A 70,424-nucleotide genomic window follows, 5' to 3' on the forward strand; every position below is an offset into this window, starting at 1 on the left:
CCGAAAGCACGGCGCACTTGGCGAAGCGTAGTCTTCCCGCTGAGCTTTCAGTATTCCACGGCTAGAACTAAGTGCAGGTCTACAGTGGAGCCAGAAGCTGGGGTGAAGGCGGGCAACTGGGTTTGTCTTTATTTCTTGAGATGGAACTACGAAGAAGGATGGCGAGTCACCTTGTTCTGTATTCCGTAGACTGGGGTATTGACCAGCTCTCCGGTTCAGGCTTGAAATAGGGTCTCAGCGCCCCCCACCTTTTTTTTTTTTTTTTTTTTTTGCAAATTCGCCTAGCGAGTCTGGGATCCAGGTATCCACCAATGAATCCTTAAAAGCTGCTCCTGAGTTTGAGGTCCTATGGGGATGGGTCTCCTGCTCCTTGAGGGGTCTCCCTAAACTCCTCCTGCTCCCTTACCCAGTTGAGAAGCAGGATAATGAGGAAAGGTGAGGCAAGTCTTGAACTGGAACGCGGGTCTAAAGCTGAGAGAAGGGGGCGGGTCTCTTACCATCGCCCTTTTAAGGGAATCGCTGGGCGCCGAGGGACTAGTGGGTACAGGTCCCAGTCCTTTCTTCCCTGGGTAGGAAGCCAGCTGCGGGTCGGGGAATCGTGGGCTGTGTAGTGTCTCCTAAGTCACCACCTCCCCGCCTACCCACTAGCTGCTCGTAAAGGGTGCTTTCCTGCGGGTGGTCCCGCGGCGTCCGTATCCCTCTCCCTCTCCCCTCCGCTCTCGGTCTCCGCCCCTTCGCGCGGAGGAGGCCTCGCCGCTTTAAGAGCCGGAGTAGCGATTGACAAGCAATAAACGCGGAGCGCCCGGCTGCGCGGGAGCCACCCGGAGCTAGGGGCCTCTCCGGGGGCAGGTAGGCGCCCCCCGGCCCCCGGGCCAGCACCCACCCGAGGGCCCTCTTGGTCCTGGCACGGCACTTGGGGCCCTTTCTCTGCGTTACACCTCCCCTGGCCTTTTCTCTGGCCCCTCCCCTCACTCTCACCCTCCCGCCCCTTCTCTCCCTCTCACCCTCCCGCCCCCACTCCCCTTTTCTCGGGGCTCCTAGGGAGAGATCAGACCTCGCGGCCCGTGGACACTGGTCCCCCGCCCCTGCGGTGAGGGCTCCTAAGTGACGTCAGGCACAGAGCCTGGTGAGCTGTGCGGGGGCCCGAGTGTCCGTGCGGCTTCTCCGGGGACTGTGCGGATTCTGGGGACTTCGGAGCCGGGCATTACGTAAGAACCGCGTTATTAGCTCTTCCGGGGGTGGGGGCGCAAGACGGAGGTTGTGTGGGTCCCCTTGGCTCCCCTGCCACCTTGGGAGGCCAACACCTCAATCTCTCCTGGGAGGGGGTCATGCAAAGGGGGTGTGCTGCTTCTTCGCCTCCCAGGTTGTAGAGGGGGCGGGTCTGGGTCGGAGGCCAGGACTAGGATCTGGAGACCTGGGAAGGGGTCGGTGACAGGAGCGAGGAGTCAGGGCCAGAAAGTTAGGTCAACTCAGAGCGGGGAGCGTGAGGACGCGGGCGGGGGTTGGGGGGGTGTGCAGCCATTCAGTGACCTCATCCCCTAGTCTCCGCCGGGCGCGCACGCAGAGAGTCTTCTTTGATGGCTCGCAACACACCCCCCTCCTCCCAGGTCCTAGCGCCCAGCGGTTTAGGGCTGGGCTCTTGGGGCGGGGGCGCTTTGATCATCGGTGCGTGCAGGCCCGCCTGGCCACTAGACCCTATCCTGCAGTCTGTCTACCCCTCTCCACGACCTGTAGATCTTCAAAGCTCCTTTGTCAGACCTTTCTCCTCTATATCTCTTTGTACGTGTATTAACAGAGCTTGGAGGAAACCTCCCCCTTTCTCGGTGGGCCCACATCGGCTACCGACCCTGGGTGGTGTGGATAGCCTGGAGATAGGGGTGAGAGGGCACGTGGGCCCAGGGTTTTGGAAGCTGAGGTGCGAGTTCTCAGATGCCTGGGCTCCGGACCTTGACTCGGAGCCAGGCTGGCTTGCCTGGCACTGCTGTTCTCCTGTGGGCACAGCCGGCCCCGCCCTCCCAGAGTCTTGGGTGGGGGTAGGGCAGAGCTAGCCGATGCCCGTGGGAACCGACTCCTCAGGGAGAAAACCCAGGCAGGCTGGGCAAGACTTCTGGGGACCGGATCCTCCCTGCCTCTTCCCACCCTCCACCCTCTGGGGAAGGAGGACTTGGGAGAGTAGTGCCAGCTGGAGAGAGCTGCAGGTTCCTGGTCCTCAGGACCCGGGACGGGCCAGGGGTGGGGTTGGGGGGTGGGGAGAAAGGGATCCCTCTCTAATGCTCTCTAGGAATAGGGGTGGCAGGAGTTGTGCCCAGGGCACTAGCTGGCACAGTGGATCCTGGGCATTGCTCCTAGTCTGGGTGCTAGCCTGATAGGAGATGTCCTTCCTTTCCCCGAAAGCTCCTTTCTTCCTTGTCCTCTGGGCAGATCCAGGAGGAAGGGGAGTCATCCTTCCACTTTTGTAATTTCTGCTACTTGAAATTACAAGTAGCAGGGAGCACAGATGACCTGCTCAGGCCGGGGAAGGTGATAGGAAGAGAGAGGATTTCATTAAAATCAGGTAGTGGTCCCTCTAGGGACCTTTTTAGGGGGAGGAGGTGAAATCGTGGCTCCCCCACCCCCAGGGCCCAGTAGCATTCAGACCTAAAGTGGGCACTGCCAGATGCTTCCTTCCACTCCCCCACCCCTGCTGGGAGCCACCGCGCCTCCTGTTGTCATGGCAACTGGGAATTAGGGTTTTCTCCACCGGCACAAGCCCAGAAAGGCAAAGGGATGAAGGATGGTGGGTTACCCACCTGCACCCTTCTTGGAGAATAAAGGATCCAACGCCATTCCAGGAGGACCTGGGATGGAAACTGGGTCTGTAAATTCTGTGATGGGTTTTGCCCAGAGCCCCCTGCTCTCCTTGTCCCAGCACTGGGCTAAGAAGGGGTAGAGGGAGAAAGAGGAAGCAAGAGAGGCCCTAGTGAGGTATGACATCATTTCTTCCAGACAGATGAACAGATGTTTGTAGAGCATCTTCACTGTGCTGGGTCTAGGATCCAGAGGCAAAATAAAACAGATGTGATTCTTGACCCATGGAGCTTAAAGTCAGGGAACACCCATTTTCTTACTTTTTACCTTTTTACTCACATTGGACTTTCCCCCATCCTCTCTCTCTCTCAAAATAAATAAATAAAATAAAAAAGACAGATGGTAGGCAGAAATATTTTTTTTTTTTTGGACTCACAAAACCTGGAGTTTCATTGTAGCTCTCCTTTTCTTTAAAAAAATATTTTTATTCATTTATTTGGCTGCACCGAATCTTAGTTGTGCATGTGGGATTTTTAGTTTTGGCATGTGGGTTTTAGTTCCCTGGCCAGGGATCGAACCCAGGCCCCTAGCATTGGGAACCCAAAATCTTAGCCATTGGACCACCAGGGAAGTCCCCATAGCTCTCTTTATTAGCTTTGTGACCTTGGACAAATCAACTAACCTCTCTGATCCTCTGTCTCCTCCTCCTTGGAGAGATGGGTGTATCATGTCTGCCCTTCTTGCCTCCCAGAACTATGGGATAGTTTGGAGTCAGGGCAGTGCCCTCTTCCCTACCCCACTGGCTCCTGAGGGGGAGGTCCTTCCTAATTCCTTCCCCATTATTTTGCCCTTCTGCCTTCTCAACCTCCTCTCTCCCTTCCTCCAGGAGCCCTTGCTGATTTCACCATGCCGGTTGCAGCCACCAACTCCGAGACTGGTAAGAAGTGGGGGTAGGGATGTCAGTTATATCAGTGGTTCAGGGGATTCCAGGCAGGTTGGGGAGCACAGTCAGGCACTGCCACAGCTCCCTGTAAGAACAAACTGACCCCTGCTGCAGCTGCTCCATCCAGCTGCTCAGCCATTCCGCCGGGCAACTTCTATCACCCTGCTGCACCAGCCCCAGGGTGGGGCTGGAGACAGAGCACAACTCACCTCCATGGAGGGGGATGCATGCTCTGGAGACATCCACAGTGCAGTGCCCCCCAGATAGGTAAAGTGGACCAACACATGGGAGTGTGTGTGTGCTGGGCTGTGGAGAATGCCAGGTCAGGAAGCCTTGGCTTAGTTCTGTAGGAAGTTTTAGGGCAAGGTTGTGGGCCACCCAGACAAGCTAGGAAGCCTCAGGAACAATCTGCTTAGATTCTTGGAGGCTGTGTCTCTTCTTCTGTCAAGAGGTGATGTGAAACTCAAAGGCTATAATAGGGAAAGCATGTCACCATTAGGGGTATTCACAGTTATTATGCTGTGCTGCTGAGTTGTTACCTCTTTAACCTGTGACCCTGAGTCAGTCACCTCGCTTTGAGGACCTAGGTTTCCCCCTCTGTAGAATGAGGTGATAGGACAAGATCAGTGTTTTTAACTTATATTGGTCCTGGATCCTATTGAGAATCTGATGCAAACCGAGGGCCTTCATCATAGACAAAGGCCTCTATGCATGAAGTCTGCATTCCACTCCAGGGGTTCAGGGATCGCACCCTGAGTGTATGCAGAGACCCACCAGGTGAAGTGCCCTGTACTCAGGCTCTCAGAGGGCCCTGACAGTTATGAACCGTTCTTGTTTTTCTCTGACTGATCCCCGCTTGGGTGCCTCCTGACCTTGTAGCCCCTTCCTTTTCTCTAGGCGCTGCTATTGCTTCTGCAAGATGTTCCAGGCCTCCCAGTTCAGTTAGATTGACTTCTCTGTGCCCTCCCCTCTGAAAAACTGAAGCAGGAAAGTGAAGGCTGCTGTGAGGGGCCAGAACTGAACTGTGACACCCTTGTCCCCCAGGAAAGGCCTCTTCTCCATGCAGTGGCCAGACTGTCCCAATGTCCCCTAGCTGCTGCAGCCTTGGAGGGTTCAGTGCATTCTCCACTGCTCCAGCCTGCCTGGGCCCCTCTGTAAGCTGCTTAGGGGTTAATTAAGCCCATCCCTGAGCCTGTGATTAAAGGCCTGTCAATCTGGGGCTGTCCAGTAAACCCATTAATGGTGCCTGCCAGGGGTGTAGAGGGAGGGGAAGGCCCAGCGCTTTGGTTCCCTGCTACAGGCCACTTGATGGGCCCTGGTGGGGTGGGGGACAGGGTAGGGAGTGGAGTTCAGGAGATAGGTGCGAGGGTCTGCTTCCTCTGAGGACTCCTGGGGCACCTGCTCCCCTGGGTATTGTGTCACGGGCTTTCTGTATCCAAAGGAAGAAAGTTGCTTAAAGCAACTTAAGCAAAGCAAATTGCTTAACCACTTGGAGGCTGCGTTTCTTCCTCTGAAAAGAGGCGATGGGCGACTCAAAAGCCAGAAGCTTTGTCTTTCCCTCAGGTGGCCCTCTGTGCCTGCCCCAGGGTTGGACAGGCTCCTGGCCTCAAAACTCTAATGGTGGCTTCTGCCCCTTCTCACTTGGTGGTCATTACACTTCCCACGGGTCTGATAGACAGCTGTACCCTTGCCTCTAAGGTCAAGTTCACCGCCCCCCACCCCCTTCTCCTTTACCTTGCCCCAGAGATCCTTGCCTTGGCTTCTGCAGAGATTGAAGCTAGCAGGGTCCTTCTACCCTGATCCACATATCAATATGGCCACTATCATCATGAAGGGAGCGAGATGGTGCGGGTGTTTTCCTCTTGCAGAGAGACCCTAACTCCATTTCTAGTAAGGTGGAGGAGCTCTTTCCCTGAGGGTTGGAGATGCATGGGTGTTGGCATGGGTGAGAGTCCTTGCTCCTGGACTCCAGACCTGAAGCTCTGCCTCTGTACCGGGTTCCCTCCTTTCTTTGAATTAAGGCTGGGATGTGGGGCTTTCAGGTGGAGCTGTCCCTTTAAATCTCTGGGTTAATGTTCTAGTGTGTAATCCTGCTTGCTGCCATGGCAACCAGGGTGTGCTGTGACCCTGTGCCACTCCTCAGGGAATGGCAGTCTGGTGGCAGGAGCAGTGCCTAGTGGTGGCCTCAAGGGTGCAGGGTCTCAGAGGAAGGAATGGTGGCTCTGGGCTGGGGTAACTTTCAAAACCCCTCCCTTCCTGCCCACGCTAGTCTCTTCTGAATGAATACTCCCTCACCTTTTCCCAAGTCCCCAGTACCCCAGTCCCAAGATGCCTGACTTGTCCACAGCCATCGCCCCCTGAAGCAAGTGGGGGGGGGCACACTTGGAGATGGGGATGGAGAAGCTACTCCTGAGATATGGGGTCTGAGGGCCGTGCCACTGCCTCATTAGAGTTGTTCTTGGGGGCTTCCTTTGACCCTGAGGGGGTCACTGTAAAGAAAACTGGGCTTGGTGAGGGGACCGAGAGGAGCGGTCAGAAGTCTCGAGGAGGAGGTGGCAGGCGGTGTAATTGAGGAGGGACTTCTAGAAGAGAGGGACTGGAATAAGATGGGGCCAAGTCCCCATCCACCTTGGGTTTCTGGGAGGGGAGGATCTCTGAGCACCGCTCCAGTCTTGATGGGGGGCAAACTTAAAAACACCCCCACCCCCCACGCCCCGGCCGGAAACCTTTCCTCAGCTGCCTCCTCACCTTTTAGTGATAGGTATTCAAACAGGGGAATCTGGCCACCGTGGGACGAGGACCCTTCCATGGCCCCCTCCCAGCTCTTTCACAGCCCCCTCCCGCCTGTCTGCTCCCAGTCTGGGCTTTGGCCAATCAACAAGGCGGTCAGGCGGCTGAGCCTTACAATTGGCTGATCCTGCAGAGGGCGCTCCCTGAGTCCCACCTCCTCCAGCGCTGCCCACTTCTGGCTGGGAAGGCTGCGGCGGCGTGGAGGCTATTCCACAGCCCAGGTCCCGGAGGGAGTCAGCCATGGCCGGCAGCCCAGGGAGCGGGGCCTCTTTGGAGGGTATATCCCTGGGCTCCTCTGAGGAAGCTGAGCTCCGGAGGGAAGGTAGGGAAAGGTGGAGTGGCGAGGCTGGGGTCTGGTCTTCAGGGGTTTAGGGCATCTGGAGAGGGTACCCTAGGAGCGGGCTCTCCGAAGCCTAAGGGTCTCCGGGCGCGGTCCCCCAGGAGAGCTGACCTGTACTGAGGGCACCAACTCCCTTGGCTCAATCCCCTCCCATAGCTGGCAGGCTGGGGAATCTGTGTGTGAAGATGACGGGAGAGGAAGGGTCCCAGGATATCCTGGCAGAGTGGGAAGGGTTCCTGTCCTGGCCTCTTTCTGAGTCCACTAAGGACCTGGCAGGTTCTGACCGATGCCAAGCCCAGACATGAGCAGGAGGGGTCTGGAGGGCAGGTATGAATGTCATTTGTGGAAAAGGTGGGGAGAATGAGAGGGAAGAGTGTGGAAGGCCAAGGGTCCCTGACCAGTGGCTGCCAGCTTCCAATCTCAGAGCCTCCTGCAGCCCACCCCCATCCCTTCCTGGAGGAGGGGGCATGGCTGAGAACAGTGAGAGGTGCCAGGGACTGTACCCACCCTCCTCCTTCCCAGCTTGGGTGCTGTTATGCAGATGTAGGCGTGGGTGGCAGGGTGGCAGAGTAATGATACCCCCTGCCCATCTCTGCCCCCAGCTGGGCACACTCTGCTTCTGCCTCCCTTCCCCCAGAGCCTGCCACAGCCAGTAGCTTCCGCCTCTGCTGGTGGGGGAAGACAGCCCCTACCTGAGGCTGAGCCCCTCAGCAGTGGCCCAGCTTCAGGTGTTCTCCCCTTGCTGATGTCCCATCCCCAGCTGAGGGTTTGCTGATCCCTAGGATGACTTGGTCTGACCTTTGCCCCTGGGTGTCCACAGTCATCCCAAGCCCCAGAGTGCCTATTTCCCCCAGCTTCTACCAGTGTCCTGGGCCTCAGCCTTGGCTTCCTATGATCTATATTAATTTCCAGGTCATTGTCTTTCAGAGCTGAAGGGCCTGTAGATACCATCCAGTTTAATCCACCCATTTTACAGGAAGGAAAGACTGAGGCCTGTGACGGACAGTGACTTGTGCAAATCACCCTGAATTAGTGGCACAGTTGGTAGTGGATGGCGGGTAGGCCCTGACCTCCTGCATGGCTGTCTGCTGACTCCAGGCTCACACTCCAGGGACGTGTTCCAAGCGCCGTCTCTCTCACCCCTGAGCCTGCCACATGCAGGTGGCTGAGTCCTGTGGCTTCAGCCCATCCAGAGATTGAATGATGTGGTTCTCTGGTTTAGGGCAGAAACTGGAACCTGACATCTGCTTCCATTTCTCCCCTGCCCCCACCTCAAAGTCCACTTCCTGGTGCTGGGAGCCTTCTACCTGCCCAGGCTAGTATTACCTAGGGCCTAGAGAACAGGCCAAGGAAATTGCCCTTCCCCTCTTAGGGCCTCTGCCGCAGGCATTCTAGGGCTTGGAGTGCCAGGCGGGGAAGGATGTGCTGCGGGGAGGGGCTGTCTTCTGTGGGATGGAGGGTAAGAGGGATGGGGTTTCTATGGTGTGTTTGGGTCCCCTGTGCTCAGCTGGCGCCTGTGTTTCTCACTGTCTGCTCCTTCCCTCCAGCCATGCAGCAAGTCCTGGACAACCTGGGATCTCTCCCCAATGCCACGGGAGCAGCTGAACTGGACCTGATCTTCCTTCGAGGCATTATGGAAAGTCCTATAGTGAGATCCCTGGCCAAGGTAGTGTGCTCCAGGGAGGTGGACACAAGGGTGCTATGCCTGGGAAGGCATAGCAGGGGGTGGGATGTTAGCCACAGGGAGCCCTGGGAATGGGACAGGTGGCACCCGAGACCCTGGGAGGAGGGTATGCATGGACATCCATGCCCGGGTGATCAATCTGAACCACTGCAGGTGGTGGGGGCCCACCTCCATTCCTGACTGTTGAGTCCGGAGACGTGCCCATGTGGATAGATGTTTGGTGACTGCCAGCTTATGGAGGGTATGCTTGGTTGGGAATGAGCATGCCTGTGCTGTAGAATCTCTGAGGTTCAGCCTGCTTATCTTTCTGCCTCTGGACATTTTGTGCAGACATCTTTCTAAGGTCACCTGCTACATACCAGGCAGGGGAGAGACTCACTGAAAGAGAAAGTTATAAACCACTTTGGTAATGACTTTGATAGAGGCATATGCACTAGGTGTTTGGGGAGGGTAAAGGACGCCTGACCCAACCCAGGGTGGGCAGGGAAGCTACCCTGGAGGAAGGGTCACTTGTGTTGAGTCTTGAAGATTGAGGAGGAGGGGCAGTGCATTCCAGGCCACAAGAAGAACTTCAACAGGAACAGAGGTGAGAGAGCTAGAAACATACAGGGGCTGTAAGTGTTGAGAGCTAGAGATGTACAGGGGCTGTAAGTGTTGAGGCTGGAGCTTTAGGTGTGAGACAGGGAGTGTGAGCTGTGGAGATGTTGGCAGCTGTTGGCAGCTGATGAAGGGCCCTAGGAGCTGTGCCTGGGGCTTAGGCATTGTCCTGTGATGCCCTGTGAGCAACTTGGAGCCTTTTGTGGATTTTAAGCAGGCATGCGATGATAGCACATGGATGTTTGGGAGCATCCCTCTGGTGGCCATAGGGAGGACGGCTGGAGGGTCATGACTGGAGTTGAGAGACCGGAGTCGGTGATCATCCTGAATTAGACCTGTGGTAACAGTCTTGAGAGAGTTCTTGATTTATTTCTTGATAAAAGAAATATTTAGGAAATAAATCGGCAGTACTTGATGCTTGGGTGTGGACGGTCAGGCGTGGGGGTAGCCAGGCACCTGAGATTCTGTACTGGGGAAGGGCTGGTGCCACCTTCAACTGTGACAACAAGCAAGGATGGAACAGGGGAGGGGGCGACCCCTTTGCTGGGGAGGAGGAGAGGAGGTGAGAATGATGCCAATAGCTGTGTTGGAGGCAAGGCTGGGAGTTGCAGGGAATCGTGTTAATTGCTCAGATTTCTCAGTGGGGTGGGCGGTCTTCAGCTGAGAATTAAGGATCAGGGATTGAGTGGAGTGGGGGTGGAGGGTGGGATTTGGAAGTGAAGGTTCAACTAATAATTAATTACTAAAGGGGAGAGAGGGACCCCACCAAAAGTCAGGGAGCAGGATCAACAGGGCCCCAGATCATCAATCCAGGGTGGGGGTGATTCAGTCCAGAGACACTGAGGGTGGCTTTGGTCCAGGGCTTGTGCCCGATGGGGGCTGTAGGAGGCTGAGGTGCAGGGAGAGGTGAGAGTGGCTCAGAGCATCACCTCTGGGGCTGAGGCTGGGAGGGGAGGGGAGAGTGGCCAGGAAGAAACAGAAGGGCAGGGAGAACGTGGAGGCAAAGGCCTGGGGGCTCTCTGGGGTAAGTGTCTGGGGAGAGAGTGTACAGCTGCAGGAGGAAAAGGCCAAGGTCAGAGAGGGAGGTGGGAAGTGAAAGGTTTCCAAGGAGGACAGTTCTAGGGATAACATTTTGAATGTGGCTATGGGGGGCAAAGAGGCCATCAGTGTTAAAGAATTCTAGGAATGGATGGGTTGGGTGTGGGATGGGGTGTCAACACAGGCATGAGGGTGGGGAGACACTGGAGGCAGCCCCAGGGTCTCCGGTAAATGGTGGTGGGTGTGACGAGGAAGTTGGATGATAGTGGGGGGTGGGGCAGTACAGCTAGGTGGTGGGTCTTCCACAGGGTGAGGTGGGGACTCTGTCACAGGACATCTGTGGCCTTTCCTGACATGGGGCTTGGAAGGGGACCAGATGCTAGTGGGAGGTTCTGGGGAAGAGAAAACCGAGCAGATTGGAGGAGATTGGAAAAAGGTAGGTTGCCTCTCAGTCAGTGGTTAAGGACTGGACTTATGTATTAAAAATCAAAATGAGGAGTTATGCATGTTTCAAACAGAGAGAATATGAGCTCCTTGAGGACAGCGATGTCGGCTTTGTTTACTACTGTGTCCCCAGAGCCTAGAACGGTGCCTGGCACATAACAGGTCCTCACTGAATGTTTGTTGAATGAATGAATACAAGAAAGTGTGCAGAAAAAGCACGTAGTACCCACCTCCAGGATGTGAATGCTGATCACATTTGCTTTAGTTCTGGCTCTTTCTTTTTAAGAAATAAAAAGTGTGTCCAGTAAATGCCTCTCCCCTTTTCCTCATTTCCACTGCTGTCCTGCCCACGGCTGACCCGTGGCTGGAGTTGATGATACCATGCCCCTGAATATTTGCCCATCTTGACTACATATGTATTTAAATGTAAACTACATGCCCCTGTTATATGTGTTTTTAAACTTTACATAATGGAATGATAGTGGAAGCAGCTATGGTTTTTGAGATTTCTAGTTCATATAAGTAATATAGTTACTGACATGCATAGAGATATAGATTCATTTGGACTGTTGTGTAGTGCTCCAATATGTGAACAGAGCCCAGTGTATTCGTTTTCTGGTTCCCCTACTGAGAGACAGGTACACTGTTGCTGACTTGTTGCTGTTAAGCACAGTGTGGCAGTGAACATCCTTACATCCCTCTGCTTCTACACGTGAGTTACAGTTTCTCTAGGGTGGACACTTGGCAGTGGAATTGCTGAGGACCTGCATTTGAACCTCAACATCTATAACCTTCCAAAGCTGACTTCACAGTTGGATTTATTAAATCACACCATCTCTGAGTCACGCTAGCTATTGCTTCTACAGCGTGACAGCCAGTGAAATAAGGAGGCTCTCTCGGGATGCAGAACCTCAGAGTTAGAAGGTTCTTTAGCCAGAACCCTTTAGCCAGAGTGGGACGCGCCCCCACCCCATCCCCACCTCCATAGCGTTCCTCTCTAGTGGCCTCTTAGAACCCATCTGACAGCTCTCCAAAGGTGAGATTGGTGGCTGGATGGCTCTGTCATTCACTTGGTCATTCCGTCATCCGTCCTCTATTCAACAGATATCTCTTGCACGCTCACCAAGGCCAGGCGCAGTGCTAGGGCGGTGGCAATGAAACGTCAGATAGTTTATTCTTCTCCTGAGGGAGCCCGGAGTCTGTCAGTTTCTCACTGAGCTCAGCAATGTCCTAGTCCTGGGACCACAGCCTGATGGAAAAGTTACCAATGTACTGTCAGTTTACATAAGTAAACTTCCTTCTCCAGGAATGTTCTCTCCATCTAGCTGTGAAACAAACAGGAAATGAATCTCCATAAGGGAGCATCTGAGCTCAGTAAGGACTTCCTTGGTGGCTCAGACAGTAAAGAATCTGCCTGTAATGTGGCAGACTTGGTTTTGATCTCTGGTTTGGGAAGATCCCCTGGAGGAAGGCATGGCAGCCCACTCCAGTATTCTTGCCTGGAGAGTCCCAATGGATAGAGGAGCCTGGTGGACTATGGTCCATGGGGTTGCAAAGAGTCAGCTCAGGAAAAATCCCTCTGACCCCTATATATGTGACCCTTTGCAATACAACTTTGCCAGTCCTCTCATCAAAAGGTAAACTTTCTCCACTCTTCAATCTGGGCTTGACCACATGACTTGCTTTGATCTACCAGACCTACATCTTACTCCTTCTCATACATATAATGATTACATATACACAGATCAATTTCTAACCTATTAGACAAAGTACTTTATCAAAGATATAGCAGCAAAATCTTAGAAGCCCATAAACCCACAGGAGTAGAGCCCAAGTAGAAACCGACGTGGTAGTTATTCACCTCCTTCCCTTTTCCTGATGACACGGACTTGACTGTCCTCTCTGGGGAGGTGCCAGACAATGCGGGAGGGGCTGCCTTAGGTAGATCTGGAACCAGGGAGGAGCAGGCCCTGAGGGGACGAGCCCAGAGAGTTAACAGGCGCTGAAGGAAGTCAAATCTGGCAGGCAGATCGGAAATCCAGAGGGTTGGCTATGGAGAGCAGGTGGCGGTCCTGGCAGGTGGGTGATGTCTGGGAGCTGACGTGGACCCAGTAGCAGGTGTTCCAATAACAGGCAGGGCCATGGTGAGGAATCAAAGGCAGATGACATTCAGAAATTTAGGCAAACTGTTATCAGTGGGGACAGCTGCCAGTTGGGAGGCCTGTGAACTAATCCACATGAGATGAAGAAGAAAATAAACAGCATTTGAAGTCCGATTCATTGACCGGCTGTGTGACCTTAGTAGGGCTGACAACCTCTCCGAGCTTCAGCCATTACTTCTGAGAAATGGGGATAACAATACTTACCTCTCAGAGTTGTGATCAGGAGAGGGGGAGGTCATGGATGTGGAAGTGTTTGGCCATTGGACTGGAATTCAGAGGGAAGTCCCAGTCCTGTGGTGGTGGTGGGAAGGTGAGACAGCTGGCAAAGAAAGGCAGGGTCTTAAAAGAATGAGGGGCCAGGAGGGTCACCAAGATGGAAACTCTGACCAGGGGACATGGTGGGGAGCCCAGTGCCTCAGTTAGCTTTTGCTGTGTAACAAACTACCCCACAGCATAGTGGCGTGACTTGTGTCTCATGATTTTGTGGATTGACTGGGTGGTTTTCTGGTCTGGGCTTGCTCAGTTGGGATGGGGTAGGACAGCCTCAGTCATGTGACTGGTGACGCACCCGGGAAGGCTGCACTGTCTGGGACAGTGTGGTATCTCATCCTCTAGGAGGGTGGCCCAGATTGCTTCACATGGTGGTCTCAGCTGTAATGAAAGACCAGCCTCCAGTCCTAGACCCTTTTCAAGCCTCTGCTTGAATTGGGTCATTGGCCAAAGCAAGTCACGTGGCCAAATTCAGGTGGAAGAGTCCCTTTACCTTCTGGCTCACCATGCTTTCAGATTTTGAATTACTTTCAGATTTTGAATTACTTAATTATGAGCCTGGGCTTCAAGTGGGAATTCCGTCTCCTAATCAGAGAAGTTGGAATGGAAAGGTGGAGGGAAAAGTTTTCCAAAGAAAGGCTGTGGCGTGTTTCTGCATTTGCAGTTTACATCTGGCTCTGCATGGGGAGCTGGCAGATTTGGGATTAAGAACCAGCTCTTCCGGGTGTGAACCTGGCCCACCTTTCTGGTCTGTAAGGAGCTTGAGGGTGTGCTGTGCTGAGGGTGATTTTTCAGAGCAGAATTAAGCAAATGGTTACCACAGAAATTAAAAACTGCTTTCCTGGTTGTGGGCCCTCGTGCTCCTAATATTATAGTGCTGTGCAAGAGAACACTTTCTAAAAACCGGCGCCCAGATAGTGACACCACAGCTATGGGGGTGCTCAGGAAACTTTGACTTGCATCTCTGCTGTATACCCAGGAGTTGTGAAAAGAAATTCATTTTACCTGCTAGAGCCTCAGATTCTTTATTGGGAAAATGGCCTTTATACTGTTAATCTTACCATCATTTTGACATTTAAATGAGATGTCTATTGAAGTATAATTGATTTACAATATTGTCTTAGTTCTAGGTGTATAGCAAAGTGATTCAGTTTTATCTATCTCACTTGATATGTCTCTAATTCTTTTTTATTATTTTTCATTATAGTTATTCATTACAAGATATTGAACATAGTTCCCTTTGCTGTGCAGTAAATCCTTGTTCTTTATTTTTTGCATGGTAGTGTGTGTCTGTTAATCCCATAATTCCCAATTTCTCTCTGCTCCCCTTCCCCTCCAGCAACCATAAGGTTGTTTTCTGTGTCTGTGAGTCTGTTTCTGTTTTGTAAATCAGTTCATTTATAGAATTTTTTAAGATTCCACATATAAGTGACATCATCTAATATTTGTCTTTGTCTAACTTCACTTAGTGTGATAATCTCTAGATTCATCCATGTTGCTGCAAATGGCATTGTTTTGTTTTTTTATGGCTGAGTAATATTCTGTTGTTTATATGTATCACATGTTTATCCATTCATCTGTTGATGGACCCTTACGTTGCTTCTATGTCTTGGCTATTGTAAACACTGGTTACTAATTTAACTCCATATGTCAGAGAACATATTAGATATGACTAAATATTTAAGAAATGGAGTCATTTGAGATTTGTTTTATGATCCCAAACATTGTCTGTTTTGGGGACTATTCCATGTGTGGAGAAGGCAATGGCAATCCACTCCAGTACTCTTGCCTGGAAACTCCCATAGATGGAGGAGCCTGGTAAGCTGCAGTCCATGGGGTTGCGAAGAGTCAGACATGACTGAGTAACTTCATTTTCACTTTTCACTTTCATACATTGGAGAAGGAAATGGCTACCCACTCCAGTATTCTTGCCTGGAGAATTCCATGGACAGAGGAGCTGGGTGGGCTACAGTCCATGGGGTTGCAAAGAGTCGGACATGACTGAGCCCTCAGTACTTCCTATGGCTCAGCAATTCTGGTTCTGGGAAAAACTCTCACATGTGCAATAGGAGACAGAGACCAGAGTGTTCATAGTAGTTTTGTTCATTGCCATTTGGAATGGTAAAAACCTGAAATGACCCAGAGAGAGAGGAGATGAATCAAATATGGCATAGTCACATGGTGGAATATAATATAGCCGTTAAAATGAACAAACTATTGGGATATGGGAAAAAAGAATGGATCATAGCAAAATAACATTAAATGAAAAATAATATGCTGGTAAGTCACTTCAGTCGTGTCCGACTCTGTGCGACCCCACAGACAGCAGCCCACCAGGCTCCGCTGTCCCTGGGATTCTCCAGGCAAGAACACTGGAGTGGGCTGCCATTTCCTTCTCCAGTGCATGAAAGTGAAAAGTGAAAGTGAAGTCGCTCAGTCGTGTCTGACTCTTCGAGACCCCATGGACTGCAGCTTACCAGGCTCCTCCATCTATGGGAGTTTCCAGGCAAGAGTACTGGAGTGGATTGCCATTGCCTTCTCCAGGAATATAATATTAAGTGAATATGTTTTCACTTAATATGAAAAATAAGAACAAATCTTTGCAAAAAATAGTAAGTGAAATAATTTTTTACTTAATAAGTTAAAAAAATCAGGCATTTGGGAATTATATATAGCACAATTCCCTTTTTTTAAAGGTAAAAATAACTAAAAACAGTACTTATTTTAGGAATATATTGAATATGTATAGATACAATAAAACTATATAAAATGAGAAGCCAGGGCATGATGAACACAGGGAATCAAGATGTGGTTTCTGAGTGGGGGAAGTGGGTGGATGGGTGTGGGGGGCATGTGCTTAGACGTAGGATAGTGTCAAGATCCTTATTTATGGTTTAAGTGCTGGGTTCTTGCATCCTTGTTATGTTAGTACAAAAGTACCCAGTTTCAGTTCAGTTCAGTCGCTCAGTCGTGTCCGACTCTTTGAGACCCCATGAATCGCAGCACGCCAGGCCTCCCTGTCCATCACCAACTCCCCAAGTTCACTCAAACTCACGACCATCGAGTCAGTGATGCCATCCGGCCATCTCATCCTCTGTCGTCCCCTTCTCCTCCTGCCCCCAATCCCTCCCAGCATCAGAGTCTTTTCCAATGAGTCAACTCTTCGCATGAGGTGGCCAAAGTACTGGAGTTTCAGCTTTAGCATCAGTCCTTCCAAAGAAATCCCAGGGCTGATCTCCTTCAGAATAGACTGGTTGGATCTCCTTGCAGTCCAAGGGACTCTCAAGAGTCTTCTCCAACACCACAGTTCAAAAGCATCAATTCTTTGGCACTCAGCCTTTCTCACAGTCCAACTCTCACATCCATATGTGACTACTGGAAAAACCATAGCCTCGACTAGATGGACTTTTGTTGGCAAAGTAATGTCTCTGCTTTTTAATATGCTATCTAGGTTGGTCATAACTTTCCTTCCAAGGAGTAAGCATCTTTTAATTTCATGGCTGCAATCACCATCTGTAGTGATTTTGGAGCCACCAAAAATAAAGTCTGATACTGTTTCCACTATTTCCCCATCCATTTCCCATGAAGTGATGGGACCAGTCGGAGATCCAACCAGTCCATTCTGAAGGAGATCAGCCCTGGGATTTCTTTGGAAGGAATGATGCTAAAGCTGAAACTCCAGTACTTTGGCCACCTCATTCGAAGAGTTGACTCATTGGAAAAGACTCTGATGCTGGGAGGGATTGGGGGCAAGAGGAGAAGGGGACGACAGAGGATGAGATGGCTGGATGGCATCACTGACTCGATGGATGTGAGTCTCAGTGAACTCCAGGAGTTGGTGATGGACAGGGAGGCCTGGCGTGCTGTGATTCATGGGGTCGCAAAGAGTCGGACATGACTGAGCGACTGATCTGATCTGATCTGATGGGACCAGATGCCATGATCTTCGTTTTCTGAATGTTGAGCTTTAAGCCAACTTTTTCACTCTCCTCTTTACTTTCATCAAAAGGCTTTTTAGTTCCTCTTCACTTTCTGCCATAAGGGTGGTGTCATCTGCATATCTGAGGTTATTGATATTTCTCCCAGCAATCTTGATTCCAGCTTGTGCTTCTTCCAGCTCAGAGTTTCTCATGATGTACTCTGCATATAACTTGAATAAGCAGCGTGACAATATACAGCCTTTACGTACTCCTTTTCCTATTTGGAACCAGTCTGTTGTTCCATGTCCAGTTCTAACTGTTGCTTCCTGACCTGCACACAGGTTTCTCAAGAGGCAGGTCAGGTGCTCTGGTATTCCCATCTCTTTCAGAATTTTCCACAGTTTATTGTGATCCACACAGTCAAAGGCTTTGGCATAGTCAATAAAGCAGAAATAGATGTTTTTCTGGAACCCAGTTTAATAGCAGCTAACTAAAAAGAAGTCATGGAGGAACCAAGAATGAGAACATATGAGCAAAGGATATGATTAATCCAATTCTGAGTTCTGAAAGTCCCAGAAAAGAGTGTTGCAAATTGTGATATATGTTAGGTGTTCTCAGTATTGGCCAATCAGCCTGCTGGTAGTATTTCTTTTGTATAGGAATGATTAAATGTTTCAAGTTTCCTCTGGCCCATGAAGGTTGAGCTTGGAGAGTTGTGTTCTGTCTGTGGGGAAGATCTCCAGGGCCAGCCACAGGGGTGGGAGTGGATCAGCCTGGGGTGGGGTGGGGGGCGGTCATTAAGTAAAAGATGGGAGGTAATGACTTGGAAGACACACTGTCTTCCTGCTTGGTTAGGTGAGGGCTCCTCGGGAAACTTGATGCCTGCATCCATAGAGCAGAAGATGCTAAAGCTAAAATGGACAATCTCTAGGCTGCTCATGTCACCTGGGCCAGAGCTAGCCCCCATTAACTGGAAGGAGCCTGGCTGGAGTTGCCATGGTGAAGGGGCTGCAGGTCTGAGTGCCTTCGTTTATTCCTGAAACACGGTTCCTGGGGCCCTGGGCTCTTAGCATTGTCTAGACACTGGTAACAGAGCCAGGGCCTCCGTGGGTTGTGCTGAGTTAATGACTGAAGATCACACAGCGTTTGGTAGGAACTTCTGGGGCATTTCTCTGCCCTCTGGCTTCTGAGGATCATCAAGGCATAACGGTCTCCGAGTACTTCTTTGCCTCTTCAGTTGTCTGTTTCCCCAGCAGGAACGCTCTGTCCAGCCGGGCTGTGGGAGTCAGTCTGAAAGGCTGCCCTCCCAGGGGAGGATGATTTAGGGGGCCCCCCTAAATGGGAAGCTGTTTCCCTGGCCTGTTTCGGGTAGAGAAGACAGAAAAGGAGCTAGCCTTTATTGAGCAACTGCTGTGTGCCAGGCACTGTGTCCATCTCATCAAATCCTCAGAGTATCCTTATGAGATGTTGTTAAAATTTCCTCATCTCATGGGCTTGAAAAACTTTCTGTTATGGAAATTTTCAAAACTGTTTCCAGAACCCCCATTATCCATTGCCCTACTTCAACATTGAACAACTCAAAAATAATCTTGTTTCATCCATACCTCCACCTCCTTCTCTCTCTCCTGAATTATTTTGAAGCAAGTTTCAGACATAATTTTATCTGTAAGTATTTCAATATTTGTAGTTAAAAGTTCTTAAAAAATATTTGCACTACCATTATTACATGTAGAAAATTAAGCAATAATTTTCTTACAGATTTTTATTAAATGGTGTTGTAATACCTGGACAGTCATTTGGAAAGATATCAAAGCAGATCCATACTTCACACCATTCATCAGAATAAACTTCCAAGCAGTCAGAGATCGAAAAAACAAACTATATACATCCTAGAAGAAAACATGGATCTGTGTGTAAAGGAAAGCCTTTTTTTAAAACTATGCCTTGAAATTTGGATGCATAAAATATTAATAAATTTAACTAAATTAAATACATAGTTTTTGCAGTGACAAAAAAACATAAGCTGAGTCAAAAGATAAATGACAAACTGGGGGAAAATATTTGCAAGAGGTATTACAGATAAAGGGCATATCTTCCTAATATAGAGAATGTTTTAAGAAGTGAGAAAAAGAAAAAACAAGATCTGATGGAAAAATTGGCAGGAGACGTGAACAGACAGATCACAGAAAAAGATATACAGATGGCCTTTAAACATATGAAGAGATGCTCAGCTTCACTCATAATAAGCAAAATGCAAATTAAGCCCCACTGAGAGATGGCTTCTCATCTATGTGGTTGGCAGACATTCAAGGGTTTGATCACACGCTCTGGTGGCAAGGCTTCAGGAAAGTTTCTCTTCTAATGCTGGTGGGAAGACAAAGTGGCACAAGCCCCATGGAGGGGAGTTTGTCAATATCTAACAAAACCGCATATTTATTTACTGCTTGACCCAGCAAGACTTCTAGGAATTTACATGAACGATCTACTCCACGAATATAGAACGGCTATGCCAAGGCTATTCACTGCAGTTTTATTTGCAATAGTAAGATATTAGAAACAACCTCCATACCTATGGAGAGTAGTTGAATAAATTATGGTACTCCAGTCATGAAATCACACAAATGCAGTGATTAAAAGATAACAATAATAAAGGAAGATCTCCATGGAGCAGCACAGAGTGATTCCAGAGCATATTGTTAAATAAAAAAACAGGGACTTCCCTGGTGGTCTAGTGGTTAAGAAACCTTGTTTCCATTGCATGGGTTTGATCCCTGGTTGAGGAGCTAAGATCCTGCATGCTTGTGGTACAGCCAAAAAACAAGAACAAAAAACAAAAAGAATCCCAAACAGCAAACCAAACCACTTAAACAGACAAAAACCCCCAAAGTATCAAAGAATACACATACCTTTTATATAAGAGACAAAGGGAAATATTTATTTATTTTTGTAGAAAAAATGCAGACTGAATAAACTAGAAACTAATGAAAATGATGCCTTTTAGAGTGTTGGTATGAATGGGGTAGAAGGGATGAAGATGGAAATAAGACTTTTCGAGTTTACTTTTTATATAGATTTAAGATAGCAGCCATGTGAATGTTGTACATATTAAAAATAAGATTAGATTTCAAAAGAATGAAAAAAATCTAACCCTGAAATTAAGTGCAGATAAGTGAATCTATTCATATATCAAATTGTTAGCAGAACAGAAAAAGGAATTAAGTAACTTCACAAAATTCTGACTATATGCCTTAAGTGGGATATTTACTAAGCCTGTACTATTTAATATTAGTAGCCACTAGCCAGCCCCATGTGGGTACTTATTTAAATACTTTACTTAAATTAAAATACTTAAGCTAAAATGCTGATATAAAATTAAAAATTCAGTTTCTTAGTTGTACTAGTCATATTTCTCAACAGCCACGTGTGGCTAGTTGCTACCACAATAGACAGCCCAGATATAGAATATTTACATTAACATTGTAAGTTTTTTAAAACTATTCTGGGGACAAAAAGAGTGCAGATAAATCTTGATTTTTACTTGGATAAAATATACAGAAGGTGATAACTAAGGTGATAGGTAGTAGTAATAGTTTAGCAATTCTGAAACTTTCTGAACATTGAAGGACAGAATAAATAAGTAAATATATTAAAGTTCTTTGGAGAAAATTCTCACCAAAGGAGAAAGGAGATACAAATATGGAATGGGAGAAGGCAAGGAAAATCATGTAGAGTTTGATTTTAATTAGAACAGTCAGTATTAGCTAATGTCTACTGAAGTAATGATACCCAGAATCAGTGAGCATTGAGTGCCCAGATCTTGGTTTCTGAATACCATTCCCCAGCAAAAGGAATCAGGTTTCCTTGGGGAAATCGCTGATTCCACATCTGGAGTAGGGAAAGTACAAGGTGAGCTGGTGATGGAAGGAAGAAGGCGCTCATAATGGGAACAAGTCAAAAGGCACGCTGCAGGCTCCCCTGGACAAATTTGGGGTAAACTGAGACCATGGAGATACCAATGATGATGGATTAGAACACACTGAATAAAAAAGTTCATAGTGATGCAGAACGAGAGAGAAGGAGGAGGAGTGGGAGGGGAAAGGAAAAGCTCTTTCTTATAATAGAGTGCCAGCTAATGCATGTGGAAGGAATAATGGGGTTAGATAATGACTATTTTGCAACCCCAACATAATAACAGTTGATTCAGGCAAAAACCATAAATGGAGACTAAATCCATTAGTGAATGATTAATGGGGAACCGAATAGTCACATGGTCTCAAAGTGTGGGGAAACCTTAAGATCACTTATATAGAACTCTTGCCACAAAGATTAACTTGAGTCTAAACATGTAGAAACAACAGATAAATCCAGCTGTGGGGCACTCCACAAACTACTGACCTGGACTCTTTAAAAATGTTCTAAAGGGTCTGTTCTAGGTTAAAGGAAATTAAGAGGATGTGACAACCAAAGTTAACATCTGATCTTGATTAGACTGTGGATCAGAAAAATAAAGCCCTATAGAATATTTTTAAGGCAATAGTGACATGAACATGGACTATCTATTAGATAATATTATCTTGGTGTGCAAATGTTGAGTTTCTCACCTGTGATAATGGTATTGTAGTTTATGTACCAGATCTCCTGTTTGTCCTTAGGAGATGCGTGCTGAAGTACTTTGGGGTGAAGTACTTTGTCTCTGCAACTATCTTCCAAATGACTGAGAGGGCAAAGAAAGTCTCCATATATATCCTTGAAAGGGACTCTCTTCTTCATACTTGACATAACTCTCCCTGCTGGGCTGGTCACTGGCAGAGACTTCCTTTTCCCTTTTCTCATGGAGCCCAGACTCAGTAGAGCAACAAGTAGGTTCAGAGCCCTCTCCTGGTGCCATGTCCTGACATCTTGTCCCCTTCCTCACTGGGAACACTGAGCTTAAGGCTTGGAGACCCAAGTGTGAGTCCCTGTGACCTTGGACAAGCTACTTCACTTCCCTGGCTTCCTTATCCTAGACCATAGGGTGTCCAAGACTCCACCCTACCATGATGTTGGGTGGGAGAAGCTGTCCTTGAACTCAGATACTTATGGGGTTCTGGCGGCTGGGGACAGTTTGATGACTTTAATGGCTCTCTGTGGCAAGAGATGGAAATGAGGTGTTATCTTTTGGATTCTCTTTTCCCTAAACTGGGTCCCAATCGCTCTTGGGGGAGAAAGGAGATAGCAGGGCACATGTGCATATTTGTGAGTGTGCTTATATCTCAGTGAGTGAGGCTCTGAGGCTAATACCACGAGCAGCGCTCTGGGTAGGGTCTAAAGTCCGGATCTAGGGGTGGGAAGATGCCTGAGAATGGAGGATGGGGCACGGTTTGGTACCCTTGGGCCCTTGGGGAGGCATCAGACCTCACCTGTTCCGCCCCTACCCTCAGGCCCATGAGCGGCTGGAGGAGACGAAGCTGGAGGCAGTGCGGGACAACAACCTGGAGCTGGTGCAGGAAATCCTGCGGGACCTGGCGCAGCTGGCGGAGCAGAGCAGCACCGCGGCCGAGCTGGCCCGCATCCTCCAGGAGCCCCATTTCCAGGTTTGGTCCTCCCCCAGGTTCCTGGGGTGGGGCTGGCAGGAAGTTAGGACTGGGATGGGTAGGGACCTCAGGGCACTTCCCCATGGTTCCTCTCCTTCCTCCCACCTCTCCAGTCCCTCCTGGAGACTCACGACTCTGTGGCCTCAAAGACCTATGAGACACCACCCCCTAGCCCTGGCCTGGACCCCACATTCAGCAACCAGCCTGTGCCTCCTGACGCCGTACGCATGGTGGGCATCCGCAAGACAGCTGGAGAGCATCTGGTGAGGATGCCCCACCGCGCCAGAGGGGGAATCTTGGGTGGGGGGGGGGGAGGGTGTTGAGAGTAAGCAGCGGGATCAAGTCGGGTCAGGGGAGGCCTGAAGACAAGGTCAGCTTTGTCCAGAATCGGGCGCACACATCTCTGTTCTGCCCAGTTTTGGTTCTTTAGTGCTCCTGGAGGTGAAGAGTTGGGGAGAGTATGGCAGAGAAAGTGGCCGTAAGGGTGGGGGTGGAAGGAAGGGTAGAATGGAGGGGCTCTTAGGACACGCATTTGAAGATTCTGACCTGGAGCAGTTGGGGCTTCACATACCTACCTGCCCTCCGTCTCCCAGGGCGTGACATTCCGCGTGGAGGGTGGCGAGTTGGTGATCGCGCGCATTCTGCATGGGGGCATGGTGGCCCAACAAGGACTCCTACACGTGGGCGACATCATCAAGGAGGTGAACGGGCAGCCGGTAGGCAGCGACCCTCGTGCGCTGCAGGAGCTCCTGCGCAGCGCCAGCGGCAGCGTCATCCTCAAGATCTTGCCCAGCTACCAGGAACCCCATCTGCCCCGCCAGGTGGGCCCCTGCACCAAGCTCTACCCCCAGCACTAGGCCCAGGGGGTGGCTGAGCCTCCCAGCTGCCAGGGTCACCGGCCTCAGGGTGGGAGCGGCTCCTCTCCAATCAGTGTGCTCAGAGCAAGAGTGGGGCGGGACCTGGCAGATCCAGCCACCTGCAGGCCTGGGCACCTTGTGAACACGCTTGCATACTTACCCTAGTCTTGAGCACTCATGCGCATGTGCAAGGGACATGCGCACATCTAAAGCCTGGGGTACCCAAGTGTACAAGTGAATTCCTGCATCGCCTGCAGCCCACTATGTGCCTATGTGTATGCGAGGGTGCTCAGCGTCGGGTGGTCCCGTGTCCCATACAGCTACCTCCTGGCTGGTGGATTGTGGAGGTCTCGCTGCTCTGCCCATCTCTTCTACTGCTTGTCTGGCTTTTTGTCAAAGCCCTCTCCTCTGGGGAAGGGGAAGGTGTAGTTGTAGGGGGGACAGAAGGATCCTGCATTAGGGTCACGCATACCCCAGGCCTGAGCAGATCCCCTGTGCTTCTGAGTCCTTTTGTTCTGGATGCAAAGGGAGGTACTAGGGAGGTGGGCTGTGCAGGCCTTCAGGCATCATGCCTTTAGATGGGCAGTGCCAGGCTCTCATCTTTGTGAAAAGAGGGGGACTGTGTGATACTCCCAGCTCCCACTCTGGGCATAGGGGATGGCAATGTGACAGGGCTCCGACCCCTCTAGCTTTCCCCTGCTTCTGCCCTTAACTCTTCTCGGCAAATCCCTGGCCAGGTATTTGTGAAATGCCATTTTGACTATGACCCAACCCGAGACAGCCTGATCCCCTGCAAGGAGGCAGGCCTGCGCTTCAGTGCTGGGGACCTGCTTCAGATTGTAAACCAGGACGATGCCAACTGGTGGCAGGTGAGTACTGGTCGCCCATGTAGTCTCCCCAGGCATAGCGTGTCAGGGAGGTGAGGGCTCACTTAGGCAGATCTCTGTCCATGGTCATTTTAGGCATGCCATGTGGAAGGGGGCAGTGCAGGGCTCATCCCCAGCCAGCTGCTGGAGGAGAAGCGGAAAGCCTTTGTCAAGCGGGACCTGGAACTGACACCCACCTCAGGTACAGTCTTTCCCCAAGACCCCAAATCTGAGACCTGACGTGGCCCTGCCTGGCCTCACTGGTCCATCTCCTTATGGCCAGGGACCCTGTGTGGCAGCCTTTCAGGAAAGAAAAAGAAGCGAATGATGTATTTGACCACCAAGAATGCAGGTGGGTGTTGGGTGCCCCTTTCCCCCTGTCCTCCTCTAATGCCCCCTTTTCCCCACTAATAACTGGTGCATCTCTTGGTTCTGAGGCTGCCAGTCCTGTCTCTAAACCCTGCTTGGTTTCTCCCTGCTGCCCTTGGCCCCAGCCCTCTTACCCTCGGCCTCCCTGAGAGCCCAGCCGCACCCCCTCCACCTGATGAGCAGTGCCATCTCCCTGTGTCCAGAGTTTGACCGCCATGAGCTGCTCATTTATGAGGAGGTGGCCCGCATGCCCCCCTTCCGCCGGAAAACCCTGGTGCTGATTGGGGCTCAGGGCGTGGGCCGCCGCAGCCTGAAGAACAAACTCATCATGTGGGATCCAGATCGCTACGGCACCACAGTGCCCTGTGAGTGGGAACCGGGTCCTGCTGTGTGGGGGGTTTGGGGCGAGGGAGCAGGGGCAGCCCTGGGGGCCAGGGCTGGTCCTCTGAACGGGCATCTGCCCCAGGTGAAATGATACCTTAGGGCGAGAGGTGTAGGGTGTGCGCCCTCTATGGGTGAGCTTGGGAACTGCAGGCTGGGAGGGCGCAGAGAGCTGTCTCAGGACCCATTGGCCAGGTGGGCGATGCTAGCCTTGCCTCTTCCCTCACGTTTCACTTGCTGAAAGCCCATAGTGAAACAGAGCTATGAGCTGCGCGTGGGCTTGTATAAGACAGGGCTTCTTGGTGACAGAGGCAGCTGGGGTATGAAAGCTTCTGGTTCCTAGAGGCAGGAACCTGAGTGCTGACCCCAGGTGTGCTTGGCCTTGCTGTGTGGCTTTGGGTTGCATATTGCCCTCTCTGGGCTTCACCCCTGCCTCTATGAACACTGGGTTAGAGCAGTGATCTCTGCAGGTCCTCTCAATATGGACATCTTGAGTCTGTGGGTGCCAGTGCTGAGGGCGAGGGGCAGGTGTGCAGGAGGGCACAGGGCTTCTTGGCTCTCAGAGAACACGAGCCCTTATGTCTGAGGTGATGCATCCTGCCTGTGCCCATCGGCCCCTCCTTCCCCCTAGACACGTCCCGGAGGCCCAAGGACTCAGAACGGGAAGGCCAGGGTTACAGCTTTGTGTCCCGTGCGGAAATGGAGGCCGACATCCGTGCTGGGCGATACCTGGAACATGGTGAATACGAGGGCAACCTGTACGGCACACGTATCGACTCCATCCGGGGCGTGGTGGCTGCTGGCCGGGTGTGTGTGCTGGATGTCAACCCCCAGGTACTGCTGGCCCTCTCCTTCCCAGCCTGCTCAGTACCTCTCTGGGTACTCTGCTTGCCCCCAGTATTTCCCCATATATTTCCACACATCCCAGTATAACCCCTCAATTACTGCTACGGCCATAGCCCACCCAGAACCCCTTTCACAGCCTCCTGCACCCCCACTCTTCTAGCTTCCTCCAGTTCACCCCATCCCAGCCACCAGCCAGCTGTTCCGCCATTCACTCCCAGGTTTCATGTTCTAGAAGCCCAGGTACCTCATTCTCCTCTGTTCCTAGGTACCTGTCCTCACCCCATCACCCCAGATGTACATGGGGATATACCCCCGGTCCTCCTCTTCTGCAGGCAGTGAAGGTGCTGAGAACAGCTGAGTTTGTCCCTTATGTGGTGTTCATCGAGGCCCCTGACTTTGAGACCCTGCGGGCCATGAACCGGGCGGCGCTGGAGAGCGGGGTGTCCACCAAGCAGCTCACGGTGAGGGCCTCTGAGGTATGGTGGGAGGGGCCTAGCAGCTGCCTGGGGGTAGGGGCCAGCCAGAGCTGAGAAAGAGAAGGAGATGGTGTCCGCAAGGGGAGAGGCGCCCACCCAAGGCACCCACCCAGTGAGGCAGGACTAACAATTCTCACTTTATAGGTGTGGACATGGAGGTCTGAGCAAGGAAATGAAGGGACCCAGCTAGTCCGGGGCACGGGAGCTTCTGCCAGGCCCTGCCCAGTCCACCCTGTGGGAACAGAGGGCTGACTCTAGGGAGCCCAGAGGGCTGGAGGGCAGAGGTGGGCTGTTGACAGCTGGGGAAAAGGCTGAAGGGAGGGAGGAAGCTAGACTGGAAGGCTGGCTGGAGGGACCAGGTAGCATCAGGGAGGAGGCAGTGCGTGGAGGAGAGGCTTCAAGTCAGGTGTTGCACGACTCCAGGGCACCCCTTAGCTCCCAGGGACCCCTGGGAACAATCTTCCTCTGCAGGTGCAGGGTTTGCAGAGAGTTGAACCCAGGGGTCCCTCTGCTGGCCACATCTGGTACTGGAGCTCCCAGGCTCAGTTTGGAGCCCTGTGCAGGCCCAGGAACAAGGTCTGGGCTGGGCTCCCCAGGGCTGTAGCACCAAGACCCTGCCCGGTTACAGCCCCTCCCCGCCCCAACCCCGGCTACAGCCCCTCCCACCCCCCACCCCCCGCCGACTACAGCCCCTCCCACCCAGTCCCCTGCCCCCGGACACAAGCAGGGCCTACTGGAGCCCCTCAGACAAAGCTGGGCCAGTCCTTGAGCTCCTGCCTGGGGTTATTTAAGTCAGTATTCAAGTTCTCCTCCCACCTCTGCCCCGCCAACTTGGATTGGGTCTGGGACCAGGTTTGTCCTGGGCCACACAAGGGATGTGCCCCTCAGGCTGCCTAGGTAAGGGGGCCTAGTCAGACTGAAGGGAGGACTGGTTTTGGAGTCAGGCAGACCCTATGCAGCCACTGGCTGTCTGTGTAGCCTCTGTGTGTCTGAGTTTTCTCTGTTGTAAATGGGAACAATTAGTCCTACTTGCAGAGCTGTATTGAAGATTACTACAGAGCTGTAGTGAAGTGTTCAGTGTTGCGCTTGTCACTTCCTAAAGGTTATTTCCTTCCTTCCTTCTACCCACGGGTCTGTCCATGGTTACAGGAGAACAGCCATGGGGCATGCAGGGAGGGGCTGCTGCCTCCCAAGCCAGGGGCTCTGAGCCGCCATGGTTGGTACTTTGGGCTCTGGGGAAGGGCCTAGATGATGCAGGCTCTGGGTCCCCTACTTGGGGTGGGGCGGGGTTGGGGGGTGTCTGGGAGACACTGACGGGTGGTAGGCCCCCTTGTGCCGGCAGGAGGCGGACCTGAGGCGGACAGTGGAGGAGAGCAGCCGCATCCAGAGGGGCTACGGGCACTACTTCGACCTCTGCCTGGTCAACAGCAACCTGGAGAGGACCTTCCGTGAGCTCCAGGCCGCCATGGAGAAGCTGCGCACGGAGCCCCAGTGGGTGCCTGTCAGCTGGGTGTACTGAGCCTGTTCACCTGGACCTCGGCTCTCTGAGTCATAACCAAACCCTCAATCCGTCCCCTTCCCACCCGTGACCCCCAGCCCCCATCCTCAGCTCCCGTCCCTGGCGCTATGGCTCTTCCTGGGTCTCGGCCCTTCATCTGGCTTTAGCGCAGAGGCGTGTACTGCCAGGGAGGTGGGTGTTAGTGGGGTACCCCTGTGCCCAGGTGCTGCCCACTCCCTACATCCATTGGCCACCAGATGTCCCTCTCTGGGGGCCAGACCGTGCCCAGGAGGGTGTCAGAGTCACCTCCGTAATGCTCAGTCCAGAGGAGAGAAAAGCTGCTTTGAGACCACGTGGTCGTAGGTACACTGCCCGCCCCCCTCCCGCCAGTCCCCTCTCCAATCACTTTTCCTCCTCTGGACTGGCCCCACGCCCTCCCCATTCCTAGGCTCCTCCTACTTCTCACCCCTGCAGCCTAGGAGCCGGCCTTAGGCTGGCTCCCTGTGACCAGGGTGGGTACATGACTCCCTGGCAACCAGGCAGGCCCAGGTGGGGGTGCCAGCCTGGTGCCATCCCAAAGGTTGGAGGAGCCAAAGCACCAGCTAGTTGCCACAGCCAGGGACCCGTGCAGCTCTCAGCCCCTTCGGAACGGGGCTGGGTCCCTGTCCTTCCCTCATCCACAGCTTTTCACTGCCGAAGTCTCTCCACGGACTTCTCCAAGGTGACCCTGACAGGGCAGCTCTTGCTCCCTGCAGGGCAAGGCTGGCAGGGGCCGTGGACTCAGCCCAGGCTGGGGTAGGTTGGAGGCCAAGCCCTGTGAGGAGAGGAGCCTGCAACTTCTGACGGGAGAACTCCCGGCCCCCCGTGGCCCGTGGCAGGGGTATGTCTGAGCTCCCTGTCCGTAGTTGTTGTCCATTTTGGTGTCTCTGGCCTGGTCCAGGTGGCATGAGGGCTGCCTGAGGGCTGAGGCAGGGTGAGGGCTGGGCCATGAGGTGTGGGCTCAGAGCACAATTGTGGCCCAGCAGGCTCCCTGCATGACTCCAGGGGACGCCATTCACCCTGTAGTCGGCACAGTTTCTGTTTCGCCTTGCAGCGGTGCCTGGTCTGTTTCTGCCACTGATGTGTGTGTGTCAGGCTTCGTTTTGGGAGAAGGAGAAGCAAAAGGTAGTTTTGCTTTGGAGGTTACTCTCTGGGGGCCCCCCTTTTTGGGGCTCACCATCAGCTCCCATTTCTTATGAGACCCTTATCCCAGATTCCAGAGGCTTGGCCCTCCCCGGATATCTTCTTCCAACTCTCCTATTGTCTCCAGATCCTAAATGCCTGCCCTCCAGTCCTTGGGGAGGGCGACTGTGTAAAATAGGAGAATCCCTGTTAAGAAAAGAATGCTGTCCTCGACTTCCCCCGGCATCTCATCCCTCATTCTTCTCTGTGACCTTTCCTGGGGGTGAGCCTGTCCTTGTAGGGGACCTCCCCCACTACCCCTACCCCCAGCCTTTGTGCTCCCCAGTTCTTCCGAGTGTCTAGTCTGTCTTCGCTGCAGTGTCAGCCCAAGCTGGCCCCTGAACCACTGTGTGCCCATTTCTTAGGGAAGGGGAGGGAGAAGAAACAGAATATTTATTACAAAGTTAGAAATATATTTATTATATTAGGGATCTCATTTGCATTTGCCTAGGTATACAGGTGAGATGTGACAGTCAAGCCTGCTCCCATCTCATTTGCATAGCTCTGCATCCACTATGCACCTCTGCTTTCCTCTTTTCCCTTTAGTCAACGTTCTTTTAATTTATCCTTCATTCAGCTCTCCCTTGCTTCCCCCTCACCCTTAGCCCAAGGAGACTGGGAGTGGGAGGAAAATGGGTGTTCTCCTGCTGGCCCGGGGCCATGGCGCCCTTTGTCCATCCATCCCCACCTCATCCAGAAGACTTGGGAATAGAGGCAGCCACCCCCTTCCCTTTGGTAATGCTCCAGAGTGCCCTGATTAGAAGACCATCCTCTTGGATGGGAATGGGCGCTGGACATCATGCTGAGGAGTTGGTACCTGGTTCTTCAGGGTGAATCTCCATCTTCACCTCTGGTGATGCTTGAGGGTCATGGCTGGGCCCCTCCTTTCCTGTCTCCATCCCTCTCTGAACAGCTTCCTTCCTCCCCTACCTCAGCCCTGCTCAAGGGACCAGGGCTGGGTTGGAACAGGTGTGTGTGCTCATCCTGCCCCCTCCCACTGTGGACGCTTGTATTGAGGAACCTTGAGATAATGAGGACCCTGTCCACACCCAGTCCCAGCCCAGCTGTCCTTCCCCCATCCCATCCCTCAGCCATCTAATCCCCAAGCTTTCTCTCTGACTGGTTTTCTTTCCTTTGATTAAATGTGAAAGCAAAGGTTCTAGGCTCTGTTTGTCTTTTGTTGGGATCGAGTGGATGGCTTCAGGAAAGGTTTAGAGTGGGGGCAGCACAGCATAGATGATTCTGGAATGGAAGCTGGAGTGACATGTCTTGTGTTCTCTGATGTCCCACTGTTCCACACTCCCCAGCCCCAGAAGATGCTCTTGTTAAAGGCTTGTATCCAGGAGTCTATGAGCATCCATGAGGGCCAGGGAACTCAGGGAACCCATAGCTAATCCACTCAACTTTACCCAGAACTTGCTGTATGGTCTTAGGCAGGTTCTTCTCCTTCTCTGGACCTCAGGTTCATCCTCTGTAAGGTGTCATGGCTTCTCCCGGGGTAATGCTAGGATTGGTTCTAGGTGCTCAGCAGCATGGGCCATAGAGAGTGGTTGAAATATCACCCCAATGTCTCCATGGGTGTGTGGTTGAGGGGTCAGCTTCCTTCCCACCTGAGTTCCTCAGGGGATCCCAGGATGCTCACTGAACATTCTCAAGAAGGGCTTTGGCTGTTCCCTTCTATGACAACCAAATGTTGAACTGGCTCCCTTCCTTTGATTTCTCCAAAGCATCCACTCACACAGGGACTAGTGTGGGGACAGCTTGACTGGTGATTTGGAGGCAGCCATGGGGCCTCATTTCACCCACCTAACAGTTCTGACAAGAATTGAGAACTGAATAGTAAACACTCCAATTCCAAAATGTCCCTTGACCATTCCCAGCTCAGGGAATGTTTTCTTAGCCAACTTTTCCTCCTTGGGTCCTCCCTTCATGTCACTGGTCCCTCTCCTGCTTCTTTCTCTCATTGTGGACAAACTTCTTCCCATCTCCTGGGGACACCCCTGGAAACTGAGTCTTTCTTTACTATACCAGCAACTCTGCACTTGTATTTCTGTCCACCTCAGTGGTTCTCAACACTGGCTACCCATTAAAATTGCCTGGAGAATTAAATAAAACAAACAAACGACAATTGTTTGGATGCCAGTTCAGAGCAATTAAATCAGAAATTCAAGAAAGTCTATCAGCTGTAACTAACAATCAGAACATCACAGCTTAATAGTTTAACAACTTTATTATTCATTTCTTGTTCACATCACATCTGATGGAGATGGGGTGGCACTCCTAACGATGATTTAGGGATCTACTCTCCTGGGTTATTACAAGGGAAGCTGGGAAATGTAGTCTTTCTCAGTGCTTCGGAAGAGGAAACAGGGTCTAACCAGCCTCTCTTAGGCTGAGAGTGGAACCTGGGATGCAGTATGTTTTACAGTGCCCCAAGTGATTCTAAGTGAAAGTGTTAGCTGCCCAGATGTGTCCGACTCTTTGCAACCCCATGGATTGTAGTCCATCAGGCTCCTCTCTGTCCATGGGATTTTCCAGGCAAGAATACTAGAGTGGGTTGCCATATAGTGATTCTAATGTGTAGCCAAATCTGCCAGCCACTGCCCGTCTATTTTGCCCATACCCTTCAGATGGAGGGAATTTCCTTTTAGCTCCAAATTGGCACCAAAGTATTTTTCTAATAAAGACAGTTGAATTTCTTTCTTTCTTTTTTTTAAGTTGCTCAGTCATGTCGACTCTTTGCAGCCCTATGGACTGTATAGTCCATGGAATTCTCTAGGCCAGAATACTGGAGTGGGTAGCCTTTTTGTTCTCCAGGGGAACTTCCCAACCCAGAGATCAAACCCAGGTCTCCCACATTGCAGGCGGATTCTCTACCAGCTGAACCACAAGGGAAGCCTGACAGTTGAATTTCTAAAGGGAATTCTGCTGCCAGTTTTGTTTTTTTTTTAAACCCTTTTCCCCTCTTGGCACAGTAGCCTGTGCTTTGACGGGCAGAAAGGATTCTTATCATATCGTGTGCTATGCTCAGTTGTTCAGGTATTCAACTCTTTGCAACCCCACAGACTGTAACCTTCCAGGCTCCTCTCTCCATGGGATTTTCCAGGCAAAAATACTGGATCGGGTTGCCATTGCCTACTACAGGGGATCTTCCTGACCCAGGAATTGAACCGGTATCTCTTGTGTCTCCTGCATTGGCAGGTGGATTCTTTACCACCAGCACCACCTGGGAAATTCATAATCATTATAACTAGGCTCAAACACATCTTCATTAATCAACATAGGAACCATTACATCCAACACATTTTTGCCAATGAGAAATAAGTTTATTTATTCCTGTTGCATAAAACTCCCTGCTTCAGGATTCAGTGAACTCTTGGAAAGTATTTTCTGCCTCCTGCTGGTTGTGGAAATGTTTTCCCGGCAAAAAGTTGTCCAAATGCTTGAAGAAGTGGTAGTCGGTTGGCGAGAAGTCAGGTGAGTATGGCGAATGAGACAAAACTTCGTAGCCCAATTAGTTCAACTCTTGAAGTGTTGGTTATGCAATGTGTGGTCAGATGGTGTTGTGGAGAATTGGGCCCATTCTGTTGACCAAGGCCAGCCGCAGGCATTGAAGTTTTCAGTGCATCTCATTGATTTGCTGAGCGTACTGCCCAGATGTAATGGTTTCACCGAGATTCAGAAGCTGTAGTGGATCAGATAGGCAGCAGACCACGAAACGGTGACCATGACTTTTTTGGTGCAAGTTTGGCTTTGGGAAGTGCTTTGGAGCTGCTTCTCAGTCCAGCCACTGAGCTGGTCATCATTAGTTATCATATAAAATCCACTTTTCATTGCACGTCACAATCCAATTGAGAAATGGTTTGTTGCAAAGAATAAGAGAAGATGACGCTTCAAAATGACCATTTTTTTGATTTTTAGTCACCTCATGAGGCATCCACTTATGGAGCTTTTTCACCTTTTCAATTTGCTTCAAATGCCAAACGACCACAGAACAGTCAACATTGAATTCTTTGACAACTTCTCGTGTAGTTGTAAGAGGATCAGCTTCGATGATCTTCTCAATTGGTTGTTGTCAACTTCTGATCTTCATCTTCAAGGCTCTTGTCTCCTTTGCTAAATTTCTTGAACCATCACTGAACTGTATATTCATTTGCAGTTCCTGACTCAAGTGCTTTGTTGATGTTGCATGTTGTCTCTGAAGCTTTATGACCCAGTTTGACCTCCAATAAGAAAATGTCCTGAATTTGTTTTTTGTCTAACATCATTCCCCTAGCCTAAAACAAATGTAAAATAAACAGCAAGTAATGTCATTAGCAAAAAAAAAAAAAAAAAAGACCCATAAAATGAGAAATGCACATTAAAATGATGTATAACATAACCACATTTATTCAAGAATGCATTTCAATATCAAACAGCAAAGTTCAGCAATGCAAATCCACAATTATTTTTGCACCAACATAATAGTAAGGAACATTTAAAGTTACTCTCTTATTTTTTTTCTTAGTCTTGTTTGTTTATTCTAGAAGGGGGAGCTCCAGGTTCATTTTGTCAGAGTATTCCCTCTTCCAAGTGGGATCTTAACTGGAATTGCATTAAAACAATCCACAATGACAAACCTAGACAGCGTATTAAAAAGCAGAGATGTGACTTTACTGACAAAAGCCTGTATAGTCAAAGCTATAGTTTTTCCAGTAGTCATGTACGAATGTGAGAGGTGGACCATAAAGAAGGCTGAGTGCCGAAGAATTGATGCTTTCAAATTGTGGTGCTGGAGAAGACTCTTGAGGATCCCTTGGACAACAAGGAGATCAAATCAGTCAATCCTAAAGAAATCAACTCTGAATATTCATTGGAAGGACTGGTGCTGAAGCTGAAGCTTCAATACTTTGGCCACCTGATGTAAAGAGCCGATTCATTGGAAAAGACCTTGGTGCTGGGAAAGATGAAAGGCAAAAGAAGGGGGTGGCAGAGGAAGAGATGATTAGATAGCATCACTGACTCAATGGACATGAATTTGAGCAAACTCCAGGAGACGGTAGAGGACAGAGGGACCTGGCATGCTGCATCCCACGGGGTGTCAAAGAGCCAGACATAACTTAGTGACTGAGCAACAATCTAGGAGGAATTAGGGCTCTTTAGTCTTGCCATCCAGGACTGTGTTCTGCCTCTCCACATATTCAGGCCTCCCTCTAGCCCAGGGTCCCCAGCGGCCTGTCTGCTAGGCAATGCTGTTTAGATTGGCATATTTCCAGGCAGTGGCAATGTGATAAAAAGGACAACACAGTGACTTTCTTATTAAAGAAAATTCATTCCTCTCAAAGAACTGCCATTTTGGGAATTCTCTGGTTGTCCGGAGAATCTGCCTGCAGTGCAGGAGACCCAGGTTCAATCCCTGGGTTGCGAAGATCCCCTGGAGAAGGAAATGGCAACCCATCCTAGTATCCTTGCCTGGAAAATCCCATGGACAGAGGAGCCTGGTGGGCTGCAGTTCGTGGGGTCGCAAAGAGTCGAGCATGACTGGGCAACTAACACTTCACTGGTTGTCCAGTGGTTAGGACTCGGTGGGCTCACTGCCCAGGGTCTGAGCTCAACCACTGGTGGGAGAATTAAGTTCCCACCAGCCTCACTGTGTGTCCAGAGAAACAACAACTGCCCTTTGTCCCAAGATTCTCTCTCCTTTCCCTACTCTTTGGGGTTAAAATGGTCTTCCTTTTATAAAAGGGCTCTGACATTAGAATTTTTTTTTAGAAGTTCATCCACCAGGAAAGTCCCTAGAATTATTTTCTTATTTCTGAATGCTTAAGTTGAGAACGTATATTTTGGAAGTTTTGCTGATCTGTGAAATCTCAAAGTTTGAATTAGATCCCTTTCTAGGTTTAGTTATATAGGTGTCCTGCGTTTTGTTGAGTATTTTGCACTGGAGTTGCTATTGTGCAAGATTTTTCCCCCTATTATAGCTTCTAATAAATTATCCATTTCCTTAAAAATTATAGCATGAACTTTAAGTCCAGTGGTCACCCATTATTTGTGGGGGATATGTTCCAAGACCCCCAGTGGATGCCTGCAACTATGATAGTATTGAACCCTTTATATACTGTTTTTTCCTATATATTCTTACCTATGGTAAAATTCAAGTTATAAATTAGGCACAGTAAGAGATCAACAACAACGATAATAAAGTAAAATGATTTTAACAGTATACTGTAATAAATGTCCATTCTGATTCTGTAGATCTTGGGTGGGACCAGAGATTTTGCATATCTAAACAGTTCCTGGTCATGCCTGTGTGCTGTTCTTCATGGAACACATGTGAATTAGCAAGTGTTCAAAGCAGAGGGCTCAAACTCAGTTGCATGTTAAAAACCACTTTGGAGGTGGTTTTAAGTACTCATCCTAATGGGCCTCCCAGGTGGCTCAGCAGTAAAGAACCTGCCTGCCAATGCCGGAGACACAGATTTGATTCCTGGTTTGGGAAGATCCCCCAGAGAAGGAAATGGCAGCCCACTCCAGTATTCTTGCCTGGGAAATCCCATGGACAGAGGGCTATCGTCCATGGAGTTGCAAAAGAGTCGGATACAACTTAGTGACTAAACAATAACAACTGTAATAAAAGTTATGTGAATGTGATCTCTCATATGCACAAAATATCTTATTGTATGAATTTAATGCCCTTTCCATCTTAACTGAGCACTTACCACGCAGTGTGGCCATAACTTTTGCACTTTGAGGTGCAAGAGCAAAGCTGGAACAAATTTCTTTTTCCTTCTTCACCATCTCTGGGATAGAAGGTTCATTCTTACTGTAGATCTTAGCAACCACAGTGTTTGATTTTTTTCTTTCCTTTTAAAGTTGAGCACATTCACCTTTTCACTTAAAGGAAGTATTAATGTTTTACAGCTTCTCTGTGGCAAGCCTGAATAACCAGCATCACTTCTCTGGTGCTTTGGGGTGATTTTCAGAAAAATAAACACAAGCAATGTGGTAGCAAGACAGACGATCTAATTTAGAAGGCTACTTAGTGACTATCAGCTAAGATACTCTGGGACAGGCATCATCACTCTTCTCAAAATGGCATGCAATTGAAAACTTGAAGATTATTTATTTCTGGAGCTTCCCATTTAATATTTTTGGACCACGGTTAACCACAGGTGATCAAAACCATGGATAAGGCTGGAGTGGGTGTACTCATTCAGCAACCATCTACTGAGCACCATTGATCAAGGCAGGGTCCCTACATCCAGAGGCCCAGAGTCTAAGGCAATAGATAGGAAGAAGGTCCTGATTAGCACTCTGTAATGAGAAGCTGTTATGGGAGCACCAAGAAATGGCTACTCAATCAACCCATGGGGGCATCAGAAAGCATTTCCAAGAGGTGCTGATGCTGGAGTGAACTCTTAAACATATGGGGATGTTTACTAAGTGAATGAATGAATGAATGCTTGTTGTACCCTGGAAAAGGATAAGTATTTTGGTATTTTTGATATTGAATTTCTTCTACTCCAGAATCCTGGCTCCGAGTGTGTATGCACATATGTGAGGGGAGGGTGGTGGTCATGGAGTTTTTGCTTAAGGCACAGGTCACTGATTCCCCTCTACCTTCCAGTCACAAATGTCCCTGTTAGGGAGTGTCCCTCCCCTCAGTTTGTCAGCCCGCCCTGGTTTGGGGCCAGACTTAAGACACCCAGACTTCCTGGATTAAGATACTGCCCCTCTTACTGCCAGTCGGGGTTAAGGTGTGTCTCCATATACTTACTTAATGCAGAACATAAAGCTGTGTTCTTCTAAGAGAGAAACAGTGGGAAGAAATGAGACTACCCATAGCCAACCTCTGAAATGTTATACTGCCTTCAGCTCTCTTTTCTTCTCTGCTACACTGGCCTCTGGGCCAGTGGATCCACAGCCTCAGTTAGCTTGTGTTCTTCAGTTATACTTTAAGACTCCCAAACCCTATCTGCAACTGCTCATGAGACATATCTCCACGTACATGAACTTCTTTTTTTGTTGTTGTTGTTGGCTGTGTCGCATGGCATGTAGGATCTTACTTCCTCGACCAGGGATTGTACTCATGCCCCCTGCATTGAGAGTGTGGAGTCTTGACCACCAGACCTCCAGGAAAGTCCCTAGAAGAACTTTAGAATTGCTAAGTCCCTTTGAAAATTTCCAAGACCCAAAGCCACAGTTTCAAGTGCCTGCTGTTCACTTTCTCTGTGACCCTCCAAGAACCCCAACAACTCCATCTGGACTCTGTGGTCATTGTTTATATGGTTTCTGGCCTCCCCATAACTAAGAGTTCCTAGAGGGCAGAGGCCAAGCTTTCTTGTCCTTTGGCACAAAACCTTAGTATATACAATTATAATCAAGTGAAACCATTTCTTTGAACAAATAAAAACAATCAGCTGACATCTGTAGACATTTTCTTCCCTTAAATATTTATGGGTTGGGCAATGATCTCTGTCCTTTTGAACAGGAAAGGGTTTCATAACATGCAGTGTGATGTCTCTCTTTTACAGGGAGGAAGTAGACCCAGGGTGTGTAAGTTCTGAATTCTGAAACTGGTTAGGAACAGAGTCTTCATTCTTTTTATTACCATATAACTTAATAAAACTTCAGCATAAATTCATGAAGAAGGACTTAGAAACGCCTTGAAGTATGACCTTTCTGGGACAACACAAAAGGATAAAGGTAAACTTGGCCCCAATCACGTAAACTTTAAAGGCACATACAAACACTCCCAGCTACATCCCCACACCTGGGAGGGGTCCAGTCCACTAGAGAGAGGTTTCAATCTACTTGTTCATTTCAATAATGACTGTAATAGTTATGAATAACAATAGCCATTTTCAGGACTTCAGCCATGAGTAAATTAGAAAAATTATTCTAGGCTAAGGAATCAAGCAGAAAAGCTATCAGGATGTGAGCCCTGAGGGAAAGTGTATGGACAGTTGCCTAAACATGGAGCTGATGATTAAGAGGGTTCATTGAACCCACTTAACCTAGGACATCTTTCAGTTGGCAGGAGTCCAGCTCTCGGGAGCAGCAGAATGTCCTCGAAAAATGCCATCCTGGAGCCGCAGTGCACTGTGGGAACCAAATATGCCAGGTGTGAGGCATGAGTGTACACCTCTGACCGCCGTCCCCAACCAAGGAGTAGGCAGTGTCTGGGTGTTTATATTTGTCTCCTCTGTTATTTCATGCGTGCAAGTCTTGGCACAGTGACTGACAATTTCACAAATAATCTGAGTGTTTCAGCCTGCTCCCACCCAATTTTATTTTTATCAGGGCTTGGTTTCCCTTCCAGAAAGAGATCTTCCTTTCTCTCTGCTGTTTCCCGTAAACCTGCCCTCATGCTCTGTAGTATTAGTACTCAAGTGTTGGTCTGTGGACCACTTCACTGGCAGCAAGAGGAGAAAATTAAGAACAAAAGGAAAGTTTATCACTAAGCTGAATGTATCTACTTTTAAGGATTATCCTTTGCCAGAGTCCAGCTCCAGCAGCCAGGGATTCAACCTGAAGGGGTGAGCAGTGTTGGCGAGAAACTGAGGCAGCCTCTCAGTTTTCTTGGACTGCCTGTTTATTACAAACTTATGATTCTCTTTTATACTTTTACAAAAGCATTAGGTCAGAGGTTTGATATTTTTAGTTCCCATTAACCCAGATTTATTTTTCTCCAGAAATCACTGTTGCCCCTCAAAAGAAGTTCCTTCCTCAGCGATTCTCTTATCTACTTTTTCTCATGTGTCCTTGTGAATACACTGTAACTCATGCTAATGTCTGGGCTGCATACCGTATTCCTCAGTTTAATTCTTATCTTTCTAAGTTCTGTTTGCCCCTAGTATCCTAAGCTCACTATTTCTAAGAAAGGGCTTCTAGCTAATAATATCTCTAAAGCCCCTAATTTCTATAAGCTACAGTAGAATATGCTAACATTACAGCAATCCTTGAATCTTTAGCTTCTAACTATTTTAATTATTCCTAAGCCCTAAATTCAGCAAACTCCTTTGCCATAAACACTTTTCTCACAAATGGGCTTCAGATAGCAATCCCTCCCATGGCCTCAAGCTGCAGCCTGCGTGCTCACCCTGGAACAGTCTTTTCCAAAAGTCCTTGAACAAATGTCAGTGATTAACTTTATGAATTATTCTCTGAGCACAGCTGCAGAAGGCTTTGTGCCTTCTCATGCTCCTCTCAAAAACAATAAGCACCTTAATATTCTTTTCAGTCAACTCAGCAGAGGAAAGGAAAAAACAAGTCAGAATCACAAAGCCTAACTCCTTCATTCCGGAACAAAGGGAGGGGGGTTAGGGCCGTGCCTCCATTTTGTCAGTAATGCCTAACGCGGCTCCCGACAATCCTTTACTGTGATGTGGTGATTATGAATTTTATTTCATCACACACTGATGTTAAGAAACACCCCACTGTTTTTCTAACCTGAATAAAATCTTTCCCTGAACCCCTGCTCATCAGAGTGGAAAGAAATGAGATCTCAACCCTATTTCGGAGAGTTTCTTCATTTTCCTAGAGTTGCACAAAAATTAAAGGACCTTACATGGTGCCTGAAAAATGAGAGTCAGGGTTTTAGTTCAGGTGGAGTGAACAAGGTACCTAGTGCTTTTATTTATTTATTTAATTTTTAAATTTTAGAATGCTCTTTATTTTGACACTTAGAGGGCATAGCTAAGGCACATTCACAAGCATCTGTTAGAAGTTATCTGCAAAACAAATTCCCTTGGGACTTCCCTGGTGGTCCAGCGGTACAGAATCCCCCCTTCTAATGCATTGGACATGGGTTCAATCCCCGGTACGGGAACTAAGAACTAAGATCCCACATGCCTCGGGGCAACTAAGCCCACATGCTACAATGAAGACCCAGCACAACAAACAAAAAACAACCTTCTCTCACTCTCCAGCTGCTCTTCTTTCCCTTTGTACTTGCTGCCATAGACCGGTCCCTATGTATCTTCACAGGCTTTCCCAGTGGCTCAGTGGTCAAGAACCTGCCGGCAATGCAGAAGAGGCAGGTTTGACTTCTGGGTTGGGAAGATCCCCTGGAGGAGGAAATGGCAACTCATTCCAGTATTCTTGCCTGGGAAATCCCATTGACAGAAGAGCCTGGCAGGCTACAGTCCAAGGGGTCACAAAGAGTCAGACACGACTGATCATGTACACTCATGCATGTATCTTCATATCTACAAATCCTCAGTTGTTTTGAAAATGCAGACAAGGTTTTAGGGATCTGATTCAAAATATGAATTAAGCTTCTATGCACTAAATCACTATGACATCAAAACTCAGGGGAACCTTGTGCTTTTAAACAATGAGATCCAATGTGAAACAATTTTTATTGCATTTCTGGGATTTGTGGGAAGGGAAATCTCAAAGAGGCCAAAAAACAAAACAGTCCTCTTAGGCATGGCGAATGGACAGGAAAGGTGGAGTTGTGCTAAAGGCAAATGCCAATATTAGCATCACATTTGGTAAGTTAGATATTAACCCAGGGTCAAGGTAAGGCAACCTAAGATTATGGTATATTAGGGACCTGGTCCCAAGTTGCTATCCTATTCTGGACCCCTCTGGACAGAAGCAAATGCAGATTGTTTCTGGAAGAAAGTATCCTCAATTTCAGCCTCCAGATTTTCCATAGATTCATCCAAACACAAGCTCACGACGTGAGATCACAAAACACAGAGAAACAGACCACCACGAGCAACAGTCAACATAAACATATATTTATAGGTCCAAGGACTTCTGATATTAGCCACAAAATGTAAACTAACCACATGTGTGTAAATGTTTAATGAAATAAAAGATGGCATTATAAAAATTAACAAGCAACAAGACCCTAGAATGGTCAGTTTTGAAGGAGAACCATCCAGAACTTATAGAAATAAAAGAAAATACAATGATTAAAACAAAAGCTAATTGGAGGGAGCTAACAGCAAATCAAACACAACTGAAAAGAGATGAATGAGTAAAAAGCTGCTCCCTTAAGTATGGTCCTTGGATTAACAGCATCATCACCCTGGGAACTTGTTAGAAATGCAGACTCTCAGGCCCTATCCAAAACTACCGAATCAAATTTGAATTTTAGGGACTTCCCTACTGGTCCAGTAGCTAAGACTCCACACTCCCAATGCAGGGGTCCCAGATTCGATCCCTGGACAGGGAACTAGATTCCACGTGCCACAGCTAAGAGCTCACATGCCGCAACTTAAAATTCTGTGTGCCCCAATGAAGATTGAAGGAACTGAGTGCTGCAGCTGAGACCCAGTGTTGCCAAACAAATATATTTTTTTAAGGATTTTGTAGTTTAACAAGATTCCTTGGTAATTAATAGGCATTTTCAAGTTTAAGAAGTACTAAACTAGAAGATAGAGCTGAAAAAATAAGACAGAATGAATAACAGAGAAGAAGGGAAATATGAGAAGGTAAAAGCAGGTATAAAGGTAAGGTCTAAAAATTTTTTATCTTAATCAATGGAGACATTTTTAAAAAGAATGAAGTACAGAAAATATTTGAAGATAAATATTTTTCCAGAACAGATGAAATATATGAACCCACAGATATAAGGATTTGTACCAAACAAGAAAAATTTGGGGACTTCCCTGGTGGTCCCTGGCTAAGGCTCTGAGCTCCCAATGCAGGGGGCCTGGGTTCAATCCCTGGTCAGGGAACTAGATCCCACATGCCACAACTAAAAAGATCCCACATACCACAAGAAAGATCCCAGGTGCTGCAACTAAGACCCAGCTCAGCCAAATAAATACGTAAATATACATATTTTTAAAATTTGAAGTTTGCGGCCAGGAGTAAAACTTCAGGACACCAAAAGAAATAGAAAAGCAATCTGAGAAAAAAAACACCGCATTACTTAGTCTGACACCAGCAACACTTAACAGCTAGAAAACAAAACATAGTATTTCCAGAATGCTGAGAGAAAATGGCTGTAAACCTAGGATTGTACACCCAACAAAATCCTTCCAAGAATTTTGATAAAGTAGAGTTTTTCAGATAAAAACTGACAGACTTTACCATTTACATGATGTTTTAAAAAGAAAAGCTAATATGTAAGAATCCAAGTTAATGTTGTCTATGTAAAATAGCAATGAGCAATAATGTCTAGTTTGTACCTTCCCACAAAGAAAATTCTAGGCCCAGATGTCTTCACTGATGATTTCTACCAAACACATAAAACATTTACCAATTATACATAAACTCTTCCAGAAAATTGAAGATGAGGGACCACTTCTCAGCATCAGTTCAGTTCAGTCACTCAGTCACGTCTGACTCTTTGCGACCCCATGAACCGCACCATGCCAGGCCTCCCTGTCCATCACCAACTCAAACCCATGTCCACCCAAACCCATGTCCATCGAGTCAGTGATACCATCCAACCATCTCATCCTCTGTCTGTCCCCTTCTCCTCCTGCCCTCAATCTTTCCCAGCATCAGGGTCTTTTCAAATGAGTCAGCTCTTCGCATCAGGTAGCCAAAGTACTGGGGTTTCAGCTTCAACATCAGCCCTACCAATGAACATCCAGGACTGATTTCCTTTAGGATGGACTGGTTGGATCTCCTTGCAGTCCAAGGGACTCTCAAGAGTCTTCTCCAACACCACAGTTCAAAAGCATCAATTCTTTGGCGCTCAGCTTTCTTTATAGTCCAACTCTGCCATCCATACATGACCACTGGAAAAACCATAGCCTTGACTAGACGGACCTTTGTTGGCAAAGTAATGTCTCTGCTTTTTAATACGCTATCTAGGTTGGTGATAACTTTCCTTCCAAGGAGTAAGCATCTTTTAATTTCATGGCTGCAATCACCATCTGCAGTGATTTTGGAGCCCAGAAAAATCAAGTCAGCCACTGTTTACACTGTTTCCCCATCTATTTGCCATGAAGTGATGGGACTGGATGCCATGATCTTAGTTTTCCGAATATTGAGCTTTTAGCCAACTTTTTTACTCTCCTCTTTCATTTTCATTAAGAGGCTCTTTAGTTCTTCTTCACTTTCTGCCATAAGGGTGGTGTCATCTGCATATCTGAGGTTATTGATATTTCTCCCGGCAATCTTGATTCCAGCTTGTGCTTCTTCCAGCCCAGTGTTCCTCATGATGTACTCTGCATATAAGTTAAATAAGCAGGGTGACAATATACAGCCTTGATGTACTCCTTTTCCTATTTGGAACCAGTCTGTTGTTCCATGTCCAGTTCTAACTGTTGCTTCCTGACCTGCATACAGGTTTCTCAAGAGGCAGGTCAGGTGGTCTGGTATTCCCATTTCTTTCAGAATTTTCCACAGTTTATTGTGATCCACACAGTCAAAGGCTTTGGCATAGTCAATAAAGCAGAAATAGATGTTTTTCTGGAACTCTCTTGCTTTTTCGATGACCCAGCAGATATTGGCAATTTGATCTCTGGTTCCTCTGCCTTTTCTAAAACCAGCTTGAACATCTGGAAGTTCATGGGTCATGTATTGCTGAAGCCTGGCTTGGAGAATTTTAAGCATTACTTTACTAGTGTGTGAGATGAGTGCAATTGTGCGGTACTTTGAGCATTCTTTGGCATTGCCTTTCTTTGGGATTGGAATGAAAACGGACCTTTTCCAGTCCTGTGGCCACTGCTGAGTTTTCCAAATTTGCTGGCATATTGAGTGCAGCACTTTCACAGCATCATCTTTCAGGATTTGAAATAGCTCAACTGAAATTCCATCACCTCCAGTAGCTTTGTTCATAGTGAAGCTTTCTAAGGCCCACTTGACTCCACATGCCAGGATGTCTGGCTCTGGGTGAGTGATCACACCATCGTGATTATCTTGGTCTTGAAGATCTTTTTTGTACAGTTCTTCTGTGTATTCTTGCCACCTCTTCTTTATATCTTCTGCTTCTGTTAGGTCCATACCATTTCTGTCCTTTATTGAGCCCATCTTTGCATGAAATGTTCCCTTGGTATCTCTAATTTTCTTGAAGAGATCTCTAGTCTTTCCCATTCTGTTGTTTTCCTCTATTTCTTTGCATTGATTGCTGAGGAAGGCTTTATCTCTTCTTGCTGTTCTTTGGAACTCTGCATTCAAATGGGTATATCTTTCCATTTCTCCTTTGCTTTTCATGTCTCTTCTTTTCACAGCTATTTGTAAGGCCTCCTCAGACAGCCATTTTGCTTTTTTGCATTTGTTTTTCTTGGGGATGGTCTTGATTCCTGTCTCCTGTACAATGTCGTGAACCTCCAATCATAATTCATCAGGCACTCTGTCTACCAGATCTAGTCCCTTAAATCTATTTCTCACTTCCACTGTGTAGTCATAAGGGATTTGATTTAGGTCATACCTGAATGGTCTAGTGGTTTTCTCCACTTTCTTCAGTTTCAGTCTGAATTTGGCAATAAGGAGGTCATGATCCAAGCCACAGTCAGCTCCTGGTCTTGTTTTTGCTGACTGTATTAAAGAATATAATCAATCTGATTTCGGTGTCAACCATCTGGTGATATCTGTGTGTAGAGTCTTCTCTTGTGTTGTTGGAAGAAAGTGTTTGGATTCCCTGCATAACATCAATTTCTGATTTAAACAAACAAACAAACAAAAAAAACCTCAGTAAGCTAGGGCTAGAAGGGGATTTTCTCAATCCAATAAAGGGCCTCTATGAAAAGCATATATATTATATGTGTTCTTTTCAGATTCTTTTCCATTCTAGATTATTACAAGATATTGAACGCTGCATAGTTCCCTGTTATCTCTTTTCTATATAGTAGTGTTTATCTGTTAATCCCAAATTCCTAATTTATCTCTCCTCACCCCTCCCCTTTTGTAACAGAGAGATTAAAAAAAATCTCTTCAGTAGGCTTCAATGGATTAGGATCACAGCATCTAAATCTTTGTAGAAGGGTAGTTTAGGGAAGGACCTAAATCTTAAATCATTTATTTTCACCATCAATACTCTTTTTGGTGTTAAAATATTTCTCTGAAAGAATCAAATGAGATGATAAAGGATAGTTTATTATTATAGTTAATGTCCCAATTTGACAAAACAGAACATGAGCCATGTTGATGTTTCCCTAATTTTTACCTCACAGCAGGTTCCCAGGCTGGAAACTCTTCCTCTCAGGATGGGTGAACAGTGGCTGGTTGCAATTCTTTTGTTCAAAGGCCTCTCGTAGCTCACACAGCTGAAGATTTGGGTGTACAAATATAAAACCAAGGTATATCAAGATGAGGGACTGCAGAGTGACAGCCGGTGAGGAGCTGGACTTCCTCCCCTGCCCAGGCTGGCTCTGTGACAGTGCTGGGAGCTAGGTCAGTGTGGCGGGGTCTGTGAAGGCTGCTCAAGTTTCTAATAAATCCATAGAAACTTGGCATCTTGAGGATGTCAATCCTAGGCTACCTTGGAGAGAGTTTTACCTCTGAAAGACATAAAGTCTGGGACTTCCCTGGCAGTCCGATGGCTAAGACTCTGAGCTCCCAATGCAGGAAGCCCAGGTTTGATTCTTGGTCGGGGAACTAGATCCCACATGCCTCAACTGAGAGTTTGCTGCCACAACTAAAACCCAGTGCAGCCAAATAAATAAATAAATATATGTTTTAAAAGACATAAAATCTCTTTAGGGGAAACATTGCCTGAAAATGGGCAAGGGGTGGGCCTGGGATGACTTGGCTGAGTCCCCACCAAAGCTCTGGCTGCTGTAGGTGACAGGTTGAGAGGACAGGAAGGTTCTTTCCCTCCTGAGAAGCCCCCGTTCTCACCAGCCTCTAGCTGAGGGATTGATCATGGGGGGAGCCTACTTTGGAGGAACTTTTGAGGTCTCTCTGAGACCATCTGTAGCTTACTGCTTCCTATCTCCCCCAATATTTGGGCACACACTGTACCAGGATCCTGGGCAGAGTCCCCAGAGCTCAGACCTGGGGGTCCCTTTCCACTTGGAAAAGGTAAGATGTGCTCCCCATGTGACACCCACCACTCCCACCCTGCACTAGCTACCACTTTCTGGTGAGTTTCCTTAGCATCATAAGATTGGCTCCACCTTGCCCAGCCCCCTAGGCCCTCACTTCTGGGGCATTATAAGTGGTTTCTCCTCCTACAGCCACAGGGGCAGGGGTGGAGGCTGTTGAGGACTTTGAGAAATGCTGACTGACAGGCCCTGGTGGGATTGAAATGGGTTCTACTATTTCTGAAAGCTGTTCAGCGATGAGTATCAGTAATTTAAAAAATATTTATGCCCTCTGACCTGGCACATCCATATAAGCAAATCCTTCTGAAAGAAATCTCCAAATGCAGACAAAGCAGTGTGCAAAGATTCACCACGATATTATGTATAATAGCAAAAATAGAAACAAGTATCTAGTGAGAGAGAATTAAAATAAATTGACATGAAATATTATGCAGCCGATAAACTTTAATTTAGAAAATGTTTGTAAAAACCTTATGCAAAACATGAATGCTTAATGATATAATAATTAAGTGTGAAAAACAGGATATAAAATTGTATGACAAAATAATTTGTAAAAACACATCGGCAAGTGATGTGGAGAAAAAAAACTGGAAAGAAACAACAAAATGCAGTAACGATGGTCTCTGGGTAGCCATGAGACAATGAGTGATATGTTTTTCCCTTTTTATCCCTCCATATTTCTAGGTTTTGTATACTGAGCAGCTCCTGGTTCATTTTTCAGAGAAAATAGAAAAAGGAAAAAAAAATAGTAGTTCTGTTACTTTACCTCTCCTTCCCTCATTCCAGGGGACCAAATTCAGGGTCACTTTCATGTTCCCCTTAGGGTCCTGTCCTATCCCCTCCCTTGCTTTTATTTACTTATTTATTTTAGATATTTTAATTAATTAATTAGGCTGCGCTGGATCTTAGTTGGGACAATTGGTATCTAGTTCCCTGACTGGGGATCGAACCTGGGCCGTGAGCATTGGGAACACAGACCCTTAGTCACTGGACCACCAGGGAAGTCCCCCTCCTCCCTGTTAGATATCCACCTCCATCTGCGCTCTGTGTCTTTCTACCTACCTCCCAGCTGCCAGAACCCACAGGCAATCAATCCTTTCTTGAAAAGGAAGGAGCCAAGATTCTTTCCATCCTCCTTCCAAAGCCTGGATTGCACGCTGAGTAGGAAGACTGATTCTGGACTCATGCAACAGTGAACAGTAGCTTGCAGTAAGCAGCAGCCAGCAGCAGCTGGCTTAGTTCCCTGACCAGGAGTCCTAACTGCTAGACCACTAGCCCTAAATCCCCAGTCCTTGCCTGCCTTGACAAGAAAGAAATCTGAAGAGGAGGCAGAAGGTAAAGAGAAAAGTAAACGTTTATTGGAAAAGCAGAGTACATGCAGAAAGAAGCATGGGCAAACTCCAAGAGTCTTGAGAGCCATGCCTTTGGGAAGTTTAAATCCTTTATAAAGAGGCAGTTATCCAGGTCTTTGTCTTCTCTCTGGCCAACTGTCTTGTTTGTCCCCCTGGCTAATTTGTCTCAGGACCCTCCCCTAGGTGAGCACACACCCCTCAGCCAAGATGGATTCCAGCCCAGAGGCCTATGGGGTGACCTCCCTTCCTTTTGCCTCCCTTGCCCCATTCAGATTCAGATTCAGTTCAGTTACTCAATTGTGAGCGACTCTTCACGACCCCATGGACCGCAGTTAGCCAGGCTTCCCTGTCCATCACCAACTCCCAGAGCTTGCTCAAACTCATGTCCATCAAGTCGGTGACGCCATCCAACCATCTCATCCTCTGTCTGTCCCCTTCTTCTGCCTTCAATCTTGCCCAGAATCAGGGTCTTTTCCAATGAGTTAGTTCTTTGCATCAGGTGGCCAAAGTATTGGAGTTTCAGCTTCAGCATCAGTCCTTCCAATGAATATTCAGGACTGATTTCCTTTAGGATGGACTGGTTGGGTCTCCTTGCAGTCCAAGGGACTCTCAAGAGTCTTCTCTAACACCACAGTTCAAAAACATCAATTCTTCGGTGCTCAGCTTTCTTTATAGTCCAACTCTCACATGCATACATGACTGTTGGAAAAACGATAGCTTTGACTAGACAGACCTTTGTTGGCAAAGTAATGTCTCTGCTTTTTAATATGCTGTCTAGGTTGGTCATAGCTTTTATTCCAAGGAGTAAGCGTCTTTTAATTTCATGGCTGCAGTTACCATCTGCAGTGATTTTGGAGCCCCCCAAAATAAAGTCTGTCACTGTTTCCATTGTTTCCCATCTATTTTCCATGAAGTGATGGGACCAGATGCCATGATCTTCGTTTTCTGAATGTTGAGTTTTAAGCCAACTTTTTCACTCTCCTCTTTCACTTTTATCAAGAGGCTCTTTAGTTCTTAGCTTTCTGTCATAAGGGTGGTGTCATCTGCGTATCTGAGGTTAAAGGAGGGGGAATATGGGATCTCTTGATCTTTTGCTTCAAGGTTTAGTCCCTCTTTGTTCTTGCCAAGACTGCTATCTTAAAGTGTCCACATGAGACAAATCCTGGCTATTTACCCTGTTTCTGTTGTTACTTCCATTTCAGAGCACAAACAGGAGTCTGACTATAAATGCCTAACCTGGAGCCCACCTCTCTCCTGTCTCAGGAAATACAAACAGGAAGCTTGTTGAAAGTGTCCTGCCTGAAGCCCATTTTTTTCTCGTCCCCAAGAAATCTAAATAGGAAGAAGCCAGTTGTAAATGCCTAGCCTGGAGCCCATCTTTCTCCTACCTCAAGATCGGATAGACAACCACTCCTAGCCAGTCTTGGGCTTGGCCTTTCCGATGTGCACTTGACCTGAGTCTGGACTCAGGCAGGTCCAGGAAAGCCTCCAGCTGGGCCATGGTGTGGTGGGCAGAGCAGGCCCTATAGGGGGAAGGGGGAGACTCCACACACCAAATGTCAACTCTCTAAGCTGGAGGGACCTGAGAGCTCAACCAGCCCACTGGTACTCAAATACCAGTGTTAGAATCACTGGTGCACTTGGAAGAAATGCATAGTCCCAGGCCCAGCCTCAGAGATGGTTTTGGTAGTTTATTTTCTTCTTTTTTTCGGCAGTACCATGCCAGTGCCCCTTGCATTGGAAGCATGGAGTCCTAATTACTGGACCACCAGTGAAATCCTGGTTTGGGAAGGTCTTGATGGGGTCCCAGAATCATCTTTTTAACCAGCTTCCTGAAGGACTGGGATGCAGGTGGTTCACAATTGGCTTTGAGAAATCAGGATCCAGGCTAACCCCACAGGCTCCCTCCTCCTCACCAGCTTATGTGGGAGAACTTAGCCCTGAGTCTGAGGATGGAAGGAAGGGAGGAGAAAGTGGCATCTGGAAGGGGAATTAAGAGGGACCTGTGACTGGGCACCCAGGCCCAGGGGACCCTCCCATAGCAGATACAAACTTCGAGAAGACCCTCTGAGCCCTGCCTGACCCCTCGAAGGTCCAGCGGCTGTATGCTTTGCCCAAGGATGTGACCATCTTGGAGAGGTCCCAGTTTCCAGCTGGAACTGTGAGGCCACCGCATCAGGCTCCAGGGCTGACGAAGCCTTCAGGGTCAGCTGAGATGGGCAGGAGGAAAGCTTGGGAAGGGTGGGGGAGAGACCTGGACTCTGGCAGGAGGATTCTGAAGTCATAGCAGAAAGCTTGTCCAAGTTAGTGCAAGTTCAGCCCTCCCAGAGATTCAAGGAGGGCGTTTGGTGGCTAGACTGAGCTGAACTTTGAAAAGCCCGGCTCGTCCCCCGACATGGGGAGGGTAGAGGCTGGGGTCATGTCTCCCTTAGGGTCCCGCCAAGAGGCTTCGTCATCTTCTGAAGTCTGTAAAGACAACAGTATGGGGTAAAAATCGGAGCCCAGCTGGGGGATCTCCAGGCAGCTATCGGGTCCACTCTGGACTTTCCCACAAGCTCTGGGCCTCTGTCCATCTAAGAGATGTAGGACTAACCACTCCTTCTCCCAGGACCCCCGAGGCTTTGTTTCATAACCCCCATTTCCCCATTCCCTGGGGGAGCATCCTTATGGCCTCAGGCCTGGTTCTGACTGCAGACATGGGAATCCTGCCAGCCCAGAACTCTTTAAGCTGTCACTCCCACCATGCTACTCAAGAATTTTTCTGGGTCAGGAAAAAAAGAGGATGTGAAGTCAGGAGCCCTGACTTCCCAGGTGAAATGGCCAAGACTCTGGTTATGATGGGGGTGGTGGGTGGACGCTGAGAGTAGGGCCCTCCCCCACTTCCCTGCATTGTCAGAGTGGAGCCAAGCTAGGCGGCTCCAGGCTCCCAGAGCCCTCTGTCCACACCTGGCTCAGGCACCAGATCTCCGTGTTGGAGCTGGCGGAGGGCTCGGGGCTGGCAGGAGGCCCAGTGGGCTCTGCAAGCTTGATCACAGCGGACTCCGGGACCCAGCTGTTCCCCAGCGCCTGAAACACAGATTCAGTCAGAACAGCCTGTTCTCGGCAGCCGCAGGGATGGGCTGCAAGCCGGAGAAGCAGGAGGGACAGGCAGCGGGTGGGCTGTGGAGTCAGAGTCCTTACGGTCAATTTACTACGTCTCAGTGTGACCTTGGGTGAGCCACCTAACTTCTCTGGGGCCCAATTTCCCAAGCTATAAAACGGGGAGTGAAATATTCCCCTTAGGAAAATAATAAACATTTCTGATAATGTTTTATCACACTCAACAACTGGGAACTCCTGGAGTGATTAATTTGTTTCCATGATTGTTATTTATCTCCTTGAAGCAGGAAGACTGCAGGCTGCAGGCTTTTTGTCATAGGCCGGAGACAGCAAAGTTGGACACGTCAAAGACTCACCGAATAACAAACAGCACAGGAAAGATTCCTTAGGAATCGTCCATCTGAGCAACCCCTCCTTGATCAGATGAGAAAACCGAGGCCCAGGGAGGAAAGACAGGTAGTCTAGAACAAGTGAGGCAGCCCATCTCCTGACACTCAGCTGCTCTCATGGGTCCTCAGGTCTGAGTGCTGGGCCCCTCTACCTCTCACTCTCTTGCCCAGCAGCTGGGCAGAGCAGAGGCTGGAGCTGGCAGAGGCCCCCAGCCACTTCTCCTAAGGGTACAGCTGCCCAGCAGATCCCACAGTCTGATGGGCACTGAAGCCAAGGAAAGAAGCTCCCACTTCCTGGATAACTACGAGATGGCTCATCTCACTTGTTCTAACCACAGTCCCGAGAGATGGGAAAACCGAGGCTCAGAGAGGTGATGTCACTCACCAGACGTCACACAGCAGATGAGTGGCTGAGCCGGGCCTTGAACCTGTGACTATCTGACCTCAGATCCAAGCTCTTTCCTATGCTATTCTGCCATCCTGGCAGGGCCTCATGCACACTTTTCTTAGTGACAGTGTCTCTTGTCTACTAACTGGCCCCGGCTTTGAGCAATACCCTAGCTGTGGGGGGTGGGGTAGAGGTGAACGTGTGAGCCACCTCTAGCGACACCTGCAGGCTGATGGGGACAAGGTAAGAGTCAGAACAGAGTTTCTCAGGTGAGATATGACTGGGGGAATGAGGGCCTGAAGGCATGGGGGAGGGGGAAGGATGTCACAAATGCTGTCACTCATGGCCCTTGCCCACCCCAGCCCTGCCTGTGGCAAGGACATGGCAGAGCTGGGCTGGATCAGAGATCTCCCAAGGTCACTTCCATTTCCCATGAATCCCATACCGACAGCCTTGGGATTTGGTCAAAACCCAGCCACTGCTGACACTGGCCATCAACAGCTGCAGAAATGTCACCTACTCAGGGGTGACCGAATTTGAGGAAAGAGCTTCAGGGGGGCAGAGACCAAACCACATATGTAGGCTGTGGCCAGGACCACTGCCCTCTGCCCCAGGAGCATCTGCATCTCTCAATGGTCCCTCTGCCCACGCAGTGGACCCTGGGCTGTTCCAGCAAGCGTGGAGGCATTTTCTGGATTGTATTATACAAGATCTATATGAGCCTCTATTTCTGCATGTGTGCTAAGTCTCTTCAGTTGTGCCCAACTCTATGCAACCCTATGGATTATAATAGCCTGTCAGTCTCCTCTGTCCATGGGATTTTCCAGGCAAGAATACTGGAGTGGGTTGCTGTGTCCTCCTCCAGGGGATCTTCCTGACCCAGGGATTGAACTCACATCTATTATGTCTCCTATATTGGCAGGCAGATTCTTTCCCACTAGCGCCACCTGGGAAGCTTCTAGAAAAACAGGTAGGTGAGGCAGCATCAAGATTCTCTCTCCAGCCCAGCCTCTCTTTCTGAGTTGGGGAGGGGTGAGCCCCAGGATGTAGAGCCAGGAGGAGGGTCCTGGCGGTGGCCATGTCAGCCCCTGCATCTGTCTCCATGACCTCTCCCTCACTCCCATCCACCCCGTTGGTCTCGTTGAGCTTCCTGAGACAACAACAGCTGCTTCCTAAGCGAAGGACGGCCCAGTACCCCATCCCACCGCAGGCTCTCCCTGGGGGGATCCGGCCTAAGTCTTTTGTCCTTGCTGGCGCCAGGAAAGAAGGCAATGGCAGTCCCCCTTTCCTGCTCTAGTGTTTAAGGGAATCAGAGTGGAGGCATCTCAGTAAACAGCTGAGAAAGGAGAGATCAGGTTGGGTGGGTGGGGGGAGGCACATGGGGCTGCTCTCTTCTAAGGGGTGACCTTCTCTGTAGGGTGCTGATATGGAAACCGGGGGTCTCTCCTTGCAGGGGTAAGAGAGGGGCCTGGCAGCAGGTAGCCTCTCTCCAGGAAAATGGGCACAGGGACCCCCCCCCATTCTTCCTGCCCCCTGCCCCCTCAGTCCGAACGTCAGGGTAGCATACCGCCTTGGTCTCAGAACCAAGGAAAGCTCAGAGAAGGGTGCTCTGGAAAGAGAAGAAATGAAGGTCAAGACCTCTGGAGCCACCCACCGCCTGCTGTGTGACCCTGGGCAAGACGTTTTCCCTCTCTGGGCCTCAGTGCTCTCTTCTGCAAAAGCAGACTAGCATCTATTGGTAGTCATATTCCAGTGTGCTGTCGGAATCCCCCAAGGCTGTGTTTAAAATTCAGGTTCCTAGCCCCACCCCTCGGAGAAGGCAATGGCACCCCACTCCAGTACTCTTGCCTGGAAAATCCCACGAACGGAGGACCCTGATAGGCTGCAGTCCATGGGGTCTCGAAGAGTTGGACACGACTGAGTGACTTCACTTTCATGCATTGGAGAAGGAAATGGCAACCCACTCCAGTGTTCTTGCCTGGAGAATCCCAGGGACGAGGGAGCCTGGTGGGCTGCCATCTATGGGGTCGCACAGAGTCGGACACGACTGAAGCAACTTAGCAGCAGCAGCCCCACCCCTAGAGGGTTTGGTTGGGACTGGTGTAGAAGAGAATGTTTCTAATAGGCCCCCACCCCCACCCCCACCCCTACCCCCAGGTGTTTTGAAAGGGAGTTTGTACCAAACTTAGAGAAAGGCTGGGTTAGATGATCGCAAAGACCCGCTGTGGATCCAGCTCCAATGTTCTCTGATGCTACAAGGACAGGAATGAGAATGGGGCCCTAGGCCAGAAGCAGAGACCTGCTGGCACCTGATGGGAAGTCAGGGTGAATCTTGACTTCTGGCCTCAGGGGCATCTGAGCTTGGGCCTGCCTCCTTCCTTACCAAGTGGGAGAGATGGATCTTGTCCTTCTTCTGTGTCTCCGAGGCCAGTTGAGCTGAAAGAGACAGGAAGGAGCACCTTGAAGCCGGGAGCTGCTCCCACAGAGATGGACGGCCCCTTGCACCTGGGGCTTCCCAGGCAAGAAGATTTGGCAGAGAAGCCCAACCCCTTGGCAGTGACCCTGACTTTTGAGATCATTACATGGAAATCCCAGTGTGTGCGCCAGAAACTGGCTAGGGAAGTGATTCTGTGTGCTCAGGTCATTGTTTCTTAAACCTCAATGTGTGTATAGGAAATTTTATTAAAATGCAGATTCTAATTCAGTAGGTTGAGGTTGGGGCCCTAAAGCCTGAATTTCTAACAGGCTACCCAGGGATGTCGCTGCTGCCAGCTGGGGACTGCAATTTGAGAGGCAAGGGACTACAAGGCTCTCAGGTTGTGATTGGAATGTTTTCACCCCGTGGGATCCTCCCAACTCCTCTGAGGGGATCTAGGGACATGGGCAGAGTTGACATTTCTTCCTGGGGGCCACACAAAGAGGAGGTGGGTGGCAGGCCCATCGTTTCCCACCACGGCCACTTGTACTGGCACAACATTGCCAGTTGGCAAATTTGGCTTCCTGGCTGTACTGCTTCCCAGCTATACCAAGGGCAAACTGCTTAACCACTCTGTGCCTCAGTTTCTTGCCCTATAAAATGGGGTATTTGTAGGTATTGTAATGCATGCGTGCATGCTAAGTTGCTTCAGTCATATCTTGACTCTTTGCTACCCTATGGACTGTAGCCTACCGGGCTCCTCTATCCATGGGATTCTCCAGGCAAGAATATTACAGTGGGTTGCCAAGCCCTCCTCTAGGCGATATTCTCGACCCAGGGATCAAACTCTTGTCTTCTGCAGCTCCTGCATTGCAGGCGGATTCTTTACCGCTGAGCCACCAGGGAAGCCCAGGTTTTGCAATAAGTAGTTCCGAACTCCACAGTATTGAGATTAAAGGAGATAAAAACAACATAAGCCACACCACAGTGCCTGGCACAAGGCGTCTCCCAGTACTGTTATTTTAGTTAAACCTTCTTTATCTGTCCCATCCACCTCAGGAGCTACATATGGCCACTGAGCACTGGAAATGTGATTACTTTGAATTATACTGGGTTTCAAAGACTTTATATGAAAAACTGAATGTGGAATATATATAATTAGTATTTTATATTGATTCCATGTTGAAATGATAAAGTTTTGGATGTATCATGTTAAATAAAGTTTATTATTAGAATTAACATCACTAGTTTCTTCTTTATTGTGTGTGACTATTAGGGAAATCTTAAAAAATTTATTTATTTCTAATTGTAGGATAATTGCTATACAATATTGTGTTGGTTTCTGTCATACATCAACATGAATCAGGTACACATATGTCCCCTCCCTCTTGAACCTTGCTCCCACCTCCCACTCCATCCCACTCCTCTAGGTTGTCACAGAGCCCTGGTTTGAATTCCCCGAGTCATACAGCGAATTCCCACTGGCTATCTATTTTACATATGGCAGTGTATATGTTTCCATGCTACTCAGTCAGGGAATTTTAAACCACACATGTGACTTGTATTCTATTTCTGTAGGCCATATATCTGGGGAAGCTGAGGCTCAAGGAAGTTAGGTGACTTGCCCAAGGCCACACAGCTAAAAAACGGCAGAGCTGGGAATTTGAAGCCAAGCCTTGAAAGGGGCTGAGCATCTCTAGAGACACAGCAGTAGGTGTAGGGCCTCAAGGTACATCCTGTTCAAGTGCTCCGGCCCGCACTCCACCCTGTAGTCAGTCCTCACACGAGGTCAGAACCTGCAGAGACTGGACATGGATGGGTTCATGGGATCAACAGGGAGCGACGTGGCTGATGAGCTTGACCAGACAGATCAAAGCAAGATGAGAGCCCCCCAGTGTCTTGCTTCCCCATTTGAATTGCTTGTGGACTGCCCCGTGGGTCCCTCAGAAAAGAGGAGCAGGGCTCCTGATACCCATGTCTGAGATGCACACACTGAGCCCCACAAGGTCTCTCTGGGGTCATGGGGGCATTGTGGGTCTCAGGGAGACCCCTGGCTGAGAGCCCTTCACCCCTCCCGTCCACATGGCTCACCTTTTTCTCTCCGTTGAAACATGTAGTTGCCGAGGGCGGCCAGGCCTGTGGCCAGCAGAAGGGCTAGCAGCACCAGGACTGGGGCCAAGATCCGGATCAGTGGGATGGACACCCTGTGAGTGAGAGGGAAGGAGCCTGGTGGCTGTCACCAGATGTCAGTGAAACACTGGGCATTCTTATTCTGAGTTCTGGTCACATCCCTCATCTCTCCCAAGGAGATCAGAGAGCACCAGGGACTAGAACATCCTGTTAGTCCCAATGGAAGGGGCTTCAGACCCCATCGCCAACCCCAGGAGACACTTTCAGCAGGGTCTGAACCCGTGAGCAGTTGCCTGGCTACCAGTAATGGAGTATGCATGCATGATCAGTCACTCAGTTGTGTCCAACTCTCTGTGACCCCATGGACTGTAGCCTGTGAGGATCCTCTGTCCATGGGATTCTCCAGGCAAGAATACTGGAGTGGGTTGCCATGCCCTCCTCCAGGGGAACTTCCCGACCCAGGGATTGAACCCACATCTCTTATGTCTCCTGCACTGGCAGGCAGGTTCTTTACCACTAACGCCACCTGAGAAGCGTAGTTTGTATATAACCCCCCAAGAGCCAGTCCTTCCACCTGGGAATCCAGTTAGGTAAGAAAAAATCATTTTGTTTGGTTCCATGTTTTCATGCTTGGCATAGGGCCCAGTGCAAAGTGTTCAGGCAAAAGCTGCTGGACTAGGGTGGCTTTCTCTAAAACTGGGCAGGGAGTGAGGTGGGGACTGGCGGCTATGGGGGCCTGCATATCCAAGGCAACAGGGCTGCTGGCCCCTGTAGTGCCGGGTAGGGGGTGGGACGGTGCAGAATCTGCCCTTCGTGAGCAGCTGCAACCCAGAGGAAGGAGTACTGGGTTCTTATTGGATCAGAGGCACCTTATAGTTTAGTGCTGACCTGAAAGCTGGCTTTGGTCACCTAGGGCTCACCTGGACTTGGAGCTGCTGCTGGGGACAAAACTGGTGTCCTGTGTTGAGGTGGAGTCCAGTTGTGTGGCTGGCTGGGAGATCCCTGCAGGAGGAGAGGTTGCTGAGTGAAGAGAGGTCCCTGCGTACGGAGAGGTTGCTGGGTGAGGAGAGATCCTTGCAAATGGAGAAGCTGCTGGGTGGAGAGAGGTCCCTGCATACGGAGAGGTTGCTGGGTGAGGAGAGATCCTTGCAAATGGAGAGGTTGCTGAGTGGAGAGAGGTCCCTGCATACGGAGAGGTTGCTGGGTGAGGAGAGATCCTTGCAAGTGGAGAAGCTGCTGAGTGGAGAGAGGTCCCTGCATACGGAGAGGTTGCTGGGTGAGGAGAGATCCTTGCAAATGGAGAGGTTGCTGGGTGAAGAGAGGTCCCTGCGTACGGAGAGGCTGCTGTGTGCTTGGACAGGGAGGTCCCTGTGAGCGGAGAGGCCTCAGCCTCTGTCTTCCCCAGCTTGGCTGTGGTGACTGTCAGGAGGAGACCAGGAGAAGGTACAAGTCCAAAAGCAATGCCTTGGCACCTTCCCTGATCCTTGATTCCCAGCATCCTCAGACCTCTGACCCTTGACCCCTGAGCCCTAGTCTCCCTAGGACTAATTTCTCAGAACCTCCCCAGCTACAGGGCACCCCAAACAGAGGTCTCAATGAAATTGTTTTGAGGACTTCCCTGGTGGTCCAGTGGTTAAGAATCTGCCTGTCAGTGCAGGGGACATGGTTCGATCCCTGGTCCGGAAAGATCCCACATGCCTCGGAGCAGCTAAGCCCTTGAGCCACAACGACTGGGCCCACACGCGTGTGCTCCACAGCAAGGGAAGCCACCGCAATAAGTGTGGTCAGAAGCCCGTGCACTGCAACAAAATGTAGCCTTTGCTCACTGCAACTAGAGAAAGCCTGGGCATGTCACTGAAGACCCAGCACAGCCAAAAAAAAAGAAAGACAAGAACTGTATTGAACAAGCAGGTCACACCTCAGGAACACCCCACTTTTGTGTTGCAGTCTGTCCTCTGTCATGGGGAGGTGCAATTCCCCTGCCCCCACCTCCATGACCCTGAATCCCTCCCAGGGAAGGAGGGATGTCTGTTACCTGGAAAGACAAGCAGAGAGACTGACATAGTCTTATCGAAGCCCAGTCTTTTGACCCCACACCAGTACTTCCCCATGTCCTTCAGGGTGAGGTTCCTCAGGATGACCGTGAACCTGTTCTCCTGCGGGTTGTCGTGGACCGACACCCTTCCTTCCTGGCCGTATTCTCCAGAGAAGACAGTCCCAGTGCAGCGGGAGATGAAGAGCCCAGCCTCGCGGCACCAGTACTTCTGGTTCTTCTTTAGCTGCTCCTCATAGGTGCATTGCAGGGACACGGTGTCACCTTCGAAGCCACTGATCTCCTTCGGGTCCACCACCGATCCGTAACCTGAAACCACAGCACATGTGAAGGCTGGAATTCCCTGATTTAAGTCCCAAGGTCAAGACCAGAAGGTTTTCCTCGGTCACTCCCTTCTTGGGGCAAACTTGGTAAGAGCTGGTACTCCACTCTGCCACTGAGGGACCTTGGGGCAGGGCTGTTACTGTTTCCCTAAACCTGATGTATTGAAGGCTGGTGATGGGGAAACTCTAGATTCAGACAGCCGAGAGTTTGAATCCCAGCACAGCTGCTTAGTAGCTGTGTGATCTGGGAAAACTGCTTGACCTCTCTAAGTTTTCTCACCTATAGAAAATATGTCCTATGTCACTGAATTAAGATGTTTTCATATGTAAGAGCTACCAAGATTTCATATAACATTAAAAAAAAGTCAATGGAACTGACATCAGTTATAAGATACATCCTAAATTTTATGTTAAAAAATTAAAAAAAAAAGAAAAAGAAAAGCAGGCTTGTGAATTGATGAAATGGAATAATTCTTCATCTCTCAGGGTTGTTGTGAGCGCTACAGCAGAAGTTCAAGAAATATTTGCTGAGTTTAGTATAAGGGGTGTCTTCTCAGCTCCCTGGTTGGCACCGAGTCAGGAAATGAAGACAAAAGAGGCAAAGCTACACTCACAGCCACTCAGCCATGAGGAGTCCAGGACCCTCAGGTCTGGGGGAAGACCTGGCTCTCTGTTCCAGGAACAGCAAGTGGCCCCTCTGAGGGTGGAGGACGAGGAGTAGGGTGGGGCGAAGCCTGGAAGGATTAGGCGGCGGGGGTTGCGTCACAGCCATAGCGAAGGTAGCTTCAGGAGGTCCCTCTAGCAGACCCAGGGGGCGAGCTTGGGGATGAGCCCCGCATCCCTCCACCCTCGCCCCCATCTCACCTGGGAGCACGAGGCAGCCCCATAGCATGAGGAGGGGCCGCATGGTGAGCGCCGGGCCGCTCGGGAGCGCACGGCTGGGCAACTGGGAGCTCCTCTCTTGGCTACACGGGGCTTTAACTTCCTCCAGAGGCAGATGGAGACCAGGAAGGGAGGGGAGGAGCCGTGCGGGTCCTGGGGACGCAGGAGGCGCCTCCGCTGTTCCCTCTACTGCCCCTCAGCACGCGCCGACCCCACCCCTGAAAGCCCACGGAGCGCTTCTCCCAAACTCCCGCAGGAGATCTTAACTCCAGAGGGCCTGGGTGTAGAATTCAGGGAGACCGTGAATCCGGGTGGGAAAATGGTGCATCTTTACTTTCACTAACCTTGAAGTAACATTTATTTTTTCCTTAGGAGTCGTGTTTGCCGTGCTGTGCTGTGCTTAGTCACTCAGTCGTGTCCAGCTCTTTGTGACCCCATGGACTCTAGCCCGCCAGGCTCCTCTGTCCACGGGGATTCGGTGACTGTCACCAATTAAAAATCATGACACTAGCCCTTCAACTTGTCACCGATAGCGTGAAATACTGTGTGTGCACCCCCCCACTTAGTTATTAGATCTGCCACTACAGTAAGTTATATAAAGTGCTAATGAAAAAGCACATTTATTATAGCATTACATAATTATAAGTATTTTAATAACCCCTTCAATATTATTGGTTTTCTTCTAAACGTATATTCTGTTTTATACGTTTAAAAGACCATTATTCTCAGACGTGGTGCATAAGCTTCAACAATGGTCCATGGTACACAGGGTAGGGGGCTCAGAGGCAGTGCCAACTTGCCCCTTGTCCCCATCGCTTCCCGAAGGGCGCAGTATCGCCCTTGGCCACTAGGCGGCGGTGCAGACGGAGGTGAGGGAAGCTGTCCGGCTGGGCCGAGCCGGGTGCTTGGAGCCACCTGCAGGCCAGGCAGAAAGGCTGGGCTCCCCAGGCGCACTGAGTTCTCTTGGCCTTTTAAAAAGTGAGCTAGAGGTTTCCCACGGTGGAACCAAATCCTTGAAAGGGAACAAAACAAACATGCACGCTGGAGGGAGTCCTGGCATATCGTTTTCCCAAAATAGCTCTGTCGGTTGTTTTTTTCTGACTCCAAAGTCATACATGTTGTAAGCAAAATTTTACATAATGCAGAAATGTTAAAAAAAAAAAAAAAAGAGAGAGAGAGAACAATGGGAGTGTTTGTTATTCCCCTCTTTTCTTAGAAAACCACTGTTAATGTTTTGGCATATGTATTTCCATATGTACAGGTGGAACTTTTACCCACTTGCTGGGCTAATATTTGAAGCATCAATTAACTCAGTGGTTCTGGGAAGGGAGATTGTGTGTGTGTGTGATTCTGGTGATGTGGGAGTTATGTTTTATTTTCTTTTATTTTTCATTGAAGTATAGTTGATTTGGGGTCTTCCCTGGTGGCTCAGTGGTAAAGAATCTGCCTGCCAATGGGTTCTTGGGTTTGGGAAGATCCCCTGAAAAAGGAAATGGCAACTCATTCCAGTACCCTTGCCTGGGAAATCCTATGGACAGAGGAACCTGGTGGGCTATAGTCCATGGGCTCTCAAAAGAGTTGGACCACAACTTATCGACTAAGCAACAACAAAATAGTTGAATTACAGTGTTGTGTCAATTAGGAGATATGTTTTAATTTCACAACATTGTAGGGGGAGCTGCTGGCATTTAATGGGCAGGGACAGGAGTTCAAAAGGGTAAGAATTCTGTTATGGTCTCAGACTACGAAAGGTAATCACAGTTTTAAAAACACAGATCAAAATAATTTTAATTCTAGTGGTTAATAGTGTATCAGCTCTTTTTTGGGGGTGGTCCTTATACAGAATAATTTCTGATCTTGTTTTCCTTAAATCCTAACTTATTTGTTATAAGCAGGGGCAAGCGTCTGACACTTGATTGTGTTATTCCAGTGTCATGGGGCCTCAGCATCAATACTTTGAAAAAGGTGAAGTGAAGTCGCTCATTCATGTCCATCTCTTTGTGACCCCGTGGACTGTAGCCCACCAAAGTCCTCTGTCCATGGGATTTTCCAGGCAAGAATACTGGAGTGGGTTGCCATTTCCTTCTCCAGGAGATCTTCCTGACCCAGGGATTGAACCCGGGTCTCCTGCATTATAGACAGATGCTTTACCATCTGAGCCACCAGAGAACTCAGCACTTTGAAATATGTGTTACATGGTTACAAATTGTTTTCCTTTGATTTTTTTTTTTTCCCCTTCTACTACAGCCCAGGCATTATACTGTCATTTTTTAAAATTAGGTGTGTGAAAAAGCATGTTATTTATGATATTTTGGGAGAGTAAAGGCAGTGTGGCAAAATTTTTATTTTATGGAGAGGGAATGGCGTCTACTGTGTGCCCCCATTCCCTTCATGTGTATTATGATGTCCTTCCCCTCCACCCCACCATCTCCACACTTAGCCAGGAGAGAGGGAGGTCTGACAACTCCGTTAGAAATAGATCCTGCAGGACTTCCCTGGTGGCCCAGTGGTTAAGAATCTGCCTGCCAATGCAGGGCACGTGGGTTCGATCCATGGTCTGGGGAGATTCCACATGCCATGGAGCAACTAAGCCCGTGTACCAAAACTACTGAGCCCGGGGTCTAGAGCCTGCAGGGTGTAAGTACTGAGCCTGCCTGCTGCAACCACTGAAGCCCGTACACCCTAGAGCCCGTGCTCTTCAACAAGAGAAGCCACTACCATGAGAAGCCTGAGCAGGGCAACTAGAGAGTAGTCCCCACTTGCTGTAACTAGAGAAAGCCTGCACGAAGCAACGAAGACCCAGTGCAGCCAAAAATAAAGAAATAAATTACTTTCAAAAAAGAAAAAGATCCTAGGGAGAAGACGCTGGAGTGAGGCACTGGTCTGGGTCCTACGCCTGATCCTGCCCTATGGAGTATGAGGGGTGGACAACAGATACAACCCCCCCCCCCATACACAATAGGTTTGGAGATCTGAGAGGAGAGGATACTTGTGTCCTGCTTTCCTTCCTGGAGCACTTGGAGGTGCCCTCCCGTCCCAGGATAGGAGAGCAGGGGACAAAAGGGTTCCTGGACCAATGGGCTTATGGCAGCCTCAGTACATCCTCACGACATCCATAAGCCCAAAGATGGTTTGGCCATGCCTGCTGGTGCCATAGCTGGGGTGAGGGGATAGGGCAGCTGCCATGGGGAGGAGGAAACAACCACAGTGCAGCCCATCAGAAACTGGGGAGCCCAGTGGATGCTAGCACTGGGCAGACAGTGAGGAAGGCTGTCCTCTAGTGCTCTAGGCCCTGATGGTAAGTAAAGACCTCCAGGTTTAGAGTCCCTTCCCGGGTGGTACTAGTGGTAAAGAATCCACTGGCCAATGTGGTAGAGAGTAACAGACACGGGTTTGATCCTTGGGTTGGGAAGATCCCCTGGAGGAGGGCATGGCAACACACTGCAGTATTCTTGTCTGAAGAATCCCATGGACAGAGGAGCCTGGCGGGCTACAGTCCTTAGTGTTGCAAAGAGTCTGACGTGACTGAATCAACTCAGCACACACACACACAAGGGGAAGGAAGGAGCAGAGAAAACAATAAAGAGACCAAATTTACCCTGAGTCATCTGAGAAAACCCAGATTGAAATGGAAATCCCAGTTGCCAGGCAGGATTTAGAAAAAGCCTGTCGGCAGGGCAGGCAAAATCTGGCCCCGGAAGGGCCTGGCTTGACACGTGCCACTTTGTCACCTCCATCCATTCCCTCTGGTTTGGACTTTCTTTGGACTGAGTCACTTCTGTTGGTCATTTGTTCCCCTTGGATCAGGGCTTTCAGGATCAGCGCAATTGGCACTTGGCGGCAGATAATTCTTTGTTGTGGGGGGTCAATAACCTGTGTGTAGCAGCATCTCTGGTCACTACTCACTAGATGCTGTCAGTCTCCTCCATGTCCCCCAAGTATAGGCAATCAAAAACTCTCTAGACATTCTCAAATGTCTCTCTGGGAGGCAAAATTACTCTGGGTTGAGAACCACTGTCTTAGATGATGCATGAATCTTTGAAAAAAAAAAAAAAAAAGAGCTGAAGTGTGTTTACACAGGTGCAGTAAGCAGGTTTTAGATGTAGGAGAGTGAGCTTTCTAATCCTGAACCTCAGAGTTAGGAAGACTGTAGTCACAGGCAGAAGAAAGGAGATGGAAACGGCAACCCACTCCAGTATTCTTGTTTGGGAAGTCCCATGGACAGAGCCTGTCAGGCCTACAGTCTATAGGGTCGCAAGAGTTCGACACAACTAAGGGACTAAACAAGAGTCACAGGCAGCCCAGAACGCACTCTCTGCAGGCAAGCCAGCTCTAAGGAAAAAGTAAAGGAAAGAGGGCTGGCTGACACATGCCTTGTTCCTCCTTCCAATTCATCAGTCAAATAAGTGAAGGTGTGGAGAGAGATCAAAGGTGTTATACCCAACAAAGATGACTGAGCCAGAGGCTGGAGAGAGCCTGGATCCCTGAGTCACCACTTGGAAGAGAGCTGATGCTCTTCCAAGCCAGCAGCAGGCTTGGTGTGAGCAAAAGATAGACTTTAATGTGTTTAGCCACACATTACATGGTTAAAGAAGTTGTAGTTTTTGTTTCTGGAGTGTGTGAAGTGTCAAAGTGTTAGTGGCTCAGTCGTGTCCAACTCTTTGTGACCCCATGGACTGTAGCCCGAAAGACTCCCATGTCCGCTGAATTCTCCAGGCAAGAATACTGGAGTGAGTAGCCATTCCCTTCTCTAGGGGTTCTTCCCAAACCCAGGGATTGGATCCTAGTCTCCTGCATTGCAGGCAGATTCTTCATCATCTGAGGCACCAGGGAAGCCCTTGGGGTGTAGCTTAAGCCAACACAAAGTTTTTTTGTTTTCTCACATACATTTCATCCTCTACTCCACTGCCACTCCCTTGTCCCCAGCCAGTGGCAAACTCAATTGTTCAACTTCCTCCACTGTACAAATCTGAAAACTGCTTATGTTGACTGTTTAAAGGATTTTCTTTTTCATTTCTAGGAATGCCAGTGAAATGATGGGGGAGAGCAGCAATGTAAGATGGAAGTAATTAGGACCATCCTCTCTCAGAAGCTGGATGCAACAGACATATTTTTAAATATTCTCAAAAACATTGAAGGCTAACTACAATGTGGTATCTTGGATTGGATCCCAGAACAGAGAAAGAATATTAGAAAAGCTTGTTGCATGTTGTTTAGTTGCTGAGTTGTGTCCAACTCTTTTAAGACCCCTGGTTGGGAGCCTGCCAGGCTCCTCTGTCCATGGGATTTCCCAGGCAAGAGTACTGGAGTGGGTTGCCATTTCCTTCTCGAGGGGATCTTCCCAACCCAGGGATTGAACCCGCGTCTCTTGGATTGGCAGGTGGATTCTTTACCACTGAGCTACCAAGGAAACATTAGAAAAGCTAGTGAAATACTATTAAAGTCTGAAGGTTAATTAATAGTAATATATTAATGTTAATTTCTTAGATGTGACCAATGTACATGGTTATGTAAGATAGGGAAACACACATTAGGGGAAACAGAGTGACTGGTATTCAGGGATTTTCTGTACTAACTTTGCAAAGTTTTTGAAATCTAAAATCATTCCCCAGTGTAAAGTTTATTTGTTAAAAAAAAAAAAAAGGCAGGCGGCGAAGAGCTAACAAGAGCATGAGGGATTACCAAGCTGAGGTCTGCAAGTAGAAAACCCAGAAAGATGAGCTATGCAGGCAAGGTGCCTTTGTCTCTGGGAGCATTTACTGATCTAGAAGTGAGCTAAGAGTGTAGGGCCCTCTAAAGGTGAGGAATCTGTTATGTGTGTATTTTTATCACTCAAAGAGTTGCACTTTGGGAGAAGGATGAATTGCAAATAAACCAAGCCACCATGGACTTCACTCAGCTTCCTGTCTTTTGGGTGTCCTAGGAAACTTCAAGCTTTGAACTTGAATTTTAAATGGTCCTGGTCTAACAAGGGCTTAATCTCCAAAATATGCAAACAGCTCATACAACTCAACGATGAAAAAAACAAATAACCTAATCAAAAAGTGGGCAGAAGACCTTAACAGACATTTCTCCACAGAAGACATACATGGCCAGTAGGCGCATGAAAAGATGCTCAACATCACAAATTATTGTTCTTGTTGTAGTTTTAGTCACTAAGTCCTATCCAACTCTTTTGTGATCTCGTAGACTGTAGCTCACTAGGCTCCTTTGTTCATGGGAATTCCTAGGCAATTTCCTTCTCCAGGGGATCTTCCCAACCCAGGGATCTAACTCACATCTCTTGCATTGGCAGGCGGATTCTCTACTGCTGAGTCACCGGGGACATCCCCACTAATTATCGGAGAAATGCAAATCAGAATAATGAGCTACCACCTCTCACTAGTCAGAATTTGTTATTATTCAGTTTCTAAGTTGTGTCCAACTCTTTGCAACCCCATGGACTGCAGCACGCCAGGCTTATCTGTCCTTCACTATCTCCTGGAATTTGCTTAATTCGTGTCCATTGAGTCGGTGATGCTATCTAACCATCTCATCCTCTGCTGCTCCCTTCTCTTGCCTTCAATCTTTCCCAGCATCAGGGTCTTTTCCAATGAGTTGGCTCTTCCCAGTCAGGTGGCCAAAGTATTGAAGCTTCAGCTTCAGTCCTTCCAATGAATATTCAGGGTTGATTTCCTTTAGGATTATTTGGTTTAATCTCCTTGCTGTCCAAAGGACTCTCAAGAGTCTTCTTCAGCACCACAATTTGAAAGCATCAATTTTTCAGCATCCAGCCTTCTTTATGGTCCAACTCTCACATCCATACATGACTCCTGGAAAAATCGTAGCTTTGACTATATGACCTTTGTCAGAAAGTGATGTCACTGCTTTTTAATACGCTGTCTAGGTTTGTCATAGCTTTCCTTCCAAGAAGCAAGTGTTTTTTAGTTTCATAGCTGCAGTCACCATCTGCAGTGACTTTGAAGCCCAAGGAAAGAAAATCTGTCACTGTTTTCACCTTTTCCCCTCTGCTTGCCATGAAGTGATGAGACCACATGCCATGATCTTTGTTTTTTGAATGTTGAGTTTTAAGCCAGTTTTTTCACTCTCCTCTTTCACTTGCATCAAGAGGCTCTTTAGTTTCTCTTCACTTCCTGCCCTTAGAATGGTATATGCATATCTAAGGTTGTTGATATTTCTGCTGGTAGTTTTGATTCCAGCTTGTGATTCATCCAGCCCAGCATTTCAAATGATGTACTCTACATATAAGTTAAATAAGCAAGGTGACTGTATACAGCCTTGATGTATTTCTTTCCCAATTTTGAACCAGTCTGTTGTTCCATGTCCTGTTCTAACTATTGCTTCTTGACCTGCATACAGGTTTCTCAGGAGACAGGTAAGGGTCTAGTATTCCCATCTCTTTAAAAATGTTCCATAGTTTGTTGTGATCCACGCAGTCAAAAGCTTTAGTATAGTCAATGAAGGAGAAGTAAATGTTTTTCTGGAATTCCCTTGCTTTTTCTATGATCCAATGAATGTTGGCAATTTTATCTCTGCTTTCTCTGCCTTTTCTAAACCAAATTTGTATATATAGAAGGTCCCAGTTCAGGTTCTGCAGAAGACTAGCTTGAAGGATTTTGAGCATAATCTTGCTAGCATGCAAAATGAGCTCAACTGTATGGTAATTAGAACATTCTTTGACATTTCCCTTCTTTGGGATTGAAATGAAAACTGGTCTTTTCCAGTCCTGTGGCCACTGCCGAGTTTTCCAAATTTGCTGACATATTGAGTGCAGCACTTTAACAGCATCATCTTTTAGGATTTTAAATAATTCAGCTAGAATTCCATCACCTACAATAGCCTTGTTTGTAGTAGTGTTTCCTAAGGCCCACTTGACTTCACACTCCAGGATGTCTGGTTCTAGGTGAGTGACTACACCATCATGGTTGTCTGGATCATTAAGACCTTTTTGTATAGTTCTTCTGTATATTCTAGCCACCTCTTTTTAATCTCTTCTGCTTCTGTTAGATCCTTACCGTTTCTGTCCTTCATTGTGCCCATCCTTGCAAGAAATGTTTCCATGATGACTCCAGTTTTTTTTGAAGAGATTTCTGGTCTTTTCTATTCTAGTGTTTTCCTTTATTTCTTTGCATTGTTCACTTAAGAAGGCTTTCTTATCTCTCCTTTGACCCATCTGTCTTGGGTGGCTCTGCATGCCATAGCTCATATCTTCATTGAGTTATTCAAGCCCCTTTGCCATTACAAGGCTGTGATCCATGAAGGGGACAGTCAGAATGGCCATCATTAAAAAGTCTACAAATAACAAATGCTGGAGAGGATGTGGAGTAAAGGGAAGCCTCCCACACTGTTGGTGGGAATGTAAGTTTGTGCAGCCACTATGGGAAACAGTATGGTGGTTCCTCAGAAAGCTAAAAATAGAATTACCATATGATCCATCAATCTGACTCCTGGGAGTATATCTGAACAAACCTATAATTCAAAACGATACTTGCACTCCTCTGTTCATAGCAGCACTATTCACAATAGCCAAAACATAGACAAGCTAAATGCTCAGCAACAGATGAATGGATAAGGAAGATGTGGTGCATATATACAATGAAATACTACTCAGCCATTAAAAATGAATGAAATAATGTCATTTGCAGCAACATGGATGCAACTAGAGACTATCACACTCAGTGAAGTAAGTCAAAAAGAGAAAGACAAATACCATATAATATCACTTATATGTGGAAACTAAAATACGGCATAAATGAACCTACCTACAAAACAGAAGCAGACTCACAGACGTGGAGAGCAGACTTGTGGCTGCCAAGGGGGAGTGGGGAAGGGAGAGGGATGGACTGAGAGGTTGAGGTTGATAGAGGCCAACTATTACAGTTATAGCGCAGAGAACTGCTCTATCCAACCTTCCGGGATAAAGCACAATGGAAAAAATATTTTTAAAAAGAATATATATACGGATCTGAGTCACTTTGCTGTACAGCAGAAACTGGCAAAACGCTGTGAATCAACTATACTCAAATAAATATAATAAAATGGTCCTGGTCTGGTAACACCCTCCTGGCCCCTACCTCTAAGTATCATAAAGGTACCAATGAAGCATTCTTTCTGGAGGAAAATAGCATCAATATAAGCCTCCAATTATTAAAAACAATTTTTTTTCAAATAAAACCCAATATATGATTAAGGATAACCAGATGTATGAGGAGACAGGACGCCATAAATGAGAGTGTGTGGAGACAGCTGACAACAGAAACAGACCCCTGGAGAGTCCAGATATTAAAAACAGGAGGAACAGCCTTGACACAACCATCCTCACTATGTTCAAGGAGGTAAAAGTCAGGCTAGAGATTTTTGGCAGGGAACTGGAAAGTATAAAAAATGACAGCAGATTTGAAACAGAGCAGCATAAAATTCTAGAACTGAAAAAATACAATCATTTAAGAATTCAACTGAAGAGTTTCAAATTAGACACAGCTGAAATGATTATAGTATAGAAAGATGTATAGACAGAAAAATGTATCAGAAGAAACGATCCAGGATGAAGCAGAGAGAAACAAAAGGATGGGAAATAGAGAAATGAGAATATGGGAAGTGGGGGATCAATATGTTTTATTGGAGACATGGGAAGAAAGAAAACAGAGGATGTCACACAGGCAGTAATGTTCCAAATGTGAAGAAACACACTCAGTGTTTTGTTTTGTTTTAGATTTATTTATTTATTTTTTTGGCTGGTGGGTCTTTGTTGCTCCACACAGGCTTTCTCTAATTGTGATGATCGGGCCACTCTTCATTTCGGCATGCAGGCTTCTCATTGAGGTGGCTTCTGTTGTTGCAGAGCACAAGCTCTAGGCATATGAGCTTCAGTAGTTGCGGCTCATGGGCACTAGAGTCCTGGCTCAGTAGTTATGGCTCATGGGCTTAGTTGTTGTGGCGTGTGGTATCTTCCTAGACCAGGGATCCAGCTTATATCCCCTGCAGTGCAAGGCGGACTCTTAACCACTGGACCTCCAGTATTTTTTTGACAGGTGTTTGTTGCTTATAATATGTGAGGTGCTAAAACCTGTGTCCTGGGGCATGACCTATTTTCCCTAGGTCCAAAGGAGGTACAATATGGACATTAGAGGGGTGACAAAGGTGGCACAATAGAGCAATGGGGGCAGGGTATTCTTTTCAGTAAGTAGTATTGGGACATGTAGGGAAAACATGAGACTTGATTCCTGCCTCCCATCATACACAGGAGTCAGTCTAGGCAGATTACAAGGCTAAGTGTAAAAGGAAAAATGATGACGCTTTTCAAAGCTTATAGAACATATCTTCATGGCCTCAGGGTAGAGAAAGAGTTCAACCAGACACAGAAAGCACAGACCACAGAGGAAAAGATTGATAAATCAGACCACGTTAAAATGAAAAAGTGTTCATCAAAAGATGCCATGAAGAGCAAAGAGACACACCCACAGAGTGTCACGCATGTTACATGCATGTGTCATGCATGTTACAGACAACATAGATAACGTATTAAAAAAAGATAATGTTGAGTAAAAGAAGCCAGGCATATAAAAGACTGATTTCATTTAGATGAAATGTAAAAACAGGTATATATACTTGGGCTTCCCAGGTGGTGCTAGTGGTAAAGAACCTGCCTGCCAGTGCCGGAGACATAAGAGATGCGAGTTCCAACACTGGGTCGGGAAGATCCCCTGGAGGAGGGCATGGCGACCCACTCCAGTATTCTTGCCTGGAGAATCCCATGGACAGAGGAAATTCGCGGGCTACAGTCCGTAAGGTCACAAAGAGTCAGACGTGACTGAAGGGACTTAGCACACATGCATGCACGCATATATACTTACATGGAAAAACTGGAAAGCAGAAGTGATTCCTATAAAAGTCAAGGTAGGAAAATAAAAAAAAAGTCAAGGTAGGGTAGTGGCTGTCTTTGTGGGAAGATGTTGTGATCTCTGGAGGTCACCTGGGGACTTCTGCGGGGTGTGGCTACATAGATGTTTACTTTTTATTAATTTGTGAAATTGTCTTGTTTACGCCCCGTGAGCACATTTTATTTCACAAATCTAAACTTTGTGTTTTTTTGGAGATGGAGTAAAGAAAACAACAAAGAGGAAAAGTTGTCAGGAATCTCCAAAAATAAAAAGGGGGGCTTCCCTGATGATCTAGTGTTTAAAAATTCACCTGCCAAAGCAGGGGACATGGGTTCGATCCCTGGTCCGGGGGGATCCCACATGCCGTGGGGCAACTAAGCCTATGTGCCACAACTACTGACTGAGCTAGTGCTTAGAGCCGGTGCCCACAACAATAGAAGCCACTGCAGTGAGAAGCCCACGCACCACAACGAAGAGTAGCCCCCGTTTGTCACAACTAGAGAAAGCCCA

General features: G+C 48.3%; 2 protein-coding genes across 9 annotated transcripts; one reads left to right on the top strand and one right to left on the bottom strand.

Moving 5' to 3' along the window:
* Positions 1 to 284: 284 nt before the first annotated feature.
* Positions 285 to 28,317, top strand: MPP2 (MAGUK p55 scaffold protein 2). The gene is made up of 13 exons (XM_055575753.1): positions 285 to 435; positions 3,674 to 3,724; positions 8,408 to 8,526; positions 22,396 to 22,548; positions 22,662 to 22,811; positions 23,142 to 23,369; positions 24,143 to 24,274; positions 24,368 to 24,473; positions 24,555 to 24,623; positions 24,844 to 25,005; positions 25,653 to 25,855; positions 26,200 to 26,328; positions 27,686 to 28,317. The coding sequence occupies exons 1-13, from the start codon at positions 426 to 428 to the stop codon at positions 27,860 to 27,862; spliced, it is 1,689 nt and encodes a 562-aa protein (XP_055431728.1). The 5' UTR covers positions 285 to 425; the 3' UTR covers positions 27,863 to 28,317.
* Positions 28,318 to 46,538: 18,221 nt separating this feature from the next.
* CD300LG (CD300 molecule like family member g) lies at positions 46,539 to 59,216 on the bottom strand. 8 transcript variants are annotated; one of them, XM_055575755.1, is made up of 7 exons: positions 59,017 to 59,216; positions 57,812 to 58,138; positions 56,697 to 56,814; positions 55,738 to 55,850; positions 53,614 to 53,666; positions 50,301 to 50,420; positions 46,539 to 49,820 (listed from the first exon to the last, which is right to left on the bottom strand). In XM_055575755.1, exons 1-7 carry the CDS (start codon positions 59,057 to 59,059, stop codon positions 49,707 to 49,709), a joined length of 888 nt encoding a protein of 295 aa, XP_055431730.1. In that variant the 5' UTR covers positions 59,060 to 59,216; the 3' UTR covers positions 46,539 to 49,706. The 8 variants fall into 8 exon arrangements, with proteins under 8 accessions (XP_055431730.1, XP_055431729.1, XP_055431735.1 ...); XM_055575754.1 differs by having other exon boundaries at positions 56,697 to 56,886; XM_055575756.1 differs by having other exon boundaries at positions 46,540 to 49,820; positions 56,697 to 56,778.
* Positions 59,217 to 70,424: the final 11,208 nt, after the last annotated feature.

Source organism: Bubalus kerabau, chromosome 4 (assembly GCF_029407905.1).
Source record: "Bubalus kerabau isolate K-KA32 ecotype Philippines breed swamp buffalo chromosome 4, PCC_UOA_SB_1v2, whole genome shotgun sequence".
NCBI lineage: Eukaryota > Metazoa > Chordata > Mammalia > Artiodactyla > Bovidae > Bubalus > Bubalus kerabau.

Coding starts and splice junctions, on each gene's coding strand:
- MPP2 (XM_055575753.1), top strand. Junction 24,624..24,843: donor TTTGACCACCAAGAATGCAG/GTGGGTGTTGGG, acceptor CCCTGTGTCCAG/AGTTTGACCGCCATGAGCTG. Junction 25,856..26,199: donor TGCTGGATGTCAACCCCCAG/GTACTGCTGGCC, acceptor CCTCTTCTGCAG/GCAGTGAAGGTGCTGAGAAC.
- CD300LG (XM_055575754.1), bottom strand. CDS start 59,059: ATGCGGCCCCTCCTCATGCTATGGGGCTGCCTCGTGCTCCCAG. Junction 55,851..56,696: donor AGCAGCAGCTCCAAGTCCAG/GTGAGCCCTAGG, acceptor TCTCACTCACAG/GGTGTCCATCCCACTGATCC. Junction 53,667..55,737: donor GTTTCAACGGAGAGAAAAAG/GTGAGCCATGTG, acceptor TGTCTCTTTCAG/CTCAACTGGCCTCGGAGACA.